The sequence below is a fragment of the Cornus florida genome, unplaced genomic scaffold (assembly GCF_030987335.1).
Source record: "Cornus florida cultivar Cherokee Brave unplaced genomic scaffold, ASM3098733v1 CherokeeBrave_3.0.0_Hap2_Chr09, whole genome shotgun sequence".
NCBI lineage: Eukaryota > Viridiplantae > Streptophyta > Magnoliopsida > Cornales > Cornaceae > Cornus > Cornus florida.
In genome coordinates, this window is record NW_026775579.1 from 10,892,083 (window position 1) to 10,964,171 (window position 72,089).

A 72,089-nucleotide genomic window follows, 5' to 3' on the forward strand; every position below is an offset into this window, starting at 1 on the left:
TCAAAGTGATCTCGAATAAGTTTAACTCAAATCTCTCATATTCTTTCAAAGATTCGACCCTTATACATTAAAATGGTCTAGTGAAATTAATAGGAACCTTGATAGAGGTATTTTCATTCAAAGATTCAATCTTTGATCATTAAAATACTCTTCGGGATATCAAAGGGAACTTGAATTAGTTCAACTGAAAACTCTCATTTTCTTTTAAAGATTCAATTTTTATACGTTAATAAGGTCTACTGACATATAGGCACCTTTATTGAGGTATTTTCATTCGAAGATCCGATCTTTAGTCACTAAAGCACTCTTCGCAACTCCATACGTCACTCAGACAAGTAAAACTCAAAATTATCATTTTCTTTTAAAGATTCAATCTTTATACATTAAAAAGGTCTAGAGACATAATAGGTACCTCGATTCAGGTAATTTAATTCAAAGATTTAAACCTTACTCATTAAAACACTCTCTATGACGTCAAAAGAATCTCGAATAAGTTTAACTCAAAACTCTTATTTTCTATCAAAGATTTTATCATTATACATTAAAATGGTCTAGTGATATAAAAGGTACTTTGATTGAGGTATTTTCATTCAAAGATTCAATCTTTACTTATTAAAACACTCTTTGGGTCCTCGAAGGGAACTTGAATATGTTTTACTCAAAATTCTCATTTTCTTTTATTGATTCAAACTTTATACCTTAAAAAGGTCTAGTGACATAATCGGTACCTTGATTGAGGTGATTTTTTTCAAAGATTCAATATTTGCACCTTAAAACACTCTTCGTGATGTCAAAGAGATCTCGAATAAGTTTAACTCAAAACTCTCATTTTCTTTCAAAGATTTAATCTTTATACATTAAAATTATCTGTTGACATAATAGGTACCTTGATTGAGGTATTTTCATTCAAAGATTTAATCTTTACTCATTAAAACACTCTCCGGGACGTTAAAGGGATCTCGAATAATTCTGACTCAAAACTCTCATTTTCATTCAAAGATTCAATATTTAGAAATTAAAAAGGTCTAATAACATAATAGGTACTTTTATAGAAGTATTTTTATTCAAAGATTTAATCTTTAGTTATTAAAACACTCTTTGCGACTTCATAGGTAACTTGAATAAGTTAAACTCAAAACTCTCACTTTCTTTCAAAGATTCAATCTTTATACTATAAAACGGTCTAGTGACCTAATAGGTAACTTGTTTGAGGTAATTTCATTCAAAGATTCAATCTTTAGTCATTAAAATACTCTTTGTGACGTCAATGGGGTATCGAATAAGTTTAACTCAAAACTCTAATTTTCTTTTAAGGATATAACTATATACGTTAAAATGGTCAAGTGACATAATAGATACCTTGATTTAGGTATTTTTACTCAAAGATTTAATCTTTTCTCATTAAAACACTCTTCGGGACGTCAAAGGGAATTCAAATAAATTTAACTCAAAACTCTCATTTTCTTTAAAAAATTCAATCTTTATACATTAAAATGGTCTGGTGACATAAGAAGCACCTTTGTTGAGGTATTTTCATTCAAACATTCAATCTTTAGTCATTAAGACGGTCTTCGCGACTTCATAGGTAACTCGAATAAGTTAAATTCAAAACTTTCATTTTCTTTCAAAGATTCCATCTTAATACATTAAAAAGGTCTAGTGACATAGTAGGTACCTTGATTAAGCTAATTTTATTCAATGATTCTATCTTTACTCATTAAAACACTCTTCATGACGTCAAAGGTACCTCAAATAAATTTAACTCGAAACTCTCATTTTCGTTGAAAGATTTAATCTTTATAAATTAAAATCATCTAGTGACATAAAAAGTACCTTGATTGAGATAATTTCTTTCAAAGATTCAATCTTTACTCATTAAAACACTCTTCGAGACGTCAAAGGGATCATGAGTAAGTTTAACTCAAAACTCTCGTGTTCTTTCAAAAATTTGATCCTTATACATTAAAATGGTCTAGTGGCATAATTGGTACCTTGATTTGAGGTATTTTCATTCAAAGATTCAATCGTTACTCATTAAAACACTCTTCGCGACTTCATACGTAACCCGAATAACTTAAACTCAAAACTCTCATTTTCTTTTAAAGATTCAATCTTTATACATTAAAATCGTCTACCGACAAATTAGGAACCTAGATTGAGGTAATTTCATTCAAAGATTCAATCCTTACTCATTAAAATACTCTTCGTCACGTCAAAGAACTCTCAAATAAGTTTAACCTAAAACTCTCATTTTTTAACAAAGATTTAATCTTTATACGTTAAAATGGTCTACTGAAATAATAGGTACCTTGAGTGATGTATTTCCATTCGAAGATTCATTCTTTGATCATTAAAACACTCTTCGGGAATTCATACTTAACCCGAAGAAGTTAAACTCAAAACTCTCATTTTCTTTCAAAGATGCAATCTTTATACATTAAAACGGTCTAGTGACAAAATAGGTATCTTGATTGAGGTAATTTCATTCAAGATTCAATCTTTACTCATTGAAAACTCTTCGTGACGTCAAAGGAATCTCGAATAAATTTAACTCAAAACTCTCATTTTGTTTAATGGATTCGACCTTTATACATTTGAAAAGGTCCAGTGACATAATAGGTACCTTGATTGAGGTAATTTCATTCAAAGATTCAATCTTTTCTCATTAAACACTCTTCGTGATGTCAAAGGGATCTCGAATAAATTTAACTCAAAACCCCCATTTTCTTTCAAAGATTCAATCTTTACACATTAAAATGGTTTAGTGAAATAACAGGTACCTTGATTGAGGTATTTTCATTCAAAGATTCAATTTTTGATCATTAAAACACTCTTCGGAACGTCAAAGGGAACTCGAATAAGTTTCTCTCAAAACTCTCATTTTCATTCAAAGATTCAATCTTCAGTTATAAAAACACCCTTTGCGACTTCATAGGTAACTCGAACAAGTGAAACTCAAAACTCTCATTTTCTTTCAAAGATTCAATCTTGATACACTAAAAAGTTCTCGTGAAATAATAGATACTTTGATTGAGGTAATTTCATTCAACGATTCAATCTTTACTCATTAAAACACTCTTCGTGACGTCAAAGTGATCTAGAATAAGTTTCACTCAAATCTCTCATTTTCTTTCAAAGATTCAACCCTTATACATTAAAATGGTCTAGTGAAATAATAGGACCCTTGATAGAGGTATTTTCAATCAAAGATTCGATCTTTGATTATTAAAACACTATTCGGGACGTCAAAGGGAACTCGAATTAGTTCAACTGAAAACACTCATTTTCTTTCAAAGATTCAATTTTTATACGTTAATAAGGTCTACTGACATATAGGTACCTTTATTGAGGTATTTTCATTCGAAGATTCCATCTTTAATCACTAAAACACTCTTCGTAACTCCATACGTCACTCAAATAAGTAAAACTCAAAACTATCATTTTCTTTTAAAGATTCAATCTTTATACGTTAAAAACGTCTAGTGACATAATAGGTACCTCGATTCAGGTAATTTCATTCAAAGAATTAAACCTTACTCAATAAAACACTCTCCGTGACGTCAAAAGAATCTCGAATAAGTTTAACTCAAAACTCTTATTTTCTATCAAAGATTCTATCTTTATACATTAAAATGGTCTAGTGACATAAAAGGTACTTTGATTGAGGTATTTTCATTCAAAGATTCAATCTTTACTTATTTAAACGCTCTTTGGGTCCTCAAAGGGAACTTGAATATTTTTTACTCAAAATTCTCATTTTCTTTTAAAGATTCAATCTTTATACCTTAAAAAGGTCTAGTGACATAATCGGTACCTTAATTGAGGTGATTTTTTTTAAAGATTTAATCTTTGCTCATTAAAACACTCTTCGTGACGTCAAAGGGATCTTAAATAAGTTTAGCTCAAAACTCTCATTTTCTTTCAAAGATTTAATCTTTATACATTAAAATTGTCTATTGACATAATAGGTACCTTAATTGAGGTATTTTTATTCAAAGATTCAATCTTTACTCATTAAAACAATCTCCGGGACGTTAAAGGGGTCTCGAATAATTTTGACTAAAAACTCTCTTTTTCATTCAAAGATTCAATATTTAGAAATTAAAAAGGTCTAATGACATAATAGGTACCTTTATAGAGGTATTTTTATTCCAAGATTCAATCTTTAGTCATTAAAACACTTTTTGCGACTTCATAGGTAACTTGAATAAGTTAAACTCAAAACTCTCACTTTCTTTCAAAGATTCAATCTTTATACAATAAAAAAGTCTAGTGACCTAATAGGTAACTTGTTTGAGGTAATTTCATTCAAAGATTCAATCTTTTGTCATTAAAATACTCTTCGTGACGTTAATGGGGTATCGAATAAGTTTAACTCAAAACTCTAATTTTCTTTTTAGGATATAACTATATACGTTAAACTGGTCGAGTGACATAATAGGTACCTTGATTTAGGTATTTTCATTCAAAGATTTAATCTTTACTCATTAAAACACTCTTCGGGAAGTAAAGGGGAACTTGTATAAATTTAACTCAAAACTCTCATTTTCTTTCAAAGATACAATCTTTATACATTAAAATGGTCTGGTGACATAATAAGCACCTTTGTTGTGGTATTTTCATTCAAACATTCAATTTTTAGTCATTAAGACGGTCTTCGTGACTTCATAGGTAACTCGATTAAGTTAAACTCAAAACTTTCATTTTCTTTCAAAGATTCTGTCTTAATACATTAAAAAGGTCTAGTGACATAGTAGGTACCTTGATTAAGCTAATTTTATTCAATGATTCTATCTTTACTCATTAAAACAGTCTTCATGACGTCAAAGGGACCTCAAATAAATTTAACTCGAAACTCTCATTTTCGTTGAAAGATTTAATCTTTATAAATTAAAATCATCTAGTGACATAAAATGTGACGACCCTGGTTGTTAGGCCGGCATGTCCTGTGATGAACCGTAAGGATGATCCGATAACAGATCCGAATGCGGAAGCGAAATCAGAAAACAAGACTCTAAGAAGTCAAAGTGACCTTCCATGAGGTCGTGGAACTCAACAAGAACTGATGCGGAAGGAAAAGATCGAAAATATGACAAATAAGCCCCCAGGGGTAAAATAGTCATTTCCAAAAATTGTAGATTTAGGTGCCACCGAGCACACCGCTGGAAGGACAACGAAAAACTAATCAAGATGGACTCCAGAATCGCATGATTCGGAGTTCGAACGAAGGAGAAACGGCATGACGAAGAAAAATGAGCACTTAAAGTACAAAGGGTAAACTGGTAATTATCCAGGAAGAACCGGGTGCAACTGAGCACATCGTTGGAAAGAAAGCGAAAAAATTAGTCAAGTTAAAAAAAAATTCACTTGAATCGGAGTCCAAAAGCCCAAAAGAAGGATTGAGGTCGCAGCGGCCCGACGAGGGGCCATGGCGGACACGACGCCCATGCGCGATCCCACCGGCGTGCATGCCGGCGCCCAAAGACATGGCATGGTGGCAGCCCTTGGCTACTGCTACATTTTTGTTGATCTGCCCAGAACTGAGGCTTGAAACGGAGGTTAAGACGAGTTTTTCTGGAAAAAGACGAAGAAGAAATCCCCCCTAAAATCGAGTTTTCTACCCAACAACATGGACGGAATAAAAAAAAACTCACTGTGAAATCCCGAAAATGCCCCTAGATCAGAACTGAACAAGAGGGTCATAAAGTTGTTAAATGAAAACTGGAAGCTGAAACTTCACGAGGGATTCCCGGTACCAAGACGACATTTTCTGGAAAAACACGAAAAAAAAACCCACCCTAAAATCACGTTTTCTAAGTAACCATGTTGAAAGAAGAAAATAAAACTGAGGTGAAAGGTCCATAATGCCCCTAGATCAGTATATGCAAAAAAAATGCGAAATAAATTCACAAGAGGCTCAAAACACAAACGATGAGGTTTTGCCCGGAAACGACTATGCACGCAAACGTAACTTACCTATTTAGACGCGCTACAATGGTCCATGGCTTAAAAATATAGCCGATGCAAAATCCGACCCCCCAACGGGCAAAAAGGCAAAAATGGACTTGGAGTGGAAAACATGGAATCCAAAAATGCAAAACGGGATCAAATGACTGTTTGGCCCTTGGCCACACTTCTTACAAGATTAATAAGACCCTATGAAAGAATGAAAATGGAATTCCCACAACCGATGCAACCATGGTGAAGCAATGACTTGCGATTTTTCAAGGTTTTTATAATATTTCATGAAGTTAAAAAGTTGTATAAAATACAATACACATGTCATTGGCCTCCAGCCTCATCTCATACATATCAAATACATTAAAAGGAGTATACTTAAGTACACATTACATACATGGAATTAAACATACATATTTTGACATATAAGTCTACAAAATGACATTTCATGCTAACATTTGCATGAAATGGAAACTTGAAAGCTACTCGACATCCAAGGAATGCTAGGCTTCATGAACCAAGTCTTCATACCTGAAATATGCCCTAGTATTGTAGGGGTGAGTAACATAAAGCTACTCGTAGGAGATGAGCATGCATCGACCTAGCATTTTACAAATTTATCACCTTAAGGTGAAACATGTTAAAGGGGCTCATGCCACCTAACGTCTATGTCCAAGTGAAACTCGGGGAGCATCCTAAGCTACCTTAGAGTCTAAGCAACAAGAATCATGATATACATACGTGTATGAAACGAATCATGGTTGGGATAATCCAAAGAACACGACAAGAAAAATGCTTGAGCATAGATTAACATGAATTGCATTTTCAATACAATTGAACTAGGTCTAGAGTAATCCATACAACATGACAAAAGCATATTTGAATACAAGTTAACAAGAATCACATTATCCATGCAATTCAACAACAAAAGAGCATGTTATACAATGCAACAAGGTTTAAGTTCTCAAAGCCATCAACTTAGAATCTAAAGCACAAAATAACAGTAGTGGTTCATGCCACCTAACGTCTATGTTATAAATGAATCAATAGGATTAATCCTAAGCTTTATTAGAACGTCAAAACACAATTTTCAATTTTGATACAATTTAACCAACATTGGAACTTCCAATACAAAGCATAAAGCACAATTTCACAAAGTTAACATCCTGTAACTTAAAATGGAACGACAAATAAGAAACGACAAGTTACAACATCATCTAGTTATCAACTTGAAAATGAAATGTGAAATCAAACAAAGTGGATACTCGGACGTCACGCTGGATCAGACCGACAACATAGTTACTTTAGGGTTACTAGCCCATGGGTAACCTCCCTACGTGCGCACTAGACCATATAGATGGACTATCCCCCGTACTAGAACTACGTCTTAGCCATAGTCAAACAACGACATCCCCAAGTTTTTAAAATCAATAAGTTGTGCAACAACGCATATATCAACAGGAATATGCAAGATAATCAACTATCTACCAAGCACAACCAAATTTGGAAACCTATACAATACATGCTCTAAGTCCACAACTAATATGATGTGATGAATGTCAAATCTTCAGTGTGCGATTCGTTACACGCTATGCATGAATGATGTTAAATTCGAAATGTGCAAATCATTATACAAGGCAACAATATATTCAATAAGGAAAACATATTCTTATGAGTATAAACATAGCAACTATGTTATCCAATGCTCAAAACATAACCAAATGAATATACAATAAGTCTAAGTCCATGATTTGAATATAGAAACCACTTCTAAAACACAACTAGATCATGGAGCAAATTGATAGAATTTAAATAGATAAACACAAATAAATTCTATAGATTCCGATTCAATTCCAATTAACCTTAATTTAACACATGTTGAAGGACATGGCAAGGTCATCACCTATATCCATTCTAAAACTCAATTAGGTTGTTAGAACAACAAAGTAGAACTTTAATTAAATCATGCTAATTTAAATCCCAAGGTTCTAGAACAACTTCAAATAGTCCCAAATTAATATATGCTAGTAACAAGTCATGATCAATACAATTATCAAGTTAAAAACTAAATTAAGCTAAGGGGACCATTAAATAGATTTTAATTAATTCTTTTAATTAAAATCCCTAGATTTTCAAACTTAACCATATGCTCTCAATTTAACATATCTTAGAGACCATGCCAAGGACTAGTGAAATATCACATTACAAGTTTATTTCATTCAATTTAAGACCATGTGACTTAACATTTCACTAAAGTTAAATATAAATTAAAAGTTACAATTCTCATGCAATTAATCCCAATTTAATATATGTGAACAACTATACCTAAGCTTAATTTTCTAGCATGCCACAATACAATCCCAAGTTGTATATCACCATGAAGAGTAAATCTTAAACATGGAATTTAATTAAATGAAAGGTTTCAAAACCTCATCGAATATTCTAAATCAAATATATGTGAAGCTATATGGTATGTAGATCAAGAATATCAAGTCAGAATTCGAATGGAGTGAATAGTGCACTCGGGGCAAATTAATTAATCAATTTAATTAATAATTACTAATTTTCAAAACACTTCCAATCACTTTCAAATTCAACTATGTTGGAGAGCATGCTAAGGCCTAATTTAGTATGCTAACACATATTAATTTTAAGCTAGTTAAGGCCATGTGAATTAATCTTTCACCTAAGATAAATATTAAATAAAATCTTTAATATTTATTCAAATGTTCCAATTTTAATACACGACAATGAGCATATCAAGGGGCAATATAAAATCATGCTATATGTTTAAACCAAGTCATGAGCAACCGGGAAAATTAGATCCCGTACAAGAAAAATAAATAATAAAATTTCTAGATTTTATATTTAATCATGCAAACAAGTAGTATAAGCATCACAAGCATGCTATATAACAAGAATTTAAACCTAAAACATCCCCTACCTCAATTTGAGATGAAAATCCCAAAGGCCCACCAAAATAAAAGTGCTCCGAATTCGACGATACCGAGAGGTTTTGTCGAGGACAACACCGTGAACATAACCCCCATCAAAGCCCCATCAAAATCATAACTTGACCTCAAAACCAAACTCAAAAAATGGTCAAAACTGAATTCTAATAAGGGGAAAAGGTAGAGCACGGCGAGGGGAACAACAAATGTTAAGGCCGAAGACTTTCCATCAAAGAATAGTGAACCAAAAGATGAGAGAGAAGATGGCAGCACCCCTTAGGCTGCCATGGGAGCTCTAGGTCGTGCATGAAGAGGGGAGAAGATGAAAAATGAAATATCTCACCCCCCTTTTATAGAAATCTCAAAAAGTACCCCGAACGGGCCCCGCCGGGTCTGAAAAAGTAAAATTTGAGCAGACGCGCTCAAATGGCAAAACTTTGTGAATGAAAAAGATTTAAAATGATAAAATATGAACAACGAAAGAAACGGTGTTGAAAACTGAGTCCCGAGCAGAAAGTTATGCCTAAAACAAGTTTGGCAAAAACTAGGGCCAGAAACCCTGAAACTGGAAAACATCGACCAGGAGGAAATTCCAAGAGTACACAACTCGATGAAATGTGAAAATGAATCCCGTACGAGGATCCAAGCTCAAAAAAAGACATTTTGCAAAAACTTTCATTAATTGCACAATGGCCCCTCCAAAAAGTGAAAACTGCACTTATGGCCCAAAATGAAAATATCTTCCAAAAATATTTTCTAAAAAACCCCTGAAATAAAATATCTTCAAAAGATATTTATGAAAAACACCCCAAGAAATGAAATTAATTCCAAAGATTTATGCATCCATGTCCCTATGGGCACCGGGAGCAACCATAGTACTTTCTTGCAAAAGTAAAGATACGTATTTCGAGGAAACCACTCAAGATGAAGGCACGTGAAGTCAAAACCAACTCCGAGCATGAGAAGTGAGGGTGTGCCAAAATTGACAAACAGAGATAAGACGAAATAGGGAAAATGACAGAATAGGGAAAAGACGAAATAACGTATAATGTCCGAAAAACGAAAAATGCGAAAATGACTCGGTCCTCAAAGGAAGTTGTCAATTCACATGAAAGAGTCTCAGAAACCAATTCTGAGCACCTGAGATGACACTAAGCGACACGAAACGGAGCTCAGAAAAGAAAATTAAACGAAAAAAATTCAATCGTAAAATTTCAAGAAATTGGAAAGGGAGGCAAATAACTGGATCGTTACATAAAAAGTACCTTGATTGAGATAATTTCTTTCAAAGATTCAATCTTTTCTCATTAAAACACTCTTCGAGACGTCAAAAAGATCATGAATAAGTTTAACTCAAAACTATCGTGTTCTATAAAAAATTTGATCTTTATATATTAAAATGGTCTAGTGGCGTAATAGGTACCTTAATTTGAGGTATTTTAATTCAAAGATTCAATTGTTACTCCTTAAAACCCTCTTCGCGACTTCATACGTAACCCGAATAAGTTAAACTCAAAACTCTCATTTTCTTTCAAAGATTCAATCTTTATACATTAAAAAGGTCTAGCGACAAATTAGGAACCTTAATTGAGGTAATTTCATTCAAAGATTCAATCCTTACACATTAAAACACTCTTCGTCACATCAAAGAGTTCTCAAATAAGTTTAACTCAAAACTCTCATTTTTTAACAAAGATTTAATCTTTATACGTTAAAATGGTTTAGTGACATAATAGGTACCTTGAGTGAGATATTTTCATTCGAAGATTCATTCTTTGATCATTAAAACACTCTTCGGGACTTCATACGTAACCCGAAGAAGTTAGACTCAAAACTCTCATTTTCTTTCAAAGATTCAATTTTTATACATGAAAACGGTCTAGTGTCGAAATAGGTATCTTGATTAAGGTAATTTCATTCAAACATTCAATCTTTACTCATTGAAAACTCTTCGTGACGTCAAAGGGATCTCGAATAAATTTAACTCAAAACTCTCATTTTGTTTAAAGGATTCGACCTTTACACATTTGAAAAGGTCCAGTGACATAATAGGTACCTTGATTGAGATAATTTCATTCAAAGATTCAATCTTTTCTCATTAAAACACTCTTCGTGATGTCAAAGGGATCTCGAATAAGTTTAACTCAAAACCTACATTTTCTTTCAAAGATTCAATCTTTACACATTAAAATGGTTTGGTGAAATAACAAGTACCTTGGTTGAGGTATTTTCATTCAAAGATTCAATCTTTGATCATTAAAACACTCTTCAGAACGTCAAAGGGAACTCGAATAAGTTTCTCTCAAAACTCTCATTTTCATTCAAAGATTCAATCTTCAGTTATAAAAACACCATTTGCGACTTCATAGGTAACTCGAACAAGTGAAACTCAAAACTCTCATTTTCTTACAAAGATTCAATCTTGATACACTAAAAAGTTCTCGTGATATAAAAGATACTTTGATTGAGGTAATTTCATTCAACGATTCAATCTTTACTCATTAAAACACTCTTCGTGACGTCAAAGTGATCTCGAATAAGTTTAACACAAATATCTCATTTTCTTTCAATGATTCAACCCTTATACATGAAAATGGTATAGTGAAATTAATAGGAACCTTGATAGAGGTATTTTCGTTCAAAGATTCAATCTTTGATCATTAAAACACTCTTTGGGACGTCAAAGGGAACTCGAATTAGTTCAACTGAAAACTCTCATTTTCTTTCAAAGATTCAATTTTAATACGTTACTAAGGTCTACTGAAATATAGTTACCTTTATTGAGGTATTTTCATTCGAAGATTCGATCTTTAGTCATTAAAACACTTTTCGCAACTCCATACGCCAGTCAAATAAGTAAAACTCAAAACTATCATTTTCTTTCAAAGATTCAATCTTTATACATTAAAAAGGTCTAGTGACATAATAGGTACCTCGATTTAGGTAATTTCATTCAAAGATTTAAACCTTACTCATTAAAACACTCTCCGTGACGTCAAAAGAATCTCGAATAAGTTTAACTCAAAACTCTTATTTTCTATTAAAGATTTTATCTTTATACATTAAAATGGTCTAGTGACATAAAAGGTACTTTCATTGAGATATTTTCATTCAAAGATTCAATCTTTACTTATTAAAACACTATTTGGGTCCTCAAAGGGAACTTGAATATGTTTTACTCAAAATTCTCATTTTCTTTCAAAGATTCAATCTTTATACCTTAAAAACGTTTAGTGACATAATCGGTACCTTGATTGAGGTGATTTTTTTCAAAGATTTAATCTTTGCTCATTAAAACACTCTTCATGACGTCAAAGGGATCTCGAATAAGTTTAACTCAAAACTCTCATTTTCTTTCAAAGATTTAATCTTTATACATTAAAATTATCTATTGACATAATAGGTACCTTTATTGAGGTATTTTCATTCAAAGATTCAATCTTTACTCATTAAAACACTCTCCGGGACGTTAAAGGGATCTCGAATAATTTTGACCTAAAACTCTCATTTTCATTCAAAGATTCAATATTTAGAAATTAAAAAGGTCTAATGACATAATAGGTACCTTTATAGAGGTATTTTTATTCAATGATTTAATGTTTAGTCATTAAAACACTCTTTGCGACTTCATAGGTAACTTGAATAAGTTAAACTCAAAACTCTCACTTTCTTTCAAAGATTCAACTTTATACAATAAAAAGGTCTACTGACCTAATAGGTAACTTGTTTGAGGTAATTTCATTCAAAGATTCAATCTTTAGTCATTAAAATACTCTTCGTGACGTCAATGGGATATCGAATAAGTTTAATTCCAAACTCTAATTTTCTTTTAAGGATATAACAATATACGTTAAAATGGTCGAGTGACATAATAGGTACCTTGATTTAGGTATTTTCTTTCAAAGATTTAATCTTTACTCATTAAAACACTCTTCGAGACGTCAAAGGGAACTCGAATAAATTTAACTCAACTCTCATTTTCTTTCAAAGATTCAATCTTTATACATTAAAATGGTCTAGTGACATAATAAGTACCTTTGTTGAGGTATTTTCATTCAAATATTCAATCTTTAGTATTTTAAACGGTCTTCGCGACTTCATAGGTAACTCGAATAAGTTAAATTCAAAACTTTCATTTTCTTTCAAAGATTCCATCATAATACATTAAAAGGGTCTACTGACATAATAGGTACCTTGATTAAGCTAATTTTATTAAATGATTCTATCTTTACTCATTACACTCTTCATGACGTCAAAGGGACCTCAAATAAATTTAACTCGAAACTCTCATTTTCGTTGAAAGATTTAATCTTTATAAATTAAAATCATCTTGTGACATAAAAAGTACCTTGATTTTGATAATTTCTTTCAAAGATTCAATCTTTACTCATAAACACTCATCGAGACGTCAAAGGGGTCACGAATAAGTTTAACTCAAAACTTTCGTGTTCTTACAAAAATTTGATCTATATACATTAAAATTTGAGGTAATTTCATTCAATGATTCAATCTTTTCGCATTAAAACACTCTTCGTGATGCCAAAGGGATCTCGAATAAGTTTAACTCAAAACCCCCATTTCCTTTCAAAGATTCAATCTTTACATATTAAAATTGTTTAGTGAAATAATAGGTACCTTGATTGAGGTATTTTCATTCAAAGATTCAATCATTGGTCATTAAAACACTCTTCGGAACGTCAAAGGGAACTCGAATAAATTTAACTCAAAACTCTCATTTTCTTTCAAAGATTCTATCTTTATACATTAAAATGGTCTAGTGACATAATAAGCACCTTTGTCGAGGTATTTTCGTTGAAACATTCTGTCTTTAGTCATTAAGACGGTCTTCGCGACTTCATAGGTAACTCGAATAAGTTAAACTCAAAAATTTCATTTTCTTTCAAAGAATCCATCTTAATACATTAAAAAGGTCTAGTGACATAGTGGGTTCCTTGATTAAGCTAATTTTATTCAATGATTCTATCTTTACTCATTAAAACACTCTTCATGACGTCAAAGGGATCTCAAATAAATTTAACTCGAAACTCTCATTTTCGTTGAAAGATTTAATCTTTATAAATTAAAATTATCCTAGTGACATAATCGGTACCTTGATTGAGGTGATTTTTTTCAAAGATTCAATCTTTGCTCATTAAAACACTCTTCGTGACGTCAAAGGGATCTCGAATAAGTTTAACTCAAAATTCTCATTTTCTTTCAAAGATTTAATCTTTACACATTAAAATTGTCTATTGACGTAATAGGTACCTCGATTGAGGTATTTTCGTTCAAAGATTCAATCTTTACTTATTAAAACACTCTCCGGGACGTTAAAGGGATCTCGAATAATTTTGACTCAAAACTCTCATTTTTATTCAAAGATTCAATATTTTGAAATTAAAAAGGCCTAATGACATAATATGTTACTTTATAGAGGTATTTTTATTCAAAGATACAATCTTTAGTCATTAAAACACTCTTTAAGACTTCATAGGTAACTTGAATAAGTTAAACTCAAAACTCTCACTTTCTTTCAAAGATTCAATCTTTATACAATAAAAAGGTCTGGTGACATAATAGGTAACTTGTTTGAGGGAATTTCATTCAAAGATTCAATCTTTAGTCATTAAAATACTCTTTGTGACGTCAATGGGGTATCGAAGAAGTTTAACTTAAAACTGTAATTTTCTTTTAAAGATAGAACTATATATACGTTAAAATGGTCGAGTGACAAAATAGGCACCATCATTTAGGTATTTTTATTCAAAGATTTAGCCTTTACATATTAAAACACTTTTCGGGACGTCAAAGGGAGCTTGAATAAAGTTAACTCAAAACTCTCATTTTCTTTCAAAGATTCAATCTTTATACATTAAAATGGTCTAGTGACATAATAAGTATCTTTTTTGAGGTATTTTCATTCAAACATTCAATCTTTAGTCATTAAGACGGTCTTCGCGACTTCATAGGTAACTCGAATAAGTTAAACTCAAAACTTCATTTTCTTTCAAAGATTTCATCTTTATACGTTAAAAAGCTGTAGTTACATAGTAGGTACCTTGATTAAGCTAATTTTATTAAATGATTCTATCTTTACTCATTAAAACACTCTTCATGACATTAAAGGGAACTCAAATAAATTTAACTCGAAACTTTTATTTTCTTTGAAAGATTTAATCTTTATAAATTAAAATCATTTAGTGACATAAAAAGTACCTTGATTGAGATAATTTCATTTAAAGATTCAATCTTTACTCATTAAAACACTCTTCAAGACGTCAAAGGGATCACGTATAAGTTTAACTCAAACCTCTCGTGTTCTTTCAAAAATTTGATCTTTATACATTAAAATGGTCTAGTGGCATAATAGGTACCTTGATTTGAGGTATTTTCATTCAAAGATTCAATCGTTACTCATTAAAACACTCTTCGCGACTTCATACGTAGCCCGAATAAGTTAAACTCAAAACTCTCATTTTCTTTCAAAGATTCAATCTTTATGCATTAAAAAGTTCTAGCGACAAATTAGGAACTTTGGTTGAGGTAATTTCATTGAAAGATTCAATCCTTACTCATTAAAACACTCTTCGTCACGTCAAAGAGTTCTCAAATAAGTTAAACTCAAAACTCTCATTTTTTAACAAAGATTTAATCTTTATACATTAAAATGGTCTAGTGACATAATTGGTACCTTGATTGAGGTATTTTCATTCAAAGATTCATTCTTTGATCATTAAAACACTTTTCGGGACTTCATACGTAACCCGAAGAAGTTAAACTCAAAACTCTCATTTTCTTTCAAAGATTCAATCTTTATACATTAAAACGGTCAAGTGACAAAATAGTTATCTTGATTGAGGTAATTTCATTCAAACATTCAATCTTTACTCATTGAAAACTCTTCGTGACATCAAAGGGATCTCGAATAAATTTAACTCAAAACTCTAATTTTGTTTAAAGGATTCGACCTTTATACATTTGAAAAGGTCCAGTGACATAATAGGTACCTTGATTGAGGTAATTTCATTCAAAGATTTAATCTTTTCTCATTAAAACACTCTTCGTGATGTCAAAGGGATCTCGAATAAATTTAACTCAAAACTCCCATTTTCTTTCAAAGATTCAATCTTTACACATTAAAATGGTTTAGTGAAAATAAAGGTACCTTGATTGAGGTATTTTCATTCAAATATTCAATCTTTGATCATTCAAACACTCTTCGAAACGTCAAAGGGAACTCGAATAAGTTTCTCTCAAAACTCTTATTTTCATCCAAAGATTCAATCTTTAGTTATAAAAACACCCTTCGCGACTTCGTAGGTAACTCGAACAAGTGAAACTCAAAACTCTCATTTTCTTACAAAGATTCAATCTTGATACACTAAAAAGTTCTCGTAACATAAAAGATACTTTGATTGAGGTAATTTCGTTCAACGATTCAATCTTTACTCATTAAAACACTCTTCGTGACGTCAAAGTGATCTCGAATAAGTTTAAATCAAATCTTTCATTTTCTTTCAATGATTCAACCCTTATACATTAAAATGGTCTAGTGAAATTAATAGGAACCTTGAGAGAGGTATTTTCGTTCAAAGATTCAATCTTTGATCATTAAAACACTCTTCGGGACGTCAATGGGAAGTCGAATTAGTTCAACTGAAAACTCTCATTTTCTTTCAAAGATTTAATTTTTATACGTTAATAAGGTCTACTGACATATAGGTACCTTTATTGAGGTATTTTCATTCGAAGATTCGATCTTTAGTCACTAAAACACTCTTCGCAACTCCATACGTCACTCAAATAAGTAAAACTCAAAACTATCATTTTCTTTCAAAGATTCAATCTTTATACACTAAAAATGTCTAGTGACATAATAGGTTCCTCGATTCAAGTAATTTCATTCAAAGAATTAAACCTTACTCATTAAAACACTCTCCGTGACGTCAAAAGAATCTCAAATAAGTTTAACTCAAAATTCTTATTTTCTATCAAAGATTTTATCTTTATACATTAAAATGGTATAGTGACATAAAAGGTAATTTGATTGAGGTATTTTCATTCAAAGATTCAATCTTTACTTATTAAAACACTCTTTGGGTCCTCAAAGGGAACTTGAATATGTTTTACTCAAAATTCTCATTTTCTTTCAAAGATTCAATCTTTATACCTTAAAAAAGTTTAGTGACATAATCGGTACCTTGATTGAGGTGATTTTTTTCAAAGATTCAATCTTTGCTCTTTAAAACACTCTTCGTGACGTCAAAGGGATCTCGAATAAGTTTAACTCAAAATTCTCATTTTCTTCCAAAGATTTAATCTTTATACATTAAAATTATCTATTGACATAATAGGTAGCTTGATTGAGTTATTTTAATTCAAAGCTTCAATCTTTACCCATTAAAACACTCTCCGGAACGTTAAAGGGATCTCGAATAATTTTGACTCAAAACTCTCATTTTCATTCGAAAATTCAATAATTAGAAATAAAAAGGTCAAATGACATAATAGGTACCTTTATAGAGGTATTTTTATTCAAAGATACAATCTTTAGTCATTAAAACTCTCTTTGTGACTTCATAGGTAACTTGAATAAGTTAAACTCAAAACTCTCACTTTCTTTCAAAGATTCAATCTTTAACCAATAAAAAGGTCTAATAACCTAATTGGTAACTTGTTTGAGGTAATTTCATTCAAAGATTCAATCTTTAGTCATTAAAATACTCTTCGTGACGTCAATGGGGTATCGAATAAGTTTAACTCAAAACTCTAATTTTCTTTTAAAGATATAACTATATACGTTAAAATGGTCGAGTGACATAATAGGTACCTTGATTTAGGTATTTTCATTCAAAGATTTAACTCATTGAAACACTCTTCGGGACGTCAAAGGGAACTCGAATAAATTTAACTCAAAACTCTCATTTTCTTTCAAAGATTCTATCTTTATACATTAAAATGGTCTAGTGACATAATAAGCACCTTTGTCGAGGTATTTTCGTTGAAACATTCTGTCTTTAGTCTTTAAGACGGTCTTCGCAACTTCATAGGTAACTCGAATAAGTTAAACTCAAAACTTTCATTTTCTTTCAAAGATTCCATCTTTATACATTAAAAAGGTCTAATGACATAGTAGGTACCTTGATTAAGCTAATTTTATTCAATGATGTTATCTTTACTCATTAAAACACTCTTCATGACGTCAAAGGGATCTTAAATAAATTTAACTCGAAACTCTCATTTTCGTTGAAAGATTTAAACTTTATAAATTAAAATCATCTAGTGACATAAAAAGAACCTTAATTGAGATAATTTCATTCAAAGATTCAATTTTTACTCATTAAAACACTCTTCGAGACGTCAAAGGGATCACGAATAAGTTTAACTCAATACTCTCGTGTTCTTTCAAAAATTTGATCTTTATGCATTAAAATGGTCTAGTGGCGTAATAGGTACGTTGATTTGAGGTATTTTCATTCAAAGATTCAATCGTTACTTATTAAAACACTCTTGACGACTTCATACGTAACACGAATAAGTTAAACTCAAAACTCTTATTTTCTTTCAAAGATTCAATCTTTATACATTAAAAAGGTCTAGCGACAAATTAGGAACCTTGGTTGAGGTAATTTCATTCAAAGATTCAATCATTAGTCATTAAAACACTCTTCGTGACGTCGAAGTGTTCTCAAATAAGTTTAACTCAAAACTCTCATTTTTTAACAAAGATTTAATCTTTATAAATTAAAATGGTCTAGTGACATAATAGGTACCTTGATTGAGGTATTTTCATTCAAAGATTCATTCTTTGATCATTAAAACACTCTTCGGGACTTCATACGTAACCCGAAGAAGTTAAACTCAAAATTCTCATTTTCTTTCAAAGATTCACTCTTTATACATTAAAACGGTTAAGTGACAAAATAGGTATCCTGATTGAGATAATTTCATTCAAACATTCAATCTTTACTCATTGAAAACTCTTCGTAATGTCAAAGGGATCTCGAATAAATTTAACTTAAAACTCTCATTTTGTTTAAAGGATTCGACCTTTATACATTTGAAAAGGTCTAGTGACATAATAGGTACCTTGATTGAGGTAATTTCATTCAAAGATTTAATCTTTTCTCATTAAAACACTCTTCGTGATATCAAAGGGATCTCGAATATGTTTAACTCAAAACTCCCATTTTCTCTCAAAGATTCAATCTTTACACATTAAAATGGTTTAGTGAAAATAACAGGTACCTTGTTTGAGGTATTTTCATTCAAATATTCAATCTTTGATCATTAAAACAGTCTTCGGAATGTCAAAAGGGAACTCGAATAAGTTTTTCTCAAAACTCTCATTTTCATTCAAAGATTCAATATTTAGTTATAAAAACATCCTTTGCGACGTCATAGGTAACTCGAACAAGTGAAACTCAAAACTCTCATTTTCTTATAAAGATCCAATCTTGATACACTAAAAATTCTCGTGACATAAAAGATACTTTGATTGAGGTAATTTCATTCAACGATTCAATCTTTACTCATTAAAACACTCTTCGTGACGTCAAAATGATCTCGAATAAGTTTAACTCAAATCTCTCATTTTCTTTCAATGATTCAAACCTTATACATTAAAATGGTCTAGTGAAATTAATAGGAACCTTGATAGAGGTATTTTCGTTCACAGATTCAATCTTTGATCATTAAAACACTCTTCGGGACGCCAAAGGGAACTCCAATTAGTTCAACTGAAAACTCTCATTTCTTTCAAAGATATAATTTTTATATGTTAATAAGGTCTACTAACATATAGGTACCTTTATTGAGGTATTTTCATTCGAAGACTCGATCTTTAGTCACTAAAACACTCTTCGCAACTCCATAGGTCACTCAAAGAACTAAAACTCAAAATTATCATTTTCTTTCAAAGATTCAATCTTTATACATTAAAAAGGTCTAGTGGCATAATAGGTACCTCGATTCAGGTAATTTCATTCAAAGATTTAAACCTTACTCATTAAAACAATCTCCGTGACGTCAAAAGAATCTCGAATAAGTTTAACTCAGAACTCTTATTTTCTATCAAATATTTTATCTTTATACATTAAAATGGTTTAGTGACGTAAAAGGTACTTTGATTGAGGTATTTTCATTCAAAGATTCAATCTTTACTTATTAAAACACTATTTTGGTCCACAAAGGGAACTTGAATTTGTTTTACTCAAAATTCTCATTTTCTTTCAAAGATTCAGTCTTTATACCTTAAAAAGGTTTAGTGACATAAATAGTACCTTGATTGAGGTGATTTTTTTCAAAGATTCATCTTTGCTCATTAAAACACTCTTCGTGACGTCAAAGGGATCTCGAATAAGTTTAACTCAAAATTCTCATTTTCTTTCAAAGATTTAATCTTTATACATTAAAATTGTCTATTGACGTAATCGGCACCTTGATTGAGGAATTTTCGTTCAAAGATTCAATCTTTACTCATTAAAACACTCTTCGGGTCGTTAAAGGGATCTCTAATAATTTTGACTGAAAACTCTCATTTTCATTTAAAGATTTAATATTTAGAAATTAAAAAGGTCTAATGACATAATATGTACCTTTATAGAGGTATTTTTTTTCCAAAGATTCAATCTTTAGTCATTAAAACACTCTTTGCGACTTCATAGGTAACTTGAATAAGTTAAACTCAAAACTCTCACTTTCTTTCAAAGATTCAATCTTTATACAATAAAAAGGTCTAGTGACCTAATTGGTAACTTGCTTGAGGTAATTTCATTCAAAGATTCAATCTTTAGTCATTAAAATACTTTTTGTGACGTCAATAGGGTATCGAATAAGTTTAACTCAAAACTCTAATTTTCTTTTAAAGATATAACTATATACGTTAAAATGGTCGATTGACATAACAGGTACCTTGATTTAGGTATATTCATTCAAAGATTTAATCTTTACTCATTAAAACACTCTTCGGGACGTCAAAGGGAAGTCGAATAAATTTTGCTCAAAACTCTCATTTTCTTTCAAAGATTCAATCTTTATACATTAAAATGGTCTGGTGACATAATAAGCACCTTTGTTGAGGTATTTTCATTCAAACATTCAATCTTTAGTCATTAAGACGGTCTTCGCGACTTCATAGGTAACTCGAATAAGTTAAACTCAAAACTTTCATTTTCTTTCAAAGATTCCATCTTAATACACTAAAAAGGTCTAGTGACATAGTAGGTACCTTGATTAAGCTAATTTTATTCAATGATTCTATCTTTACTCATTAAAACACTCTTAATGACGTCAAAGGGAACTTAAATAAATTTAACTCGAAACACTCATTTTCGTTGAAAGATTTAAACTTTATAAATTAAAATCACCTAGTGACATAAAAAGTATCTTGATTGAGATAATTTCATTCAAAGATTCAATCTTTACTCATTAAAACACTCTTCGAGACGTCAAAGGGATCACGAATAAGTTAAATTCAAAACTCTCGTGTTTTTTCAAAAATTTGATCTTGATACATTAAAATGGTCTTGTAGCGTAATAGGAACCTTGATTTGAGGTATTTTCATTCAAGGATTCAATAGTTACTCATTAAAACACTCTTCGCGACTTCATACGTAACCCAAATAAGTTAAACTCAAAACTCTCATTTTCTTTCAAAGATTCAATCTTTATATATTAAAAAGGTCTAGCGACAAATTAGGAACCTTGGTTGAGGTAATTTCATTCAAAGATTCAATCCTTACTCATTAAAACACTCTTCGTCACGTCAAAGAGTTCTCAAATAAGTTTAACTCAAAACTCTCATTTTTTAACATAGATTTAATCTTTATACATTAAAATGGTCTAGTGACATAATAGGTACATTGATTGAGGTATTTTCATTCAAAGATTCATTCTTTTATCATTAAAACACTCTTCGGGACTTCATAAGTAACCCGAAGAAGTTAAACTCAAAACTCTCATTTTCTTTCAAAGATTCACCTTTTATACATTAAAACGGTCAAGTGACAAAATAGGTATCTTGATTGAGATAATTTCATTCAAACATTCAATCTTTATTGAGATAATTTATCTTGATTGAGATAAATTTAACTCAAAACTCTCATTTTTTTTAAAGGATTCGACCTTTATACATTTAAAAAGGTCCAGTGACATAATAGTTACCTTGATTGAGGTAATTTCATTTAAAGATTTAATCTTTTCTCATTAAAACACTCTTCGTGATGTCAAATGGATCTCGAATATGTTTAACTCAAAACTCCCATTTTCTTTCAAAGATTCAATCTTTACACATTAAAATGGTTTAGTGAAAATAACAGGTACCTTGATTGAGGTATTTTCATTCAAATATTCAATCTTTGATCATTAAAACACTCTTCGGAATGTCAAAGGGAACTCGAATAAGTTTCTCTCAAAACTCTCATTTTCATTCAAAAATTCAATCTTTAGTTATAAAACACCCTTTACGACTTCATAGGTAACTCGAACAAGTGAAACTCAAAACTCTCATTTTCTTACAAAGATTCAATCTTGATACACTAAAAAGTTCTCGTGACATAAAAGATACTTTGATTGAGGTAATTTCATTCAACGATTCAATCATTACTCATTACAACACTCTTCGTGACGTCAAAGTGATCTCGAATAAGTTTAACTCAAATCTCTCATTTTCTATCAATGATTCAACCCTTATACATTAAATTGGTCTAGTGAAATTAATAGGAACCTTGATAGAGGTATTTTCGTTCAAAGATTTAATCTTTAATCTTGATACCTAAAAACACTCTTCGTGACGTCAAAGGGTTCTCGAATAAGTTTAACTCAAAACTCTCATTTTTTTTCAAAGATTTAATCTTTATATATTAAAATTGTCTGTTGATATAATAGGTACCTTGATTGAGGTATTTTCATTCAAAGATTCAATCTTTACTCATTAAAACACTCTTCGGGACGTTAAAAGGATCTCGAATAATTTTGACTCAAAACTCTCATTTTCATTCAAAGATTCAATATTTAGAAATTAAAAAGGTCTAATGACATAATAGGTACCTTTATAGAGGTATTTTTATTCAAAGATACAATCTTTAGTCATTAAAATACTCTTTAAGACTTCGTTGTTAACTTGAATAAGTTAAACTCAAAACTCTCACTTTCTTTCAAAGATTCAATCTTAATACAATAAAAATGTCTAGTGACCCAATAGGTAACTTGTTTGTGGTAATTTCATTTAAAGATTCAATCTTTAGTCATTAAAATACTCTTCGTGACGTCAATGGGGTATCGAATAAGTTTAACTCAAAACTCTAATATTCTTTTAAGGATAGAACTATATATATATTGAAATGGTCGAGTGACATAATAGGTACCATCTAGTGACATAAAAAGGGAGCTCGAATAAATTTAACTCACAACTCTCATTTTTTTTCAAAGATTCAATCTTTATGCATTAAAATGGTCTAGTGACATAATAAGTACCTTTGTTGAGGTATTTTCATCCAAACATTCAATCTTTAGTCATTAAGACGGTCTTCGCGACTTCATAGGTAACTCGAATAAGTTAAACTCAAAACTCTCATTTTCTTTCAAAGATTTCATCTTTATACATTAAAAAGGTCTAGTTACATAGTAGGTAATTTTATCCAATGATTCTATCTTTATTCATTAAAACACTCTTCCTGACGTCAAAGGGAACTTAAATAAATTTAACTCGAAACTTTCATTTTCGTTGAAAGATTTAATCTTTATAAATTAAAATAATCTAGTGACATAAAAAGTACCTTGATTGACATAATTTCATTCAAAGATTCAATCTTTACTCATTAAAATACTCTTCAAGACGTCAAAGGGATCACGAATAAGTTTAATTCAAAACTCTCGTGTTCTTTCAAAAATTTGATCTTTATACATTAAAATGGTCTAGCGGCGTAATAGGTACCTTGATTTGAGGTATTTTCATTCAAAGATTCAATCGTTACTCATTAACACACTCTCCGCGACTTCATACGTAACCCAAATAAGTTAAACTTAAAACTCTCATTTTCTTTCAAAGATTCAATCTTTATACATTAAAAAGTTCTAGCGACAAATTAGGAACTTTGGTTGAGGTAATTTCATTGAAAGATTCAATCCTTACTCATTAAAACACTCTTCGTCACGTGAAAGAGTTCTCAAATAAGTTAAACTCAAAACTCTCATTTTCTTTCAAAGATTTCATCTTTATACATTAAAATTGTCTATTTACATAATAGGTAGTTTGATTGAGGTATTTTCATTCAAAGATTCAATCTTTACTCATTAAAACACTCTCTGGGACGTTAAAGGGATCTCGAATAATTTTAACTCAAAACTCTCATTTTCATTCAAAAATTCAATATTTAGAAATTAAAAAGGTCATTAAAACTTTGGTTGAGGTATCTCAAAACTCTCATAATAGGTACTTTGATTGAGGTATTTTTATTCAAAGATTTAATCTTTAGTCATTAAAACACTCATTGCGACTTCATAGGTAACTTGAATAAGTTAAACTCAAAACTCTCACTTTCTTTCAAAGATTCAATCTTTATACAATAAAAAGATCTGGTGACCTAATAGGTAACTTGTTGGAGGTAATTTCATTCAAAGATTCAATCTTTAGTCATTAAAATACTCTTCGTGACGTCAATGGGGTATCGAATAAGTTTAACTCAAAACTCTAATTTTCTTTTAAAGATATAACTATATACGTTAAAATGGTCGAGTGACATAATAGGTACCTTGATTTAGGTATTTTCATTCAAAGATTTAATCTTTACTCATTAAAACACTCTTCGGGATGACAAAGGGAACTCGAATAAATTTAACTCAAAACTCTCATTTTCTTTCAAAGATTCAATCTCGATACACTAAAAAGTTTTCGTGACATAAAAGATACTTTGATTGAGGTAATTTCATTCAACGATTCAATCTTTACTCACTAAAACACTCTTCGTGACGACAAAATGATCTCGAATAAGTTTAACTCAAATCTCTCATTTTCTTTCAATGATTCAACCCTTATACAGTAAAATGGTCTAGTGAAATTAATAGGAACCTTGATAGAGGTATTTTCGTTCAAAGATTCAATCTTTAATCATTAAAACACTCTTTGGGACGTCAAGGGGAACTCGAATTAGTTCAACTGAAAACTCTCATTTTCTTTCAAAGATTCAATTTTTATACGTTAATAAGGTCTACTGACATATAGGTAACTTTATTGAGATATTTTCATTCGAAGATTCGATCTTTAGTCACTAAAACACTCTTCGCAACTCCATAGGTCACTCAAATAACTAAAACTCAAAACTATCATTTTCTTTCAAATATTCAATCTTTATATATTAAAAAGGTCAAGTGACATAATAGGTACCTCGATTCAAGTAATTTCATTCAAAGATTTAAACCTTACTCATTAAAACAATCTCCGTGACGTCAAAAGAATCTCGAATAAGTTTAACTCAGAACTCTTATTTTCTATCAAAGATTTTATCTTTATAAATTAAAATGGTCTAGTGACATAAAAGGTACTTTGATTGAGGTATTTTCATTCAAAGATTCAATCTTTACTTATTAAAATACTCTTTGGGTCCTCAAAGGGAACTTGAATATGTTTTACTCAAAATTCTAATTTTCTTTCAAAAATTCAATCTTTATACCTTAAAATGGTCTAGTGACATAATCGGTACCTTGATTGAGGTGATATTTTTCAAAGATTCAATCTTTGCTCATTAAAACACTATTCGTGACGTCAAAGAGATCTCGAATAAGTTGAACTCGAAACTCTCATTTTCTTTCAAAGATTTAATCTTTATTCATTAAAATTGTCTATTGATATAATAGGTACCTTGATTGAGGTATTTTCATTCAAAGATTCAATCTTTACTCATTAAAACACTCTCCGGGACGTTAAAGGGATCTCGAAAAATTTTGACTCAAAACTCTCATTTTCATTCAAAGATTCAATATTTAGAAATTAAAAAGGTCTAATGACATAATAGGTACCTTTATAGAGGTATTTTTATTCAAAGATACAATCTTTAGTCATTAAAACACGCTTTAAGACTTCATAGGTAACTTGAATAAGTTAAACTCAAAACTCTCACTTTCTTTCAAATATTCAATCTTTATACTACAAAAAGGTTTAGTGACCTAATAGGTAACTTGTTTGAGGTAATTTCATTCAAAGATTCAATCTTTAGTTATTAAAATACTCTTCGGGACGTCAAAGGGAGCTCGAATAAATTTAACTCAAAACTCTCATTTTCTTTCAAAGATTCAATCTTTATACATTAAAATGGTCTAGTGACATAATAAGTACCTTTATTGAGGTATTTTCATTCAAACATTCAATCTTTAGTCATTAAGACGGTCTTCGCGACTTTATAGATAACTCGAATAAGTTAAGCTCAAAACTTTCATTTTCTTTCAAAGATTTCATCTTTGTACATTAAAATGGTCTAGTTACATAGTAGGTACCTTGATTAAGCTAATTTTCTAAAATGATTCTATCTTTACTCATTAAAACACTCTTCATGATGTCAAAGGGAATTCAAATAAATTTAACTCGAAACTTTCATTTTCGTTGAAAGATTTAATTTTTATAAATTAAAATCATCTAGTGACATAAAAAGTACCTTGATTGACATAATTTCATTCAATGATTCAATCTTTACTCATTAAAAAACTCTTCAAGACGTCGGAGGGATCACGAATAAGTTTAACTCAAAACTCCCGTGTTCTTTCAAAAATTTGATCTTTATACATTAAAATGGTCTAGTGGCGTAATAAGTACCTTGATTTGAGGTATTTTCATTCAAAGATTCAATCGTTACTCATTAAAACACTCTTCGCGACTTCATACGTAACCCGAATAAGTTAAACTCAAAACTCTCATTTTCTTTTAAAGATTCAATCTTTATGCATTAAACTCTTCGTGATGTCAATGGGATATCGAATAAGTTTAACTCAAAACTCTAATTTTCTTTTAAAGATATAACTATATACGTTAAAATGGTCGAGTGACATAATAGGTACCTTGATTTAGGTATTTTCATTCAAAGATTAAATCTTTACTCATTAAAACACTCTTCGGGACGTCAAAGGGAACTCGAATAAATTTAACTCAAAACTCTCATTTTTCTTTCAAAGATTCAATCTTTATACATTAAAATGGTCCAGTGACATAATAAGCACCTTTGTTGAGGTATTTTCATTCAAACATTCAATCTTTAGTCATTAAGACGGTCTTCGCGACTTCATAGGTAACTCGAATAAGTTAAACTCAAAACTTTCATTTTCTTTCAAAGATTCCATCTTTATACATTAAAAAGGTCTAGTGACTTAGTAGGTACCTTGATTAAGCTAATTTTATTCAATGACTCTGTCTTTACTCATTAAAACACTCTTCATGACGTCAAAGGCATCTCAAAAAAATTTAACTCGAAACTCTCATTTTCGTTGAAAGATTTAATCTTTATAAATTAAAATCATCTAGTGACATAAAAAGTACCTTGATTGAGATAATTTCATTCAAAGATTCAATCTTTACTCATTAAAACACTCTTCGAGACGTCAAAGGGATCATGAATAAGTTTAACCCAAAACTCTCGTGTTCTTTCAAAAATTTGATCTTTATACCTTAAAATGGTTTAGTGGAGTAATAGGTACCTTTATTTGAGGTATTTTCATTCAAAGATTCAATCATTACTCATTAAAACACTCCTTGCGACTTCATACGTAACCCGAATAAGGGATCATGAATAAGTTTAACTCAAAACTCTCATTTTCTTTCAAAGATTCAATCTTTATACATTAAAAAGGTCTAGTAAAAGATTAGGAACCTTGATTGAGGTAATTTCATTCAAAGATTCAATCCTTACTCATTAAAACACTCTTCGTCACGTCAAAGTGTTCTCGAATAAGTTTAACTCAAAACTCTCATTTCTTAATAAAGATTTAATCTTTATACGTTAAAATGGTCTAGTGACATAATAGGTACCTTGATTGAGGTATTTTCATTCAAAGATTCATTCTTTGGTCATTAAAACACTCTTCGGGACTTCATACGTGACCTGGAGAAGTTAAACTCAACACTCTCATTTTCTTTCAGAGATTCAATCTTTATACATTAAAACGGTCTAGAGACAAAATAGGTATTTCGATTGAGGTTATTTCATTCAAACATTCAATCTTTACTCATTAAAAACTCTTCGTGACGTCAAAGGGATCTCGAATAAATTTAACTCAAAACTCTCATTTTGTTTACAGGATTCGACCTTTATACATTTAAAATGGTCTAGTGACATAATAGGTACCCTGATTGAGGTAATTTCATTCAAAGATTCAATCTTTTCTCATTAAAACACTCTTCGTGATGTCAATGAGATCTCGAATAAGTTTAACTCAAAACTCCCATTTTCTTTCAAAGATTCAATGTTTACACATTAAAATGGTTTAGTGAAATCACAGGTACCTTGATTGAGGTATTTTCATTCAAAGATTCAATCTTTGATCATTAAAATACTCTTCGGAACGTCAAAGGGAACTCGAATAAGTTTCTCTCAAGACTCTCATTTTCATTCAAAGATTCAATCTTTATTTATAAAAACACACTTCGCGACTTCATAGGTAACTCGAACAAGTGAAACTCAAAACTCTCATTTTCTTACAAAGATTCAATCTTGATACACTAAAAAGTTCTCGTGACATAATAGATACTTTGATTGAGGTAATTTCATTCAACGATTCAATCTTTACTCAATAAAACACTCTTCGTGACGTCAAAATGATCTCGAATAAGTTTAACTCAAATCTCTCATTTTCTTTCAAAGATTTAACCCTTATACATTAAAATGGTCTAGTGAAATAATAGGAACCTTGATAGAGGTATTTTCAATCAAAGATTCAATCTTTGATCATTAAAACACTCTTCGGGACGTCGAAGGGAACTCGAATTAGATCAACTGAAAACTCTCATTTTCTTTCAAAGATTCAATTTTTATACGTTAATAAGGTCTACTGACATATACGTGCCTTTATTGAGGTATTTTTATACGAAGATTCGATCTTTAATCACTAAAACACTCTTCGCAACTCCATACGTCACTCAAATAAGTAAAACTCAAAACTATCATTTTCTCTCAAAGATTCAATCTTTAGACGTTAAAAAGGTCTAGTGACATAATAGGTACCTAGATTCAGATAATTTCACTCAAAGATTTAAACCTTACTCATTAAAACACTCTCCGTGACGTCAAAAGAATCTCGAATAAGTTTAACTCAAAACTCTTATTTTCTATCAAAGATTTTATCTTTATACATTAAAATGGTCTAGTGATATAAAAGGTACTTTGATTGAGGTATTTTCATTCAAAGATTCAATCTTTACTTATTAAAACACTCTTTGGGTCCTCAAAGGGAACTTGAATATGTTTTACTCAAAATTCTCATCCTCTTTTAAGATTCATTCTTTATACCTTAAAAAGGTCTAGTGACATAATCGGTACCTTTACTGAGGTGATTTGTTTCAAAGATTCAATCTTTGCTCATTAAAACACTCTTGGTGACGTCAAAGGGATCTCGAATAAGTTTAACTCAAAACTCTCATTTTCTTTCAAAGATTTAATCTATATACATTAAAATTGTCTATTGACATAGTAGGTACCTTGATTGAGGTATTTTCATTCAAATATTCAATCTTTACTCATTAAAACACTCTTCGGGACGTTAAAGGGATCTCGAATAAGTTTGACTCAAAACTCTCATTTTCATTCAAAGATTCAATCTTTAGAAATTAAAAAGGTCTATTGACATAATAGTTACCCTTATAGAGGTATTTTTATTCAAAGATTCAATCTTTAGTTGTTAAAACACTCTTTGCGACTTCATAGGTAACTTGAATAAGTTAAACTCAAAACTCTCACTTTTTTTAAAAGATTCAATCTTTATACAATAAAAAGGTCTATTGACCTAATAGGTAACTTGTTTGAGATAATTTCATTCAAAGATTCAATTTTTAGTCATTAAAATACTCTTCGTGACGTCAATGGGATATCGAATAAGTTTAACTCAAAACTCTAATTTTCTTTTAAAGTTATAACTATATACGTTAAAATGGTCGAGTGACATAACAGGTACCTTGATTTAGGTATTTTCATTCAAAGATTAAATCTTTACTCATTAAAACACTCTTCGGGACGTCAAAGGGAACTCGAATAAATTTAACTCAAAACTCTCATTTTTCTTTCAAAGATTCAATCTTTATACATTAAAATGGTCCAGTGACATAATAAGCACCTTTGTTGAGGTATTTTCATTCAAACATTCAATCGTTAGTCTTTATGACGGTCTTCGCGACTTCATAGGTAACTCGAATAAGTTAAACTCAAAACTTTCATTTTCTTTTAAAGATTCCATCTTTATACATTAAAAAGGTCTAGTGACCTAGTAGGTACCTTGATTAAGCTAATTTTATTCAATGACTCTGTCTTTACTTATTAAAACACTCTTCATGACGTCAAAGGCATCTCAAATAAATTTAACTCGAAACTCTCATTTTCGTTGAAAGATTTAATCTTTATAAATTAAAATCATCTAGTGACATAAAAAGTACCTTGATTGAGATAATTTCATTCAAAGATTCAATCTTTACTCATTAAAACACTGTTCGAGACGTCAAAGGGATCACGAATAAGTTTAACCCAAAACACTCGTGTTCTTTCAAAAATTTGATCTTTATACATTAAAATGGTCTAGTGGCGTAATAGGTACCTTGATTTGAGGTATTTTCATTCAAAGATTCAATCGTTACTCATTAAAACACTCTTTGCGACTTCATACGTAACCCGAATAAGTTAAACTCAAAACTCTCATTTTCTTTCAAAGATTCAATCCTTATACATTGAAAAGGTCTAGCGACAGATTAGGAACCTTGATTGAGGTAATTTCATTCAAAGATTCAATCCTTACTCATTAAAACACTCTTCGTCACGTCAAAGTGTTCTCGAATAAGTTTAACTCAAAACTCTCAGTTCTAAACAAAGATTCTATCTTTATACATTAAAATGGTCTAGTGCCATAATAGGTAGCTTGATTGAGGTATTTTCATTCAAAGATTCATTCTTTGGTCATTAAAACACTCTTCGGGACTTCATACGTGACCTGGAGAAGTTAAACTCAAAACTCTCATTTTCTTTCGGAGATTCAATCTTTATACATTAAAACGGTCGACTGAAAAAATAGGTATCTTGATTGAGGTTATTTCATTCAAACAGTCAATCTTTACTCATTAAAAACACTTCGCGACGTCAACGGGATCTCGAATAAATTTAACTCAAAACTCTCATTTTGTTTAAAGGATTCGACCTTTATTCATTTAAAAAGGTCCAGTGAAATAATAGGTACCCTGATTGAGGTAATTTCATTCAAAGATTCAATCTTTTCTCATTAAAACACTCTTCGTGATGTCAATGGAATCTCGAATAAGTTTAACTCAAAACTCCCATTTTCTTTCAAAGATTCAATCTTTACACATTAAAATGGTTTAGTGAAATCACAGGTACCTTGATTGAGGTATTTTCATTCAAAGATTCAATCTTTGATCATTAAAACACTCTTCGGAATGTCAAAGGGAACTCGAATAAGTTTCTCTCAAAACTCTCATTTTCATTCAAAGATTCAATCTTTAGTTATAAAAACACCCTTCACGACTTCATAGGTAACTCGAACAAGTGAAACTCAAAACTCTCATTTTCTTACAAAGATTCAATCTTGATACACTAAAAAGTTCTCGTGACATACTAGATACTTTGACTGAGGTAATTTCATTCAACGGTTCAATCTTTACTCAATAAAACACTCTTCGTGACGTCAAAGTGATCTCGAATAAGTTTAACTCAAATCTCTCATTTTCTTTCAAAGATTCAACCTTTATACATTAAAATGGTCTAGTGAAATAAAAGGAACCTTGATAGAGGTATTTTAAATCAAAGATTCAATCTTTGATCATTAAAATACACTTCGGGACGTCAAAGAGAACTCGAATTAGTTCAACTGAAAACTCTCATTTTCTTTCAAAGATTCAATTTTTATACGTTAATAAGGTCTACTGACATATAGGTGCCTTTATTGAGGTATTTTCATATTCGATCTTTAATCACTAAAACACTCTTCGCAACTCCATACGTCACTCAAATAAGTAAAACTCAAAACTATCATTTTCTTTCAAGGATTCAATCTTTATACGTTAAAAAGGTTTAGTGACATAATAGGTACCTTGATTCAGGTAATTTCATTCAAAGATTTAAACCTTACTCATTAAAACACTCTCCGTGACGTCAAAAGAATCTCGAATAAGTTTAACTCAAAAGTCTTATTTTCTATCAAAGATTTTATCTTTATACATTAAAATGGTCTAGTGACATAAAAGGTACTTTGATTGAGGTATTTCATTCAAAGATTCAATCTTTACTTATTAAAACACTCTTTGGGTCCTCAAAGGGAACTTGAATATGTTTTACTCAAAATTCTAATCCTCTTTCAAGATTCAATCTTTATACCTTTAAAAGGTCTAGTGACATAATCGGTACCTTGACTGAGGTGATTTGTTCTCATTAAAACACTCTTCGTGACGTCAAAGGGATCTCGAATAATTTTAACTCAAAACTCTCTTTTTCTTTCAAAGATTTAATCTATATACATTAAAATTGTCTATTGACATAGTAGGTACCTTGATTGAGGTATTTTCATTCAAAGATTCAATCTTTACTCATGAAAACACTCTTCGGGACGTTAAAGGGATCTCGAATAAGTTTGACTCAAAACTCTCATTTTCTTTCAAAGATTCAATCTTTAGAAATTAAAAAGGTCTACTGACATAATAGTTACCCTTATAGAGGTATTTTTATTCAAAGATTCAATCTTTAGTTGTTAAAACACTCTTTGCGACTTCATAGGTAACTTGAATAAGTTAAACTCAAAACTCTCACTTTCTTTCAAAGATTCAATCTTTATACAATAAAAAGGTCTACTGACCTAATAGGTAACTTGTTTGAGGTAATTTCATTCAAAGATTCAATTTTTAGTCATTAAAATACTCTTCGTGACGTCAATGGGATATCGAATAAGTTTAACTCAAAACTCTAATTTTCTTTTAAAGATATAACTATATACGTTAAAAAGGTCGAGTGACATAATAGGTACCTTGATTTAGCTATTTTCATTCAAAGATTTAATCTTTACTCATTAAAACACTCTTCGGGACGTCAAAGGGAACTCGAATAAATTTAACTCAAAACTCTCATTTTTCTTTCAAAGATTCAATCTTTATGCATTAAAATGGAATAGTGACATAATAAGCACATTTGTTGAAGTATTTTCATTCAAACATTCAATCTTTAGTCATTAAAGTACCTTCGTGACTTCATAGGTAACTCGAATAAGTTAAACTCAAAACTTTCATTTTCTTTCAAAGATTCCATCTTTCTACATTAAAAAGGTCTAGTGACTTAGTAGGTACCTTGATTAAGCTAATTTTATTCAATGACTCTATCTTTACTCATTAAAACACTCTTCATGACATTAAAGGGAATTCAAATAAATTTAACTCGAAACTCTCATTTTCGTTGAAAGATTTAATCTTTATAAATTAAAATCATCTAGTGACATAAAAAGTACCTTGATTGAGATAATTTCATTCAAAGATTCAATCTTTACTCATTAAAACTCTCTTCGAGACGTCAAAGGGATCACGAATAAGTTTAACCCAAAACTCTCATGTTCTTTCAAAAAATTGATCTTTATACATTAAAATGGTCTAGTGGCGTAATAGGTACCTTGATTTGAGGTATTTTCATTCAAAGATTCAATCGTTACTCATTAAAACACTCCTTGCGACTTCATACGTAACCCGAATGAGTTAAACTCAAAACTCTCATTTTCTTTCAATGATTCAATCTTTATACATTAAAAAGGTCTAGTGACAGATTAGGAACCTTGATTGAGGTAATTTCATTCAAAGATTCAATCCTTACTCATTAAAACACTCTTCGTCACGTCAAAGTGTTCTCGAATAAGTTTAACTCAAAACTCTCATTTCTTAACAAAGATTTAATCTTTATACATTAAAATGGTCTAGTGACATAATAGGTACCTTGATTGAGGTATTTTCATTCAAAGATTCATTCTTTGATCATTAAAACACTCTTCGGGACTTCGTACGTGACCCGGAGAAGTTAAACTCAAAACTCTCATTTTCTTTCAGAGATTCAATCTTTATACATTAAAACGGTCTAGTGACAAAATAGGTATCTTGATTGAGGTTATTTCATTCAAACATTCAATCTTTACTCTTTAAAAACTCTTCGTGACGTTGAAGGGATCTCGAATAAATTTAACTAAAAACTCTCATTTTGTTTAAAGGATTCGACCTTTATACATTTAAAAAGGTCCAGTGACATAATAGGTACCCTGATTGAGGTAATTTCATTCAAAGATTCAATCTTTTGTCGTTAAAACACTCTTCGTGATGTCAAGGGATCTCGAATAAGTTTAACTCAAAACTCCCATTTTCTTTCAAAGATTCAATCTTTACACATTAAAATGGTTTAATGAAATCACAGGTACCTTGATTGAGGTATTTTCAATCAAAGATTCAATCTTTAATCATTAAAACACTCTTCGGAACGTCAAAGGGAACTCGAATAAGTTTCTCTCAAAACTCTCATTTTCATTCAAAGATTCAATCTTTAGTTATAAAAACACCCTTCGCGACTTCATAGGTAACTCGAACAAGTGAAACTCAAAACTCTCCTTTTCTTACAAAGATTCAATCTTGATACACTAAAAAGTTCTCGTGACATAATAGATACTTTGATTGAGGTAATTTCATTCAACGATTCAATCTTTACTCATTAAAACACTCTTCGTGAAGTCAAAGTGATCTCGAATAAGTTTAACTCAAATCTCTCATTCTCTTTCAAAGATTCAACCATTATACATTAAAATGGTCTAGTGAAATAGTAGGAACCTTGATAGAGGTATTTTCAATCAAAGATTCAATCTTTGATCATTAAAACACTCTTCGGGACGTCAAAGGGAACTCGAATTAGTTCAACTGAAAACTCTCATTTTCTTTCAACGATTCAATTTTTATATGTTAATTAGGTGTACCGACATATAGGTGCCTTTATTGAGGTATTTTCATACAAAGATTCGACCTTTAATCACTAAAACACTCTTCGCAACTCCATACGTCACTCAAATAAGTAAAACTCAAAACTATCATTTTCTCTCAAGGATTCAATCTTTATACGTTAAAAAGGTCTAGTGATATAATAGGTACCTCGATTCAGGTAATTTCATTCAAAGATTTAAACCTTACTCATTAAAACACTCTCCGTGACGTCAAAAGAATCTCGAATAAGTTTAACTCAAAACTCTTATTTTCTATCATAGATTTTATCTTTATACATTAAAATGGTCTAGTGACATAAAAGATACTTTGATTGAGGTATTTTCATTCAAAGATTCAATCTTTACTTATTAAAACACTCTTTGGGTCCTCAAAGGGAACTTGAATATGTTTTACTCAAAATTCTCATCCTCTTTCAAAGATTCAATCTTTATACATTAAAACGGTCTAGTGACAAAATAGGTATCTTAATTGACGTTATTTCATTCAAACATTCAGTCTTTACTCATTAAAAACACTTCAGGACGTCAAAGGGATCTCGAATAAGTTTAACTTAAAACTCTCATTTTCTTTCAAAGATTTAATCTATATACATTAAAATTGTCTATTGACATTGTAGGTACCTTGATTGAGGTATTTTCATTCAAAGATTCAATCTTTACTCATTAAAACACTGTTAAAGGGATCTCGAATAAGTTTGACTCAAAACTCTCATTTTCATTCAAAGATTCAATCTTTAGAAATTAAAAAGGTCTACTGACATAATAGTTACCCTTATAGAGGTATTTTTATTCAACGATTCAGTCTTTAGTCATTAAAACACTCTTTGCGACTTCATAGGTAACTTGAATAAGTTAAACTCAAAACTCTCACTTTCTTACAAAGATTCAATCTTTATACAATAAAAAGGTCTACTGACCTAATAGGTAACTTGTTTGAGGTAATTTCATTCAAAGATTCAATCTTTAGTCATTAAAATACTTTTCGTGACGTTAATGGGATATCGAATAAGTTTAACTCAAAACTCTAATTTTCTTTTAAAGATATAACTATATACGTTAAAATGGTCGAGTGACATAATAGGTACCTTGATTTAGGTATTTTCATTCAAAGACTTAATCTTTACTCATTAAAACACTCTTCTGGACGTCAAAGGGAACTCGAATAAATTTAACTCAAAACTCTCATTTTTCTTTCAAAGATTCAATCTTTATACATTAAAATGGTCCAGTGACATAATAAGCACCTTTGTTGAGGTATTTTCATTCAAACATTCAACCTTTAGTCATTAAGACGGTCTTCGCGACTTCATAGGTAACTCGAATAAGTTAAACTCAAAACTTTCATTTTCTTTCAAAGATTCCATCTTTATACATTAAAAAGGTCTAGTGACTTAGTAGGTACCTTGATTAAACTAATTTTATTCAATGATTCTGTCATTACTCATTAAAACACTCTTCATGACGTCAAAGACATCTCAAATAAATTTAACTCGAAACTCTCATTTTCGTTGAAAGATTTAAACTTTATAAATTAAAATCATCTAGTGACGTAAAAAGTCCCTTGATTGAGATAATTTCATTCAAAGATTCAATCTTTACTCATTAAAACACTTTTCGAGACGTCAAAGGGATCATGAATAAGTTTAACCCAAAACTCTCGTGTTCTTTCAAAAATTTTATCTTTATACATTAAAATGGTCTAGTGGCGTAATAGGTACCTTGATTTGAGGTATTTTCATTCAAAGATTCAATCGTTACTCATTAAAACACTCCTCGCGACTTCATACGTAACCCGAATAAGTTAAACTCAAAACTCTCATTTTCTTTCAAAGATTCAATCTTTATACATTAAAAAGGACTAGTGACAGATTAGGAACCTTGATTGAGGTAATTTCATTCAAAGATTCAATCCTTACTCATTAAAACACTCTTCGTCACATCAAAGTGTTCTCGAATAAGTTTAACTCAAAACTCTCATTTCTTAACAAAGATTTAATCTTTATACATTAAAATGGTCTAATGACATAATAGGTACCTTGATTGAGGTATTTTCATTCAAAGATTCATTCTTTGATCATTAAAACACTCTTCGGGACTTCGTACGTGACCCGGAGAAGTTAAACTCAAAACTCTCATTTTCTTTCAGAGATTCAATCTTTATACATTAAAACGGTCTAGTGACAAAATAGGTATCTTGATTGAGGTTATTTCATTCAAACATTCAATCTTTACTCTTTAAAAACTCTTCGTGACGTTGAAGGGATCTCGAATAAATTTAACTAAAAACTCTCATTTTGTTTAAAGGATTCGACCTTTATACATTTAAAAAGGTCCAGTGACATAATATGTACCCTGATTGAGGTAATTTCATTCAAAGATTCAATCTTTTGTCGTTAAAACACTCTTCGTGATGTCAAGGGGATCTCGAATAAGTTTAACTCAAAACTCCCATTTTCTTTCAAAGATTCAATCTTTACATATTAAAATGGTTTAATGAAATCACAGGTACCTTGATTGAGGTATTTTCATTCAAAGATTCAATCTTTAATCATTAAAACACTCTTCGGAACGTCAAAGGGAACTCGAATAAGTTTCTCTCAAAACTCTCATTTTCATTCAAAGATTCAATCTTTAGTTATAAAAACACCCTTCGCGACTTCATAGGTAACTCGAACAAGTGAAACTCAAAACTCTCCTTTTCTTACAAAGATTCAATCTTGATACACTAAAAAGTTCTCGTGACATAATAGATACTTTGATTGAGGTAATTTCATTCAACGATTCAATCTTTACTCATGAAAACACTCTTCGTGAAGTCAAAGTGATCTCGAATAAGTTTAACTCAAATCTCTCATTCTCTTTCAAAGATTCAACCATTATACATTAAAATGGTCTAGTGAAATAGTAGGAACCTTGATAGAGGTATTTTCAATCAAAGATTCAATCTTTGATCATTAAAACACTCTTCGGGACGTCAAAGGGAACTCGAATTAGTTCAACTGAAAACTCTCATTTTCTTTCAACGATTCAATTTTTATATGTTAATTAGGTGTACCGACATATAGGTGCCTTTATTGAGGTATTTTCATACAAAGATTCGACCTTTAATCACTAAAACACTCTTCGCAACTCCATACGTCACTCAAATAAGTAAAACTCAAAACTATCATTTTCTCTCAAGGATTCAATCTTTATACGTTAAAAAGGTCTAGTGATATAATAGGTACCTCGATTCAGGTAATTTCATTCAAAGATTTAAACCTTACTCATTAAAACACTCTCCGTGACGTCAAAAGAATCTCGAATAAGTTTAACTCAAAACTCTTATTTTCTATCATAGATTTTATCTTTATACATTAAAATGGTCTAGTGACATAAAAGATACTTTGATTGAGGTATTTTCATTCAAAGATTCAATCTTTACTTATTAAAACACTCTTTGGGTCCTCAAAGGGAACTTGAATATGTTTTACTCAAAATTCTCATCCTCTTTCAAAGATTCAATCTTTATACATTAAAACGGTCTAGTGACAAAATAGGTATCTTGATTGACGTTATTTCATTCAAACATTCAGTCTTTACTCATTAAAAACACTTCGGGACGTCAAAGGGATCTTGAATAAGTTTAACTTAAAACTCTCATTTTCTTTCAAAGATTTAATCTATATACATTAAAATTGTCTATTGACATTGTAGGTACCTTGATTGAGGTATTTTCATTCAAAGATTCAATCTTTACTCATTAAAACACTGTTAAAGGGATCTCGAATAAGTTTGACTCAAAACTCTCTTTTTCATTCAAAGATTCAATCTTTAGAAATTAAAAAGGTCTACTAACATAATAGTTACCCTTCTAGAGGTATTTTTATTCAACGATTCAGTCTTTAGTCATTAAAACACTCTTTGCGACTTCATAGGTAACTTGAATAAGTTAAACTCAAAACTCTCACTTTCTTACAAAGATTCAATCTTTATACAATAAAAATGTCTACTGACCTAATAGGTAACTTGTTTGAGGTAATTTCATTCAAAGATTCAATCTTTAGTCATTAAAATACTTTTCGTGACGTTAATGGGATATCGAATAAGTTTAACTCAAAACTCTAATTTTCTTTTAAAGATATAACTATATACGTTAAAATGGTCGAGTGACATAATAGGTACCTTGATTTAGGTATTTTCATTCAAAGACTTAATCTTTACTTATTAAAACACTCTTCTGGACGTCAAAGGGAACTCGAATAAATTTAACTCAAAAATCTCATTTTTCTTTCAAAGATTCAATCTTTATACATTAAAATGGTCCAGTGACATAATAAGCACCTTTGTTGAGGTATTTTCATTCAAACATTCAACCTTTGGTCATTAAGACGGTCTTCGCGACTTCATAGGTAACTCGAATAAGTTAAACTCAAAACTTTCATTTTCTTTCAAAGATTCAATCTTTATACATTAAAAAGGTCTAGTGACTTAGTAGGTACCTTGATTAAGCTAATTTTATTCAATGATTCTGTCTTTACTCATTAAAACACTCTTCATGACGTCAAAGACATCTCAAATAAATTTAACTCGAAACTCTCATTTTCGTTGAAAGATTTAATCTTTATAAATTAAAATCATCTAGTGACGTAAAAAGTCCCTTGATTGAGATAATTTCATTCAAAGATTCAATCTTTACTCATTAAAACACTTTTCGAGACGTCAAAGGGATCATGAATAAGTATAACCCAAAACTCTCGTGTTCTTTCAAAAATTTTATCTTTATACATTAAAATGGTCTAGTGGCGTAATAGGTACCTTGATTTGAGGTATTTTCATTCAAAGATTCAATCGTTACTCATTAAAACACTCCTCGCGACTTCATACGTAACCCGAATAAGTTAAACTCAAAACTCTCATTTTCTTTCAAAGATTCAATCTTTATACATTAAAATGGTCTAGTGACAGATTAGGAACCTTGATTGAGGTAATTTCATTCAAAGATTCAATCCTTACTCATTAAAACACTCTTCGTCAGGTCAAAGTGTTCTTGAATAAGTTTAACTCAAAACTCTCATTTCTTAACAAAGATTTAATCTTTATACATTAAAATGGGCTAGTGACATAATAGGTACCTTGATTGAGGTATTTTCATTCAAAGATTCATTCTTTGGTCATTAAAACACTCTTCGGGACTTCATACGTGTCTCTGAGAAGTTAAACTCAAAACTCTCATTTTCTTTCAGAGATTCAATCTTTATACATTAAAACGGTCTAGTGACAAAATAGGTATCTTGGTTGAGGTTATTTCATTCAAACATTCAATCTTTACTCATTAAAAACTCTTCGTGACGTCAAAGGGATCTCGAATAAATTTAACTCCAAACTCTCATTTTGTTTAAAGGATTCGACCTTTATACATTTAAAAATGTCCAGTGACATAATAGGTACCCTGATTGAGGTAATTTCATTCAAAGATTCAATCTTTTCTCATTAAAACACTCTTCGTGATGTCAAGGGGATCTCGAATAAGTTTAACTCAAAACTCTCATTTTGTTTAAAGGATTCGACCTTTATACATTTAAAAAGGTCCAGTGACATAATAGGTACCCTGATTGAGGTAATTTCATTCAAAGATTCAATCTTTTCTCATTAAAACACTCTTCGTGATGTCAAGGGGATCTCGAATAAGTTTAACTCAAAACTCCCAATTTCTTTCAAAGATTCAATCTTTACACATTAAAATGGTTTAGTGAAATCACAGGTACCTTGATTGAGGTATTTTCATTCAAAGATTCAATCTTTGATCATTACAACACTCTTCGGAACGTCAAAGGGAACTCGAATAAGTTTCTCTCAAAACTCTCATTTTCATTCAAAGATTCAATCTTTAGTTATAAAAACACCCTTCGCGACTTCATAGGTAACTCGAACAAGTGAAACTCAAAACTCTCATTTTCTTACAAAGATTCAATCTTGATACACTAAAAAGTTCTGGTGACATAATAGAAACTTTGATTGAGGTAATTTCATTCAACGATTCAATCTTTACTCATTAAAACAGTCTTCGTGACGTCAAAGTGATCTCGAATAAGTTTAACTCAAATCTCTCATTTTCTTCCAAAGATTCAACCCTTATACATTAAAATGGTCTAGTGAAGTAATAGGAACCTTGATAGAGGTATTTTCAATCAAAGATTCAATCTTTGATCATTAAAACACTCTTCGGGACGTCAAAGGGAACTGGAATTAGTTCAATTGAAAACTCTCATTTTCTTTTAAAGATTCAATTTTTATACGTTAATAAGGTCTACTGACATATAGGTGCCTTTATAGAGGTATTTTCATATGAAGATTCGATCTTTAATCACTAAAACACTCTTCGTAACTCCATACGTCACTCAAATAAGTAAAACTGAAAACTATCATTTTCTTTCAAGGATTCAATCTTTATACGTTAAAAAGGTCTAGTGACATAATAGGTACCTCGATTCAGGTAATTTCATTCAAAGATTTAAACCTTACTCATTAAAACACTCTCCGTGACGTCAAAGAATCTCGAATAAGTTTAACTCAAAACTCTTATTTTCTATCATAAATTTTATCTTTATACATTAAAATGGTCTAGTGACATAAAAGATACTTTTATTGAGGTATTTTCATTCAAAGATTTAATCTTTACTTATTAAAACTCTCTGTGGGTCCTCAAAGGGTACTTGAATATGTTTTACTCAAAATTCTCATCCTCTTTCAAGATTCAATCTTTATACCTTAAAAAGGTCTAGTGACATAATCAGTACCTTTACTGAGGTGATTTGTTTCAAAGATTCAATCTTTGCTCATTAAAACACTCTTCGTGACGTCAAAGGGATCTCGAATAAGTTTAACTCAAAACTCTCATTTTCTTTTAAAGATTTAATCTATATACATTAAAATTGTCTATTGACTTAGTAGGTACCTTGATTGAGGTATTTTCATTCAAAGATTCAATCTTTACTCATTAAAACACTCTTCGTGACGACAAAGTGGTCTCGAATAAGTTTAACTCAAATCTCTCATTTTCTTCCAAAGATTCAACCCTTATACATTAAAATGGTCTAGTGAAGTAATAGGAACCTTGATAGAGGTATTTTCAATCAAAGATTCAATCTTTGATCATTAAAACACTCTTCGGGACGTCAAAGGGAACTCGAATTAGTTCAATTGAAAACTCTCATTTTCTTTCAAAGATTCAATTTTTATACGTTAATAAGGTTTACTGACATATAGGTGCCTTTATTGAGGTATTTTCATACGAAGATTCGATCTTTAATCACTAATACACTCTTCGCAACTCCATACGTCACTCAAATAAGTAAAACTGAAAACTATCATTTTCTTTCAAGGATTCAATCTTTATACGTTAAAAAGGTAATTTCATTCAAAGATTCAATCCTTACTCATTAAAACACTCTTCGTCACGTCAAAGTGTTCTCGAATAAGTTTAACTCAAAACTCCCATTTCTTAACAAAGATTTAATCTTTATACATTAAAATGGTCTAGTGACATAATAGGTACCTTGATTGAGGTATTTTCATTCAAAGATTCATTCTTTGGTCATTAAAACACTCTTCGGGACTCCATATGTGACCCGGAGAAGTTAAACTCAAAACTCTCATTTTCTTTCAGAGATTCAATCTTTATACATTAAAACGGTCTAGTGATAAAATAGGTATCTTGATTGACGTTATTTCATTCAAACATTCAATCTTTACTCATTCAAAACTCTTCGTGACGTCAAAGGGATCTCGAATAAATTTAACTCAAAACTCTCATTTTGTTTAAAGGATTCGACCTTTATACATTTAAAAAGGTCCAGTGACATAATAGGTACCCTGATTGAGGTAATTTCATTCAAAGATTCAATCTTTTCTCATTAAAACACTCTTCGGGACGTCAATGGGAAGTCGAATTAGTTCAACTAAAGACTCTCTTTTTCTTTCAAAGATTCAATTTTTATACGTTAATAAGGTCTACTGACATATAGGTGCCTTTATTGAGGTATTTTCATACGAAGATTCGATCTTTAATCACAAAAACACTCTTCGCAACTCCATACGTCACTCAAATAAGTAAAACTCAAAACTATCATTTTCTTTCAAGGATTCAATCTTTATACGTTAAAAAGGTCTAGTGACATAATAGGTACCTCGATTCAGGTAATTTCATTCAAAGATTTAAACCTTACTCATTAAAACACTCTCCGTGACGTTAAAAGAATCTCGAATAAGTTTAACTCAAAACTCTTATTTTCTATCAAAGATTTTATCTTTATACATTAAAATGGTCTAGTGACATAAAAGGTACTTTGATTGAGGTATTTTCATTCAAAGATTCAATCTTTACTTATTAAAACACTCTTTGGGTCCTCTAAGGGAACTTGAATATGTTTTACTCAAAATTCTCATCCTCTTTCAAGATTCAATCTTTATACCTTAAAAAGGTCTAGTGACATAATCGGTACCTTGATTGAGGTGATTTGTTTCAAAGATTCAATCTTTGCTCATTAAAACAATCTTCGTGACGTCAAAGGGATCTCGAATAAGTTTAACTCAAAACTCTCATTTTCTTTCAAAAATTTAATCTATATACATTAAAATTGTCTATTGATATAGTAGGTACCTTGATTGAGGTATTTTCATTCAAAGATTCAATCTTTACTCATTAAAACACTCTTCGGGACATTAAAGGGATCTCGAAAAAGTTTGACTCAAAACTCTCATTTTCATTCAAGGATTCAATCTTTAGAAATTAAAAAGGTCTACTGACATAATAGTTACCCTTATAGAGGTATTTTTATTCAAAGATTCAATCTTTAGTCATTAAAACACTCTTTGCGACTTCATAGGTAACTTGAACAAGTTAAACTCAAAACTCTCACTTTCTTTCGAAGATTCAATCTTTATACAATAAAAAGGTCCACTGACCTAATAGGTAACTTGTTTGAGGTAATTTCATTCAAAGATTCAATCTTTAGTCATTAAAATACTCTTCGTGATGTTAATGGGATATCGAATAAGTTTAACTCAAAACTCTAATTTTCTTTTAAAGATATAACTATATACGTTAAAATTGTCGAGTGACATAATAGGTACCTTGATTTAGGTATTTTCATTCAAAGATTTAATCTTTACTCATTAAAACACTCTTCGGGTCGTCAAAGTGAACTCGAATAAATTTAACTCAAAACTCTCATTTTTCTTTCAAAGATTCAATCTTTACACATTAGAATGGTCCAGTGACATAATAAGCACATTTGTTGAGGTATTTTCAATCAAACATTCAATCTTTAGTCATTAAGACGGTCTTCGTGACTTCATAGGTAACTCGAATAAGTTAAAGTCAAAACTTTCATTTTCTTTCAAAGATTCCATCTTTATACATTAAAAAGGTCTAGTGACTTAGTAGGTACCTTGATTAAGCTAATTTTATTCAATGATTCTGTCTTTACTCATTAAAACACTCTTCTTTACGTCAAAGGCATCTCAAATAAATTTAACTTGAAACTCCCATTCTCGTTGAAAGATTTAATCTTTATAAATTAAAATCATCTAGTGACATAAAAAGTACCTTGATTGAGATAATTTCATTCAAAGATTCAATCTTTACTCTTTAAAACACTCTTCGAGACGTCAAAGGGATCACGAATAAGTTTAACCCAAAACTCTCGTGTTCTTTCAAAAATTTGATCATTATACATTAAAATGGTCTAGTGGCGTAATAGTTGTCTTGATTTGAGGTATTTTCATTCAAAGATTCAATCGTTACTCATTAAAACACTCCTCGCAACTTCATACGTAACCCGAAGAAGTTAACCTCAAAACTCTCATTTTCTTTCAAAGATTCAATCTTTATACATTAAAAAGGTCTAGTGACAGATTAGGAACCTTGATTGAGGTAATTTCATTCAAAGATTCAATCCTTACTCATTAAAACACTCTTCGTCACGTCAAAGTGTTCTGGAATAAGTTTAACTCAAAACTCTCATTTCTTAACAAAGATTTAATCTTTATATATTAAAATGGTATAGTGACATAATAGGTACCTTGATTGAGGTATTTTCATTCAAAGATTCATTCTTTGGTCAGTAAAACACTCTTCGGGACTTCATACGTGACCCGGAGAAGTTAAACTCAAAACTCTCATTTTCTTTCAAAGATTCAATCTTTATACATTAAAACGGTCTAGTGACAAGATAGGTATCTTGATTGACGTTATTTCATTCAAACATTCAGTCTTTACTCATTAAAAACACTTCGTGACGTCAAAGGGATCTCGAATAAGTTTAACTCAAAACTCTCATTTTCTTTCAAAGATTTAATCTATATACATTAAAATTGTCTATTGACATAGTAGGTACCTTGATTGAGGTATTTTTGTTCAAAGATTCAATCTTTACTCATTAAAACACTCTTCGGGACGTTAAATAGATCGCGAATAAGTTTGACTCAAAACTCTCATTTTCATTCAAAGATTCAATCTATAGAAATTAAAAAGGTCTACTGACATAATAGTTACCCTTATAGAGGTATTTTTATTCAACGATTCAATCTTTAGTCATTGAAACACTCTTTGCGACTTCATAGGTAACTTGAATAAGTTAAACTCAAAACTCTCACTTTCTTTCAAAGATTCAATCTTTATACAATAAAAAGGTCTACTGACCTAATAGGTAACTTGTTTGAGGTAATTTCATTCAAAGATTCAATCTTTAGTCATTAAAATACTTTTCGTCACATTAATGGGATATCGAATAAGTTTAACTCAAAACTCTAATTTTCTTTTAAAGATATAACTATATACGTTAAAATGGTCGAGTGACATAATAGGTACCTTGATTTAGGTATTTTTATTCAAAGATTTAATCTTTACTCATTAAAACACTCTTCGGGACGTGAAAGGGAACTCGAATAAATTTAACTCAAAACTCTCATTTTTCTTTCAAAGATTCAATCTTTATACATTAAAATGGTCCAGTGACATAATAAGCACCTTTGTTGAGGTATTTTCATTCAAACATTCAACCTTTAGTCATTAAGACGGTCTTCGCGACTTCATAGGTAACTCGAATAAGTTAAACTCAAAACTTTCATTTTCTTTCAAAGATTCCATCTTTATACATTAAAAAGATCTAGTGACTTAGTAGGTACCTTGATTAAGCTAATTTTATTCAATGATTCTGTCTTTACTCATTAAAACACTCTTCATGACGTCAAAGGCATCTCAAATAAATTTAACTCGAAACTCTCATTTTCGTTGAAAGATTTAATCTTTATAAATTAAAATCATCTAGTGACATAAAAAGTACCTTGATTGAGATAATTTCATTCAAAGATTCAATCTTTACTCATTAAAACACTCTTCGAGAGGTCAAAGGGATCACGAATAAGTTTAACCCAAAACTCTCGTGTTCTTTCAAAAATTTGATCTTTATACATTAAAATGGTCTAGTGGCGTAATAGGTACCTTGATTTGATGTATTTTCATTCAACGATTCAATCGTTACTCATTAAAACACTCCTCGCGACTTCATACATAACCCGAATAAGTTAAACTCAAAACTCTCATTTTCTTTCAAAGATTCAATCTTTATACATTAAAAAGGTCTAGTGACAGATTAGGAACCTTGATTAAGGTAATTTCATTCAAAGATTCAATCCTTACTCATTAAAACACTCTTCGTCACGTCAAAGTGTTCTCGAATAAGTTTAACTCAAAACTCCCATTTCTTAACAAAGATTTAATCTTTATACATTAAAATGGTCTAGTGACATAATAGGTACCTTGATTGAGGTATTTTCATTCAAAGATTCATTCTTTGGTCATTAAAACACTCTTCGGGACTTCATATATGACCCGGAGAAGTTAAACTCAAAACTCACATTTTCTTTCAGAGATTCAATCTTTATACATTAAAACGGTCTAGTGACAAAATAGGTATCTTGATTGACGTTATTTCATTCAAACATTCAATCTTTACTCATTCAAAACTCTTCGTGACGTCAAAGGGATCTCGAATAAATTTAACTCAAAACTCTCATTTTGTTTAAAGGATTCGACCTTTAAACATTTAAAAAGGTCCAGTGACATAATAGGTACCCTGATTGAGGTAATTTCATTCAAAGATTCAATCTTTTCTCATTAAAACCCTCTTCAGGACGTCAAAGGGAACTCGAATTAGTTCAACTGAAGACTCTCATTTTCTTTCAAAGATTCAATTTTTATACGTTAATAAGGTCTACTGACATATAGGTGCCTTTATTGAGGTATTTTCAAACGAAGATTCGATCTTTAATCTCAAAAACACTCTTCGCAACTCCATACGTCACTCAAATAAGTAAAACTCAAAACTATCATTTTCTTTCAAGGATTCAATCTTTATACGTTAAAAAGGTCTAGTGACATAATAGGTATCTCGATTCAGGTAATTTCATTGAAAGATTTAAACCATACTCATTAAAACACTCTCCGTGCCGTCAAAAGAATCTCGAATAAGTTTAACTCAAAACTCTTATTTTCTATCAAAGATTTTATCTTTATACATTAAAATGGTCTAGTGACATAAAAGGTACTTTGATTGAGGTATTTTCATTCAAAGATTCAATCTTTACTTATTAAAACACTCTTTGGGTCCTCTAAGGGAACTTGAATATGTTTTACTCAAAATTCTCATCCTCTTTCAAGATTCAATCTTTATACCTTAAAAAGGTCTAGTGACATAATCGGTACCTTGATTGAGGTGATTTGTTTCAAAGATTCAATCTTTGCTCATTAAAACAATCTTCGTGACGTCAAAGGGATCTCGAGTAAGTTTAACTCAAAACTCTCATTTTCTTTAAAAAATTTAATCTATATACATTAAAATTGTCTATTGATATAGTAGGTACCTTGATTGAGGTATTTTCATTCAAAGATTCAGTCTTTACTCATTAAAACACAATTCGGGACGTTAAAGGGATCTCGAATAAGTTTGACTCAAAACTCTCATTTTCATTCAAGGATTCAATCTTTAGAAATTAAAAAGGTCTACTGACATAATAGTTACCCTTATAGAGGTATTTTTATTCAAAGATTCAATCTTTAGTCGTTAAAACACTCTTTGCGACTTCATAGGTAACTTGAATAAGTTAAACTCAAAACTCTCACTTTCTTTCGAAGATTCAATCTTTATACAATAAAAAGGTCCACTGACCTAATAGGTAACTTGTTTGAGGTAATTTCATTCAAAGATTCAATCTTTAGTCATTAAAATACTCTTCGTGATGTTAATGGGATATCGAATAAGTTTAACTCAAAACTCTAATTTTCTTTTAAAGATATAACTATATACGTTAAAATGGTCGAGTGACATAATAGGTACCTTGATTTAGGTATTTTCATTCAAAGATTTAATCTTTACTCATTAAAACACTCTTCTGGACGTCAAAGGGAACTCGAATAAATTTAACTCAAAACTCTCATTTTTCTTTCAAAGATTCAATCTTTACACATTAAAATGGTCCAGTGACATAATAAGCACCTTTGTTGAGGTATTTTCATTCAAACATTGAATCTTTAGTCATTAAGACGGTCTTCGCGACTTCATAGGTAACTCGAATAAGTTAAACTCAAAACTTTCATTTTCTTTCAAAGATTCCATCTTTATACATTAAAAAGGTCTAGTGACTTAGTAAGTACCTTGATTAAGCTAATTTTATTCAATGATTCTGTCTTTACTCATTAAAACACTCTTCATGACGTCAAAGGCATCTCAAATAAATTTAACTCGAAACTCTCATTTTCGTTGAAAGATTTAATCTTTATAAATTAAAATCATCTAGTGACATAAAAAGTACCTTGATTGAGATAATTTCATTCAAAGATTCAATCTTTACTCATTAAAACACTCTTCGAGACGTCAAAGGGATCACGAATAAGTTTAACCCAAAACTCTCGTGTTCTTTCAAAAATTTGATCTTTATACATTAAAATGGTCTAGTGGCGTAATAGTTATCTTGATTTGAGGTATTTTCATTCAAAGATTCAATCGTTACTCATTAAAACACTCCTCGCGACTTCATACGTAACCCGAATAAGTTAACCTCAAAACTCTCATTTTCTTTCAAAGATTCAATCTTTATACATTAAAAAGGTCTAGTGACAGATTAGGAACCTTGATTGAGGTAATTTCATTCAAAGATTCAATCCTTACTCATTAAAACACTCTTCGTCACGTCAAAGTGTTCTCGAATAAGTTTAACTCGAAACTCTCATTTCTTAACAAAGATTTAATCTTTATATGTTAAAATGGTCTAGTGACATAATAGGTACCTTGATTGAGGTATTTTCATTCAAAGATTCATTCTTTGGTCAGTAAAACACTCTTCGGGAATTCATACGTGACCCGGAGAAGTTAAACTCAAAACTCTCATTTTCTTTCAAAGATTCAATCTTTATACATTAAAACGGTCTAGTGACAAAATAGGTATCTTGATTGACGTTATTTCATTCAAACATCCAGTCTTTACTCATTAAAGACACTTCGTGACGTCAAAGGGATCTCGAATAAATTTAACTCAAAACTCTCATTTTGTTTAAAGGATTCAACCTTTATACATTTAAAAAGGTCCAGTGACATATAAGGTACCCTGATTGAGGTAATTTCATTCAAAGATTCAATCTTTTCTCATTAAAACACTCTTCGTGATGTCAAGGTGATCTCGAATAAGTTTAACTCAAAACTCTCATTTTTTTTCAAAGATTCAATCTTTACACATTAAAATGGTTTACTGAAATCACAGGTACCTTGATTGAGGTATTTTCATTCAAAGATGCAATCTTTGATCATTAAAACACTCTTCGGAACGTCAAAGGGAACTCGAATAAGTTTCTCTCAAAACTCTCATTTTCATTCAAAGATTCAATCTTTAGTTAGAAAAACACCCTTCACGACTTCATAGGTAACTCGAACAAGTGAAACTCAAAACTCTCATTTTCTTACAAAGATTCAATCTTGATACGCTAAAAAGTTCTCGTGACATAATAGATACTTTGATTGAGGTAATTTCATTCAACGATTCAATCTTTACTCATTAAAACACTCTTCGTGACGTCAAAGTGATCTCGAATAAGTTGAACTCAAATCTCAAATTTTCTTTCAAAGATTCAACCCTTATACATTAAAATGGTCTAGTGAAATAATAGGAACCGTGATAGAGGTATTTTCAATCAAAGATTCAATCTTCGATCATTAAAACACTCTTCGGGACGTCAAAGGGAACTCGAATTAGTTCAACTGAAAACTCTCATTTTCTTACAAAGATTCAATCTTGATACACTAAAAAGTTCTCGTGACATAATAGATACTTTGATTAAGGTAATTTCATTCAACGATTCAATCTTTACTCATTACAACACTCTTCGTGACGTCAAAGTAATCTCGAATAAGTTTAACTCAAATCTCTCATTTTCTTTCAAAGATTCAACCCTTATACATTAAAATGGTCTAGTGAAATAATAGGAACCGTGATAGAGGTATTTTCAATCAAAGATTCAATCTTCGATCATTAAAACACTCTTCGGGACGTCAAAGGGAACTCGAATTAGTTCAACTGAAAACTCTCATTTTCTTTCAAAGATTCAATTTTTAGACGTTAATAAGGTCTACTGACATATAGGAGCCTTTATTGAGGTATTTTCATACGAAGATTCGATCTTTAATCACAAAAACACTCTTCGCAACTCCATACGTCACTCAAATAAGTAAAACTCAAAACTATCATTTTCTTTCAAGGATTCAATCTTTATACGTTAAAAAGGTCTAGTGACATAATAGGTACCTCGATTCAGGTAATTTCATTCAAAGATTTAAACCTTACTCATTAAAACACTCTCCGTGACGTCAAAAGAATCTCGAATAAGTTTAACTCAAAACTCTTATTTTCTATCTAAGATTTTATCTTTATACATTAAAATGTTCTAGTGACATAAAAGGTACTTTGATTGAGGTATTTTCATTCAAAGATTCAATCTTTACTTATTAAAACACTCTTTGGGTCCTCTAAGGGAACTTGAATATGTTTTACTCAAAATTCTCATCCTCTTTCAAGATTCAATCTTTATACCTTAAAAAGGTCTAGTGACATAATCGGTACCTTGATTGAGGTGATTTGTTTCAAAGATTCAATCTTTGCTCATTAAAACAATCTTCGTGACGTCAAAGGGATCTCGAATAAGTTTAACTCAAAACTCTCATTTTCTTTCAAAAATTTAATCTATATACATTGAAATTGTCTATTGATATAGTAGGTACCTTGATTGAGGTATTTTCATTCAAAGATTCAATCTTTAATCATTAAAACACTCTTCGGGACGTTAAAGGGATCTCGAATAAGTTTGACTCAAAACTCTCATTTTCATTCAAGGATTCAATCTTTAGAAATTAAAAAGGTCTATTGACATAATAGTTACCATTATAGAGGTATTTTTATTCAAAGATTCAATCTTTAGTCATTAAAACACTCTTTGCGACTTCATAGGTAACTTGAATAAGTTAAACTCAAAACTCTCACTTTCTTTCGAAGATTCAATCTTTATACAATAAAAAGGTCAACTGACCTAATAGGTAACTTGTTTGAGGTAATTTCATTCAAAGATTCAATCTTTAGTCATTAAAATACTCTTCGTGATGTCAATGGGATATCGAATAAGTTTAACTCAAAACTCTAATTTTCTTTTAAAGATATAACTATATACGTTAAAATGGTCGAGTGGCATAATAGGTACCTTGATTTAGGTATTTTCATTCAAAGATTTAATCTTTACTCATTAAAACACTCTTCGGGACATCAAAGGGAACTCGAATAAATTTAACTCAAAACTCTTATTTTTCTTTCAAAGATTCAATCTTTACACATTAAAATGGTCCAGCGACATAATAAGCACCTTTGTTGAGGTATTTTCATTCAAACATTCAATCTTTAGTCATTAAGACGGTCTTCGCGACTTCATAGGTAACTTGAATAAGTGAAACTCAAAACTTTCATTTTCTTTCAAAGATTCCATCTTTATACATTAAAAAGGTCTAGTGACTTAGTAGGTACCTTGATTAAGCTAATTTTATTCAATGATTCTGTCTTTACTCATTAAAACACTCTTCATGACGTAAAGGCATCTCAAATAAATTTAACTCGAAACTCTCATTTTCGTTGAAAGATTTAATCTTTATAAATTAAAATCATCTAGTGGCATAAAAAGTACCTTGATTGAGATAATTTCATTCAAAGATTCAATCTTTACTCATTAAAACACTCTTCGAGACGTCAAAGGGATCACGAATAAGTTTAACCCAAAACTCTCGTGTTCTTTCAAAAATTTGATCTTTATACATTAAAATGGTCTATTGGCGTAATAGTTATCTTGATTTGAGGTATTTTCATTCAAAGATTCAATCGTTACTCATTAAAACACTCCTCGCGACTTCATACGTAACCCGAATAAGTTAACCTCAAAACTCTCAATTTCTTTCAAAGATTCAATTTTTATACATTAAAAAGGTCTAGTGACAGATTAGGAACCTTGATTGAGGTAATTTCATTCAAAGATTCAATCCTTACTCATTAAAACACTCTTCGTCACGTCAAAGTGTTCTCGAATAAGTTTAACTCAAAACTCTCATTTCTTAACAAAGATTTAATCTTTATATATTAAAATGGTGTAGTGACATAATAGGTACCTTGATTGAGGTATTTTCATTCAAAGATTCATTCTTTGGTCAGTAAAACACTCTTCGGGACTTCATACGTGACCCGGAGAAGTTAAACTCAAAACTCTCATTTTCTTTCAAAGATTCAATCTTTATACATTAAAACGGTCTAGTGACAAAATAGGTATCTTGATTGACGTTATTTCATTCAAACATCCAGTCTTTACTCATTAAAGACACTTCGTGACGTCAAAGGGATCTCGAATAAATTTAACTCAAAACTCTCATTTTGTTTAAAGGATTCAACCTTTATACATTTAAAAAGGTCCAGTGACATATAAGGTACCCTGATTGAGGTAATTTCATTCAAAGATTCAATCTTTTCTCATTAAAACACTCTTCGTGATGTCAAGGTGATCTCGAATAAGTTTAACTCAAAACTCTCATTTTCTTTCAAAGATTCAATCTTTACACATTAAAATGGTTTACTGAAATCACAGGTACCTTGATTGAGGTATTTTCATTCAAAGATGCAATCTTTGATCATTAAAACACTCTTCGGAACGTCAAAGGGAACTCGAATAAGTTTCTCTCAAAACTCTCATTTTCATTCAAAGATTCAATCTTTAGTTAGAAAAACACCCTTCACGACTTCATAGGTAACTCGAACAAGTGAAACTCAAAACTCTCATTTTCTTACAAAGATTCAATCTTGATACGCTAAAAAGTTCTCGTCACATAATAGATACTTTGATTGAGGTAATTTCATTCAACGATTCAATCTTTACTCATTAAAACACTCTTCGTGACGTCAAAGTGATCTCGAATAAGTTGAACTCAAATCTCAAATTTTCTTTCAAAGATTCAACCCTTATACATTAAAATGGTCTAGTGAAATAATAGGAACCGTGATAGAGGTATTTTCAATCAAAGATTCAATCTTCGATCATTAAAACACTCTTCGGGACGTCAAAGGGAACTCGAATTAGTTCAACTGAAAACTCTCATTTTCTTACAAAGATTCAATCTTGATACACTAAAAAGTTCTCGTGACATAATAGATACTTTGATTGAGGTAATTTCATTCAACGATTCAATCTTTACTCATTACAACACTCTTCGTGACGTCAAAGTAATCTCGAATAAGTTTAACTCAAATCTCTCATTTTCTTTCAAAGATTCAACCCTTATACATTAAAATGGTCTAGTGAAATAATAGGAACCGTGATAGAGGTATTTTCAATCAAAGATTCAATCTTCGATCATTAAAACACTCTTCGGGACGTCAAAGGGAACTCGAATTAGTTCAACTGAAAACTCTCATTTTCTTTCAAAGATTCAATTTTTAGACGTTAATAAGGTCTACTGACATATAGGAGCCTTTATTGAGGTATTTTCATACGAAGATTCGATCTTTAATCACAAAAACACTCTTCGCAACTCCATACGTCACTCAAATAAGTAAAACTCAAAACTATCATTTTCTTTCAAGGATTCAATCTTTATACGTTAAAAAGGTCTAGTGACATAATAGGTACCTCGATTCAGGTAATTTCATTCAAAGATTTAAACCTTACTCATTAAAACACTCTCCGTGACGTCAAAAGAATCTCGAATAAGTTTAACTCAAAACTCTTATTTTCTATCTAAGATTTTATCTTTATACATTAAAATGTTCTAGTGACATAAAAGGTACTTTGATTGAGGTATTTTCATTCAAAGATTCAATCTTTACTTATTAAAACACTCTTTGGGTCCTCTAAGGGAACTTGAATATGTTTTACTCAAAATTCTCATCCTCTTTCAAGATTCAATCTTTATACCTTAAAAAGGTCTAGTGACATAATCGGTACCTTGATTGAGGTGATTTGTTTCAAAGATTCAATCTTTGCTCATTAAAACAATCTTCGTGACGTCAAAGGGATCTCGAATAAGTTTAACTCAAAACTCTCATTTTCTTTCAAAAATTTAATCTATATACATTGAAATTGTCTATTGATATAGTAGGTACCTTGATTGAGGTATTTTCATTCAAAGATTCAATCTTTAATCATTAAAACACTCTTCGGGACGTTAAAGGGATCTCGAATAAGTTTGACTCAAAACTCTCATTTTCATTCAAGGATTCAATCTTTAGAAATTAAAAAGGTCTATTGACATAATAGTTACCCTTATAGAGGTATTTTTATTCAAAGATTCAATCTTTAGTCATTAAAACACTCTTTGCGACTTCATAGGTAACTTGAATAAGTTAAACTCAAAACTCTCACTTTCTTTCGAAGATTCAATCTTTATACAATAAAAAGGTCCACTAACCTAATAGGTAACTTGTTTGAGGTAATTTCATTCAAAGATTCAATCTTTAGTCATTAAAATACTCTTCGTGATGTCAATGGGATATCGAATAAGTTTAACTCAAAACTCTAATTTTCTTTTAAAGATATAACTATATACGTTAAAATGGTCGAGTGGCATAATAGGTACCTTGATTTAGGTATTTTCATTCAAAGATTTAATCTTTACTCATTAAAACACTCTTCGGGACGTCAAAGGGAACTCGAATAAATTTAACTCAAAACTCTTATTTTTCTTTCAAAGATTCAATCTTTACACATTAAAATGGTCCAGCGACATAATAAGCACCTTTGTTGAGGTATTTTCATTCAAACATTCAATCTTTAGTCATTAAGACGGTCTTCGCGACTTCATAGGTAACTTGAATAAGTGAAACTCAAAACTTTCATTTTCTTTCAAAGATTCCATCTTTATACATTAAAAAGGTCTAGTGACTTAGTAGGTACCTTGATTAAGCTAATTTTATTCAATGATTCTGTCTTTACTCATTAAAACACTCTTCATGACGTAAAGGCATCTCAAATAAATTTAACTCGAAACTCTCATTTTCGTTGAAAGATTTAATCTTTATAAATTAAAATCATCTAGTGGCATAAAAAGTACCTTGATTGAGATAATTTCATTCAAAGATTCAATCTTTACTCATTAAAACACTCTTCGAGACGTCAAAGGGATCACGAATAAGTTTAACCCAAAACTCTCGTGTTCTTTCAAAAATTTGATCTTTATACATTAAAATGGTCTATTGGAGTAATAGTTATCTTGATTTGAGGTATTTTCATTCAAAGATTCAATCGTTACTCATTAAAACACTCCTCGCGACTTCATACGTAACCCGAATAAGTTAACCTCAAAACTCTCAATTTCTTTCAAAGATTCAATTTTTATACATTAAAAAGGTCTAGTGACAGATTAGGAACCTTGATTGAGGTAATTTCATTCAAAGATTCAATCCTTACTCATTAAAACACTCTTCGTCACGTCAAAGTGTTCTCGAATAAGTTTAACTCAAAACTCTCATTTCTTAACAAAGATTTAATCTTTATATATTAAAATGGTGTAGTGACATAATAGGTACCTTGATTGAGGTATTTTCATTCAAAGATTCATTCTTTGGTCAGTAAAACACTCTTCGGGACTTCATACGTGACCCGGAGAAGTTAAACTCAAAACTCTCATTTTCTTTCAAAGATTCAATCTTTATACATTAAAACGGTCTAGTGACAAAATAGGTATCTTGATTGACGTTATTTCATTCAAACATCCAGTCTTTACTCATTAAAGACACTTCGTGACGTCAAAGGGATCTCGAATAAATTTAACTCAAAACTCTCATTTTGTTTAAAGGATTCAACCTTTATACATTTAAAAAGGTCCAGTGACATATAAGGTACCCTGATTGAGGTAATTTCATTCAAAGATTCAATCTTTTCTCATTAAAACACTCTTCGTGATGTCAAGGTGATCTCGAATAAGTTTAACTCAAAACTCTCATTTTCTTTCAAAGATTCAATCTTTACACATTAAAATGGTTTACTGAAATCACAGGTACCTTGATTGAGGTATTTTCATTCAAAGATGCAATCTTTGATCATTAAAACACTCTTCGGAACGTCAAAGGGAACTCGAATAAGTTTCTCTCAAAACTCTCATTTTCATTCAAAGATTCAATCTTTAGTTAGAAAAACACCCTTCACGACTTCATAGGTAACTCGAACAAGTGAAACTCAAAACTCTCATTTTCTTACAAAGATTCAATCTTGATACGCTAAAAAGTTCTCGTCACATAATAGATACTTTGATTGAGGTAATTTCATTCAACGATTCAATCTTTACTCATTAAAACACTCTTCGTGACGTCAAAGTGATCTCGAATAAGTTGAACTCAAATCTCAAATTTTCTTTCAAAGATTCAACCCTTATACATTAAAATGGTCTAGTGAAATAATAGGAACCGTGATAGAGGTATTTTCAATCAAAGATTCAATCTTCGATCATTAAAACACTCTTCGGGACGTCAAAGGGAACTCGAATTAGTTCAACTGAAAACTCTCATTTTCTTACAAAGATTCAATCTTGATACACTAAAAAGTTCTCGTGACATAATAGATACTTTGATTGAGGTAATTTCATTCAACGATTCAATCTTTACTCATTACAACACTCTTCGTGACGTCAAAGTAATCTCGAATAAGTTTAACTCAAATCTCTCATTTTCTTTCAAAGATTCAACCCTTATACATTAAAATGGTCTAGTGAAATAATAGGAACCGTGATAGAGGTATTTTCAATCAAAGATTCAATCTTCGATCATTAAAACACTCTTCGGGACGTCAAAGGGAACTCGAATTAGTTCAACTGAAAACTCTCATTTTCTTTCAAAGATTCAATTTTTAGACGTTAATAAGGTCTACTGACATATAGGAGCCTTTATTGAGGTATTTTCATACGAAGATTCGATCTTTAATCACAAAAACACTCTTCGCAACTCCATACGTCACTCAAATAAGTAAAACTCAAAACTATCATTTTCTTTCAAGGATTCAATCTTTATACGTTAAAAAGGTCTAGTGACATAATAGGTACCTCGATTCAGGTAATTTCATTCAAAGATTTAAACCTTACTCATTAAAACACTCTCCGTGACGTCAAAAGAATCTCGAATAAGTTTAACTCAAAACTCTTATTTTCTATCTAAGATTTTATCTTTATACATTAAAATGTTCTAGTGACATAAAAGGTACTTTGATTGAGGTATTTTCATTCAAAGATTCAATCTTTACTTATTAAAACACTCTTTGGGTCCTCTAAGGGAACTTGAATATGTTTTACTCAAAATTCTCATCCTCTTTCAAGATTCAATCTTTATACCTTAAAAAGGTCTAGTGACATAATCGGTACCTTGATTGAGGTGATTTGTTTCAAAGATTCAATCTTTGCTCATTAAAACAATCTTCGTGACGTCAAAGGGATCTCGAATAAGTTTAACTCAAAACTCTCATTTTCTTTCAAAAATTTAATCTATATACATTGAAATTGTCTATTGATATAGTAGGTACCTTGATTGAGGTATTTTCATTCAAAGATTCAATCTTTAATCATTAAAACACTCTTCGGGACGTTAAAGGGATCTCGAATAAGTTTGACTCAAAACTCTCATTTTCATTCAAGGATTCAATCTTTAGAAATTAAAAAGGTCTATTGACATAATAGTTACCCTTATAGAGGTATTTTTATTCAAAGATTCAATCTTTAGTCATTAAAACACTCTTTGCGACTTCATAGGTAACTTGAATAAGTTAAACTCAAAACTCTCACTTTCTTTCGAAGATTCAATCTTTATACAATAAAAAGGTCCACTAACCTAATAGGTAACTTGTTTGAGGTAATTTCATTCAAAGATTCAATCTTTAGTCATTAAAATACTCTTCGTGATGTCAATGGGATATCGAATAAGTTTAACTCAAAACTCTAATTTTCTTTTAAAGATATAACTATATACGTTAAAATGGTCGAGTGGCATAATAGGTACCTTGATTTAGGTATTTTCATTCAAAGATTTAATCTTTACTCATTAAAACACTCTTCGGGACGTCAAAGGGAACTCGAATAAATTTAACTCAAAACTCTTATTTTTCTTTCAAAGATTCAATCTTTACACATTAAAATGGTCCAGCGACATAATAAGCACCTTTGTTGAGGTATTTTCATTCAAACATTCAATCTTTAGTCATTAAGACGGTCTTCGCGACTTCATAGGTAACTTGAATAAGTGAAACTCAAAACTTTCATTTTCTTTCAAAGATTCCATCTTTATACATTAAAAAGGTCTAGTGACTTAGTAGGTACCTTGATTAAGCTAATTTTATTCAATGATTCTGTCTTTACTCATTAAAACACTCTTCATGACGTAAAGGCATCTCAAATAAATTTAACTCGAAACTCTCATTTTCGTTGAAAGATTTAATCTTTATAAATTAAAATCATCTAGTGGCATAAAAAGTACCTTGATTGAGATAATTTCATTCAAAGATTCAATCTTTACTCATTAAAACACTCTTCGAGACGTCAAAGGGATCACGAATAAGTTTAACCCAAAACTCTCGTGTTCTTTCAAAAATTTGATCTTTATACATTAAAATGGTCTATTGGCGTAATAGTTATCTTGATTTGAGGTATTTTCATTCAAAGATTCAATCGTTACTCATTAAAACACTCCTCGCGACTTCATACGTAACCCGAATAATTTAACCTCAAAACTCTCAATTTCTTTCAAAGATTCAATTTTTATACATTAAAAAGGTCTAGTGACAGATTAGGAACCTTGATTGAGGTAATTTCATTCAAAGATTCAATCCTTACTCATTAAAACACTTTTCGTCACGTCAAAGTGTTCTCGAATAAGTTTAACTCAAAACTCTCATTTCTTAACAAAGATTTAATCTTTATATATTAAAATGGTGTAGTGACATAATAGGTACCTTGATTGAGGTATTTTCATTCAAAGATTCATTCTTTGGTCAGTAAAACACTCTTCGGGACTTCATACGTGACCCGGAGAAGTTAAACTCAAAACTCTCATTTTCTTTCAAAGATTCAATCTTTATACATTAAAACGGTCTAGTGACAAAATAGGTATCTTGATTGACGTTATTTCATTCAAACATCCAGTCTTTACTCATTAAAGACACTTCGTGACGTCAAAGGGATCTCGAATAAATTTAACTCAAAACTCTCATTTTGTTTAAAGGATTCAACCTTTATACATTTAAAAAGGTCCAGTGACATATAAGGTACCCTGATTGAGGTAATTTCATTCAAAGATTCATTCTTTTCTCATTAAAACACTCTTCGTGATGTCAAGGTGATCTCGAATAAGTTTAACTCAAAACTCCCATTTTCTTTCAAAGATTCAATCTTTACACATTAAAATGGTTTACTGAAATCACAGGTACCTTGATTGAGGTATTTTCATTCAAAGATGCAATCTTTGATCATTAAAACACTCTTCGGAACGTCAAAGGGAACTCGAATAAGTTTCTCTCAAAACTCTCATTTTCATTCAAAGATTCAATCTTTAGTTAGAAAAACACCCTTCACGACTTCATAGGTAACTCGAACAAGTGAAACTCAAAACTCTCATTTTCTTACAAAGATTCAATTTTGATACGCTAAAAAGTTCTCGTCACATAATAGATACTTTGATTGAGGTAATTTCATTCAACGATTCAATCTTTACTCATTAAAACACTCTTCGTGACGTCAAAGTGATCTCGAATAAGTTGAACTCAAATCTCAAATTTTCTTTCAAAGATTCAACCCTTATACATTAAAATGGTCTAGTGAAATAATAGGAACCGTGATAGAGGTATTTTCAATCAAAGATTCAATCTTCGATCATTAAAACACTCTTCGGGACGTCAAAGGGAACTCGAATTAGTTCAACTGAAAACTCTCATTTTCTTACAAAGATTCAATCTTGATACACTAAAAAGTTCTCGTGACATAATAGATACTTTGATTGAGGTAATTTCATTCAACGATTCAATCTTTACTCATTACAACACTCTTCGTGACGTCAAAGTAATCTCGAATAAGTTTAACTCAAATCTCTCATTTTCTTTCAAAGATTCAACCCTTATACATTAAAATGGTCTAGTGAAATAATAGGAACCGTGATAGAGGTATTTTCAATCAAAGATTCAATCTTCGATCATTAAAACACTCTTCGGGACGTCAAAGGGAACTCGAATTAGTTCAACTGAAAACTCTCATTTTCTTTCAAAGATTCAATTTTTAGACGTTAATAAGGTCTACTGACATATAGGAGCCTTTATTGAGGTATTTTCATACGAAGATTCGATCTTTAATCACAAAAACACTCTTCGCAACTCCATACGTCACTCAAATAAGTAAAACTCAAAACTATCATTTTCTTTCAAGGATTCAATCTTTATACGTTAAAAAGGTCTAGTGACATAATAGGTACCTCGATTCAGGTAATTTCATTCAAAGATTTAAACCTTACTCATTAAAACACTCTCCGTGACGTCAAAAGAATCTCGAATAAGTTTAACTCAAAACTCTTATTTTCTATCAAAGATTTTATCTTTATACATTAAAATGTTCTAGTGACATAAAAGGTACTTTGATTGAGGTATTTTCATTCAAAGATTCAATCTTTACTTATTAAAACACTCTTTGGGTCCTCTAAGGGAACTTGAATATGTTTTACTCAAAATTCTCATCCTCTTTCAAGATTCAATCTTTATACCTTAAAAAGGTCTAGTGACATAATCGGTACCTTGATTGAGGTGATTTGTTTCAAAGATTCAATCTTTGCTCATTAAAACAATCTTCGTGACGTCAAAGGGATCTCGAATAAGTTTAACTCAAAACTCTCATTTTCTTTCAAAAATTTAATCTATATACATTGAAATTGTCTATTGATATAGTAGGTACCTTGATTGAGGTATTTTCATTCAAAGATTCAATCTTTAATCATTAAAACACTCTTCGGGACGTTAAAGGGATCTCGAATAAGTTTGACTCAAAACTCTCATTTTCATTCAAGGATTCAATCTTTAGAAATTAAAAAGGTCTATTGACATAATAGTTACCCTTATAGAGGTATTTTTATTCAAAGATTCAATCTTTAGTCATTAAAACACTCTTTACGACTTCATAGGTAACTTGAATAAGTTAAACTCAAAACTCTCACTTTCTTTCGAAGATTCAATCTTTATACAATAAAAAGGTCCACTGACCTAATAGGTAACTTGTTTGAGGTAATTTCATTCAAAGATTCAATCTTTAGTCATTAAAATACTCTTCGTGATGTCAATGGGATATCGAATAAGTTTAACTCAAAACTCTAATTTTCTTTTAAAGATATAACTATATACGTTAAAATGGTCGAGTGACATAATAGGTACCTTGATTTAGGTATTTTCATTCAAAGATTTAATCTTTACTCATTAAAACACTCTTCGGGACGTCAAAGGGAACTCGAATAAATTTATCTCCAAACTCTCATTTTTCTTTCGAAGATTCAATCTTTATAAATTAAAATGGTCCAGTGGCATAATAAGCACCTTTGTTTCGGTATTTTCATTCAAACATTCAACCTTTCGTCATTAAGACGGTCTTCGCGACTTCATAGGTAACTCGAATAAGTTAAACTCAAAACTTTCATTTTCTCTGAAAGATTCCATCTTTATACATTAAAAAGGTCTAGTGACTTAGTAGGTACCTTGATTAAGCTAATTTTATTCAATGATTCTGTCTTTACTCATTAAAACACTCTTCATGACGTCAAAGGCATCTCAAATAAATTTAACTTTAAACTCTCATTTTCGTTGAAAGATTTAATCTTTATAAATTAAAATCATCTAGTGACATAAAAAGTACCTTGATTGAGATAATTTCATCCAAAGATTCAATCTTTACTCATTGAAACACTCTTCGAGACGTCAAAGGGATCACGAAAAAGTTTAACCCAAAACTCTCGTGTTCTTTCAAAAATTTGATCTTTATACATAAAAATGGTCTAGTGGCGTAATAGGTACCTTGATTTGAGGTATTTTCATTCAAAGATTCAATCGTTACTCATTAAAACACTCCTCGCGACTTCATACGTAACCCGAATAAGTTAAACTCAAAACTCTCATTTTCTTTCAAAGATTCAATCTTTATACATTAAAAAGGTCTAGTGACAGATTAGGAACCTTGATTGAGGTAATTTCATTCAAAGATTCAATCCTTACTCATTAAAACACTCTTCGTCACGTCAAACTGTTCTTGAATAAGTTTAACTCAAAACTCTCATTTCTTAACAAAGATTTAATCTTTATACATTAAAATGGTCTAGTGACATAATAGGTACCTTGATTGAGGTATTTTCATTCAAAGATTCATTCTTTGGTCATTAAAACCCTCTTCGAGACTTCATACGTGACCAGGAGAAGTTAAACTCAAAACTCTCATTTTCTTTCAAAGATTCAATCTTTATACATTAAAACGGTCTAGTAACTAAATAGGAATCTTGATTGACGTTATTTTATTCAAACATTCAATCTTTACTCATTAAAAACTCAATGTGACGTCAGAGGGATCTCGAATAAATTTAACTCAAAACTCTCATTTTGTTTAAAGGATTCGACCTTTATACATTTAAAAGGTCCAGTGACATAATAGGTACCCTGATTGAGGTAATTTCATTCAAAGATTCAATCTTTTCTCATTAAAACACTTTTCGTGATGTCAAGGGGATCTCGAATAAGTTTAACTCAAAACTCCCATTTTCTTTCAAAGATTCAATCTTTACACATTAAAATGGTTTAGTGAAATCACAGGTACCTTGATTGAGGTATTTTCATTTAAAGATTCAATCTTTGATCATTAAAACACTCTTCGGAACGTCAAAGGGAACTCGAATAAGTTTCTCTCAAAACTCTCATTTTCATTCAAAGATTCAATCTTTAGTTATAAAAACACCCTTCGCGACTTCATAGGTAACTTGAACAAGTGAAACTCAAAACTCTCATTTTCTTACAAAGATTCAATCTTGATACACTAAAAAGTTTCGTGACATAATAGATACTTTGATTGATGTAATTTCATTCAACGATTCAATCTTTACTCATTAAAACACTCTTCGTGACGTCAAAGTGATCTCGAATAAGTTTAACTAAAATCTCTCATTTTCTTTCAAAGATTCAACCCTTATACATTAAAATGGTCTAGTGAAATAATAGGAACCTTGATAGAGGTATTTTCAATCAAAGACTCAATTTTTTATCATTAAAACACTCTTCGGGACGTCAAAGGGAACTCGAATTAGTTCAACTGAAAACTCTCGTTTTCTTTCAAAGATTCAATTTTTATACGTTAATAAGGTCTACTGACATATAGGTGCCTTTATTGAGGTATTTTCATACGAAGATTCGATCTTTAATCACTAAAACACTCTTCGCAACTCCATATGTCACTCAAATAAGTAAAACTCAAAACTATCATTTTCTTTCAAGGATTGAATCTTTATACGTTAAAAAGGTCTAGTGACTTAATAGGTACTTTCTGGTAATTTCATTCAAAGTTTTAAACCTTACACATTAAAACACTCTCCGTGACGTCAAAAGAATCTCGAATAAGTTTAACTCAAAACTCTTATTTTCTATCAAAGATTTTATCCTTATACAATAAAATGGTCTAGTGACATAAAAGGTACTTTGATTGAGGTATTTTCATTAAAAGATTCAATCTTTACTTATTAAAACACTCTTTGGGTCCTCAAAGGGAACTCGAATATGTTTTACTCAAAATTCTCATCCTCTTTCAAGATTCAATCTTTATACCTCAAAAAGGTCTAGTGACATAATCGGTACCTTGACTGAGGTGATTTGTTTCAAAGATTCAATCTTTGCTCATTAAAACACTCTTCGTGACGTCAAAGGGATCTCGAATAAGTTTAACTCAAAACTCTCATTTTCTTTCAAAGATTTAATCTATATACATTAAAATTGTCTATTGACATAGTAGGTACCTTGATTGAGGTATTTTAAATCAAAGATTCAATCTTTACTCATTAAAACACTCTTTGAGACGTTAAAAGGATCTCGAATAAGTTTGACTCAAAACTCTCATTTTCATTCAAAGATTCAATCTTTAGAAATTAAAAAGGTCTACTGACATAATAGTTACCCTTATAGAGGTATTTTTATTCAAAGATTCAATCGTTAGTCATTAAAACACTCTTTGCGACTTCATAGGTAACTTGAATAAGTTAAACTCAAAACTCTCACTTTCTTTCAATGATTCAATCTTTATACAATAAAAAGGTCTACTGACCTAATAGGTAACTTGTTTGAGGTAATTTCATTCAAAGATTCAATATTTAGTCATTAAACTACTCTTCGTGACGTCTATGGGATATCGAATAAGTTTAACTCAAAACTCTAATTTTCTTTTAAAGATATAACTATATACGTTAAAATGGTTGAGTGACATAATAGGTACCTTAATTTAGGTATTTTCATTCAAAGATTTAATCTTTACTCATTAAAACACTCTTCGGGACGTCAAAGGGAATTCGAATAAATTTAACTCAAAACTCTCATTTTTCTTTCGAAGATTCAATCTTTATAAATTAAAATGGTCCAGTGGCATAATAAGCACCTTTGTTGAGATATTTTTATTCACACATTCAACCTTTAGTCATTAAGACGGTCTTCGCGACTTCATAGGTAACTCGAATAAGTTAAACTTAAAACTTTCATTTTCTTTCAAAGATTCCATCTTTATACATTAAAAAGGTCTAGTGACTCAGTAGGTACCTTGATTAAGCTAATTTTAATCAATGATTCTGTCTTTACTCGTTAAAACACTCTTCATGACGTCAATGGCATCTCAAATAAATTTAACTTTAAACTCTCATTTTCGTTGAATGATTTAATCTTTATAAATCAAAATCATCTAGTGACATAAAAAGTACCTTGATTGAGATAATTTCATTTAAAGATTCAATCTTTACTCATTAAAACACTCTTCGAGACGTCAAAGGGATCACGAATAAGTTTAACCTAAAACTCTCGTGTTCTTTCAAAAATTTGATCTTTATACAATAAAATGGTCTAGTGGCGTAATAGGTACCTTGATTTGAGGTATTTTCATTCAAAGATTCAATCGTTACTCATTAAAACACTCCTCGCGACTTCATACGTAACCCGAATAAGTTAAACTCAAAACTCTCATTTTCTTTCAAAGATTTAATCTTTATACATTAAAAAGGTCTAGTGACAGATTAGGAACCTTGATTGAGGTAATTTCATTCAAAGATTCAATCCTTACTCATTAAAACACTCTTCGTCACGTCAAAGTATTCTCGAATAAGTTTAACTCAAAACTCTCGTTTCTTAACATATATTTAATCTTTATACGTTAAAATGGTCTAGTGACATAATAGGTACCTTGATTGAGGTATTTTCATTCAAAGATTCATTCTTTGGTCATTAAAACACTCTTCGGGACTTCATACGTGACCAGGAGAAGTTAAACTCAAAACTCTCATTTTCTTTCAAAGATTCAATCTTTATACATTAAAACGGTCTAGTGACAAAATAGGTATCTTGATTGACGTTATTTTATTCAAACATTCAATCTTTACTCATTAAAAACTCTTCGTGACGTCAAAGGGATCTCGAATAAATTTAACTCAAAACTCTCATTTTGTTTAAAGGATTCGACCTTTATACATTTAAAAAGGTCGAGTGACATAATAGGTACACTGATTGAGGTAATTTCATTCAAAGATTCAATCTTTTCTCATTAAAACACTCTTCGTGATGTCATGGGGATCTCGAATAAGTTTAACTCAAAACTCCCATTTTCTTTTAAAGATTCAATCTTTACACATTAAAATGGTTTAGTGAAATCAAAGGTACCTTGATTGAGGTATTTTCATTCAAAGATACAATCTTTGATCATTAACACACTCTTCGGAACGTCAAAGGGAACTCGAATAAATTTCTCTCAAAACTCTCATTTTCATTCAAAGATTCAATCTTTAGTTATAAAAACACCCTTCGCGACTTCATAGGTAACTCGAACAAGTGAAACTCAAAACTCTCATTTTCTTACAAAGATTCAATCTTGATACACTAAAAAGTTCTCGTGACATAATAGATACTTTGATTGAGGAAATTTCATTCAACGATTCAATCTTTACTCATTAAAACACTCTTCGTGACGTCAAAGTGATCCCGAATAAGTTGAACTCAAATCTCAAATTTTCTTTCAAAGATTCAACCCTTATACATTAAAATGGTCTAGTGAAATAATAGGAACCTTGATAGAGGTATTTTCAATCAAAGATTCAATCTTTTGATCATTAAAACACTCTTCGGGACGTCAAAGGGAACTCGAATTAGTTCAACTGAAAACTCTCATTTTCTTTCAAAGATTCAATTTTTATGCGTTAATAAGGTCTACTGACATATAGGTGCCTTTATTGAGGTATTTTCATACGAAGATTCGATCTTTAATCACTAAAACACTCTTCGCAACTCCATACGTCACTCAAATAAGTAAAACTCAAACCTATCATTTTCTTTCAAAGATTCAATCTTTATACGTTAAAAAGGTCTAGTGACATAATAGGTACCTCGATTCAGGTAATTTCATTCACAGATTTAAACCCTACTCATTAAAACACTCTCCGTGATGTCAAAAGAATCTCGAATAAGTTTAACTCAAAACTCTTATTTTCTATCAAAGATTTTATCTTTGTCAATAAAAATGGTCTAGTGACATAAAAGGTACTTTGATTGAGGTATTTTCACTCAAAGATTCAATCTTTACTTATTAAAACACTCCTTGGGTCCTCAAAGGGAACTTGAATATGTTTTACTCAAAATTCTCATCCTCTTTCAAAGATTCAATCTTTATACCTTAAAAAGGTCTAGTGACATAATCGGTACCTTGACTGAGGTGATTTGTTTAAAAGATTCAATCTTTGCTCATTAAAACACTCTTCGTGACGTCAAAGGGATGTCGAATAAGTTTAACTCAAAACTCTCATTTTCTTTCAAAGATTTAATCTATATACATTAAAATTGTCTATTGACATAGTAGGTACCTTGATTGAGGTATTTTAATTCAAACATTCAATCTTTACTCATTAAAACACTCTTTGGGATGTTAAAGAGATCTCGAATAAGTTTGACTCAAATATCTCATTTTCATTCAAAGATTCAATCTTTAGAAATTAAAAAGGTCTACTGACATAATAGTTACCCTTATCGAGGTATTTTTATTCAAAGATTCAATCTTTAGTCTTTAAAACACTCTTTGCGACTTCATAGGTAACTTGAATAAGTTAAACTCAAAACTCTCACTTTCTTTCAAAGATTCAATCTTTATACAATAAAAAGGTCTACTGACCTAATAGGTAACTTGTTTGAGGTAATTTCATTCAAAGATTCAATCTTTGGTCATTAAAATACTCTTCGTGACGTCAATGGGATATCGAATAAGTTTAACTCAAAACTCTAATTTTCTTTTAAAGATATAACTATATACGTTAAAATGGTCGAGTGACATAATAGGTACCTTGATTTAGGTATTTTCATTCAAAGATTTAATCTTTACTCATTAAAAAACTCTTCGGGACGTCAAAGGGAACTCGAATAAATTTAACTCAAAACTCTCATTTTTCTTTCAAAGATTCAATCTTTACACATTAAAATGGTCCAGTGACATAATAAGCACATTTGTTGAGATATTTTCATTCAAACATTCAATCTTTAGTCATGAAGACGGTCTTCGCGACTTCATAGGTAACTCGAATAAGTTAAACTCAAAACTTTCATTTTCTTTCAAAGATTCCATCTTTATACATTAAAAAGGTCTAGTGACTTAGTAGGTACCTTCATTAAGCTAATTTTATTCAATGATTCTGTCTTTACTCATTAAAACACTCTTCATAACGTCAATGGCATCTCAAATAAATTTAAGTCGAAACTCTAATTTTCGTTGAAAGATTTAATCTTTATAAATTAAAATCAGGTAGTGACATAAAAAGTACCTTGATTGAGACAATTTCATTCAAAGATTCAATCTTTACTCATTAAAACACTCTTCGAGATGTCAAAGGGATCACGAATAAGTTTAACCCAAAACTCTCATGTTCTTTCAAAAATTTGATCTTTATACATTAAAATGGTCTAGTGGCGTAATAGGTATCTAAATTTGAGGTATTTTCATTCAAAGATTCAATCGTTACTCATTAAAACACTCCTCGTGACTTCATACGTAACCTGAATAAGTTAAACTCAAAACTCTCATTTTCTTTCAAAGATTCAATCTTTATACATTAAAAAGGTCTAGTGACAGATTAGGAACCTTGATTGAGGTAATTTCATTCAAAGATTCAATCCTTACTCATTAAAACACTCTTCGTCACATCAAAGTGTTCTCGAATAAGCTTAACTCAAAACTCTCATTTCTTAACAAAGATTTAATCTTTATACATTAAAATGGTCTAGTGACATAATAGGTACCTTGATTGAGGTATTTTCATTCAAAGATTCATTCTTTGGTCATTAAAACACTCTTCGGGACTTCATACGTGACCCAGAGAAGTGAAACTCAAAACTCTCATTTTCTTTCAACGATTCAATCTTTATGCATTCAAACGGTCTAGTGACAAAATAGGTATCTTGATTGAGGTTATTTCATTCAAACATTCAATCTTTACTCATTAAAAACTCTTCGTGACGTCAAAGGGATCTCGAATAAATTTAACTCAAAACTCTCATTTTGTTTAAAGGATTCGACCTTTATACATTTGAAAAGGTCCAGTGACATAATAGGTACCCTGATTGAGGTAATCTCATTCAAAGATTCAATCTTTTCTCATTAAAACACTCTTCGTGATGTCAAGGGGATCTCGAATAAGTTTAACTTAAAACTCCCAATTTCTTTCAAAGATTCAATCTTTACACATTAAAATGGCTTAGTGAAATCACTGGTACCTTGATTGAGGTATTTTCATTCAAAGATTCAATCTTTGATCATTAAAACACTCTTCGGAACGTCAAAGGGAACTCAAATAACTTTCTCTCAAAACTCTCATTTTCATTCAAAGATTCAATCTTTAGTTATAAAAACGCCCTTCGCGACTTCATAGGGAACTCGAACAAGTGAAACACAAAACTCTCATTTTCTTACAAAGATTCAAACTTGATACACTAAAAAGTTCTCGTGACGTAATAGATACTTTGATTGAGGTAATTTCATTTAACGATTCAATCTTTACTCATTAAAACACTCTTCGTGACGTCAAAGTGATCTCGAATAAGTTTAACTCAAATCTCTCATTTTCTTTCAAAGATTCAACCCTTATACATTAAAATGGTCTAGTGAAATAATAGGAACCTTGATAGAGGTATTTTCAATCAAAGATTCAATCTTTGATCATTAAAACACTCTTCGGGACGTCAAAGGGAACTCGAATTAGTTCAACTGAAAACTCTCATTTTCTTTCAAAGATTCAATTTTTATACGTTAATATGGTCTACTGACATATAGGTGCCTTTATTGAGGTATTTTTATACGAAGATTCGATCTTTAATCACTAAAACACTCTTCGCAACTCCATACGTCACTCAAATAAGTAAAACTCAAAACTATCATTTTCTTTCAAGGATTCAATCTTTATACGTTAAAAAGGTCTAGTGACATAATTGGTACCTCGATTCAGGTAATTTCATTCAAAGATTTAAACCTTACTCATTAAAACACTCTCCGTGACGTCAAAAGAATCTCGAATAAGTTTAACTCAAAACTCTTATTTTCTATCAAAGATTTTATCTTTATACATTAAAATGGTCTAGTGACATGAAAGGTACTTTGATTGAGGTATTTTCATTCAAAGATTCAATATTTACTTATTAAAACACTCTTTGGGTCCTCAAAGGGAACTTGAATATGTTTTACTCAAAATTCTCATCCTCTTTCAAGATTCAATCTTTATACCTTAAAAAGGTCTAGTGACGTAATCGGTACCTTTACTGAGGTGATTTGTTTCAAAGATTCAATATTTCCTCATTAAAACACTCTTCGTGACGTCAAAGGGATCTCGAATAAGTTTAACTCAAAACTCTCATTTTCTTTCAAAGATTTAATCTATATACATTAAAATTGTCTATTGACATAGTAGGTACCTTGATTGAGGTATTTTCATTCAAAGATTCAATCTTTACTCATTAAAACACTCTTCGGGACGTTAAAGGGATCTCAAATAAGTTTGACTCAAAACTCTCATTTTCATTCAAAGATTCAATCTTTAGAAATTACAAAGGTCTACTGACATAATAGTTACCCTTACAGAGCTATTTTTATTCAATGATTCAATCTTCAGTTCTTAAAACACTCTTTGCGACTTCATAGGTAACTTGAATAAGTTAAACTCAAAACTCTCACTTTCTTTCAAAGATTCAATCTTTATACAATAAAAAGGTCTACTGACTTAATAGGTAACTTGTTTGAGGTAATTTCATTCAAAGATTCAATATTTAGTCATTAAACTACTCTTCGTGACGTCAATGGAATATCGAATAAGTTTAACTCAAAACTCTAATTTTCTTTTAAAGATATAACTATATACGTTAAAATAGTCGAGTGACATAATAGGTACCTTAATTTAGGTATTTTCATTCAAAGATTTAATCTTTACTCACTAAAACACTCTTCGGGACGTCAAAGGGAACTCGAATAAATTTAACTCAAAACTCACATTTTTCTTTCGAAGATTCAATCTTTATACATTAAAATGGTCCAGTGACATAATAAGCACCTTTGTTGAGGTATTTTCATTCAAACATTCTACCTTTAGTAATTAAGACGGTCTTCGCGACTTCATAGGTAACTCGAATAAGTTAAACTCAAAACTTTCATTTTCTTTCAAAGATTCCATCTTTATACATTAAAAAGGTCTAGTAACTTAGTAGGTACCTTGATTAAGCTAATTTTATTCAATGATTCTGTCTTTACTCATTAAAACACTCTTCATAACGTCAAAGGCGTCTCAAATAAATTTAACTTGAAACTCTCATTTTCGTTGAAAGATTTAATCTTTATAAATCAAAATCATCTAGTGACATAAAAAGTACCTTGATTGAGATAATTTAATTCAAAGATTCAATCTTTACTCATTAAAACACTCTTCGAGACGTCAAAGGGATCACGAATAAATTTAACCCAAAACTCTCGTGTTCTTTCAAAAATTTGATCTTTATACATTAAAATGGTCTAGTGGCGTAATAGGTACCTTGATTTGAGGTATTTTCATTCAAAGATTCAATCGTTACTCATTAAAACACTCCTCGCGACTTCATACGTAACCCGAATAAGTTAAACT